The sequence below is a fragment of the Bidens hawaiensis genome, unplaced genomic scaffold, assembly GCF_021521415.1.
Source record: "Bidens hawaiensis isolate Kalapana, Puna unplaced genomic scaffold, B.hawaiensis_p1.1 tig00002236_1, whole genome shotgun sequence".
NCBI lineage: Eukaryota > Viridiplantae > Streptophyta > Magnoliopsida > Asterales > Asteraceae > Bidens > Bidens hawaiensis.
In genome coordinates, this window is record NW_027491119.1 from 2,394,415 (window position 1) to 2,466,503 (window position 72,089).

General features: G+C 37.4%; 3 protein-coding genes and 1 pseudogene across 4 annotated transcripts; 3 read left to right on the forward strand and 1 right to left on the reverse strand.

Annotated features, from left to right (window-relative positions):
• Window positions 1–18,584: 18,584 nt before the first annotated feature.
• On the reverse strand, window positions 18,585–21,697 carry LOC143612295 (putative protein S-acyltransferase 14). Its single transcript, XM_077086322.1, has 7 exons — window positions 21,509–21,697; window positions 19,683–19,905; window positions 19,519–19,610; window positions 19,297–19,420; window positions 19,114–19,199; window positions 18,944–19,006; window positions 18,585–18,867 (listed from the first exon to the last, which is right to left on the reverse strand). Exons 1-7 carry the CDS (start codon window positions 21,695–21,697, stop codon window positions 18,742–18,744), a joined length of 903 nt encoding a protein of 300 aa, XP_076942437.1. The 3' UTR covers window positions 18,585–18,741.
• A 2,482-nt stretch (window positions 21,698–24,179) lies between these two features.
• LOC143612306 (vestitone reductase-like) lies at window positions 24,180–26,134 on the forward strand. The gene is made up of 4 exons (XM_077086329.1): window positions 24,180–24,311; window positions 24,571–25,101; window positions 25,687–25,882; window positions 25,966–26,134. The coding sequence occupies exons 1-4, from the start codon at window positions 24,197–24,199 to the stop codon at window positions 26,105–26,107; spliced, it is 984 nt and encodes a 327-aa protein (XP_076942444.1). The 5' UTR covers window positions 24,180–24,196; the 3' UTR covers window positions 26,108–26,134.
• A 726-nt stretch (window positions 26,135–26,860) lies between these two features.
• On the forward strand, window positions 26,861–29,080 carry LOC143612313 (vestitone reductase-like; annotated as a pseudogene). The gene is made up of 4 exons (XR_013149923.1): window positions 26,861–26,983; window positions 27,408–27,932; window positions 28,649–28,844; window positions 28,922–29,080. The product of XR_013149923.1 is annotated as a vestitone reductase-like (transcript).
• Window positions 29,081–32,749: 3,669 nt separating this feature from the next.
• Window positions 32,750–55,545, forward strand: LOC143612323 (vestitone reductase-like). Its single transcript, XM_077086341.1, has 4 exons — window positions 32,750–32,895; window positions 54,441–54,968; window positions 55,050–55,245; window positions 55,339–55,545. Exons 1-4 carry the CDS (start codon window positions 32,781–32,783, stop codon window positions 55,475–55,477), a joined length of 978 nt encoding a protein of 325 aa, XP_076942456.1. The 5' UTR covers window positions 32,750–32,780; the 3' UTR covers window positions 55,478–55,545.
• Window positions 55,546–72,089: the final 16,544 nt, after the last annotated feature.

Consider the following 72,089-nt stretch of genomic DNA (forward strand, 5'->3'; position numbering starts at 1 on the left):
ATCTGCGTTTAGATTCCTCTTCACCTTATTAACATACGAAGTACCAGCAGACAATACATAAACCAAGTCTTTCTTTCTCCCTTTAATCATCGGTATGGATTTAGTTTTGAACTTATCGAAAATACTCACATCATTTGGCCCGAACAGAACATAACGCGCGGTGTCGGTGATTTGAGAAACCGACAACAGGTTCTTTTTCATGTCGAGAGCATGAAACACACTTTTAAAAACCAAACCTCTTTCCTCAAAATCTAATGAGAGATCCACCTCACTGATATGAGCTATGTCGTGTCACGGATCATCGGCTATAACTACCACATGATTACCCTCATACTTAACTAGGTTCTTTAACAGCTCCTTTTCACCCATTAGGTGATTCGAACAACCCAAGTCTACAATCCAATCATTTAACGAATTTAAAGAGGGCATTAGCGTAGCCATTAACGCATGAACTTCTTCAATTTCGGCATAATGGGTCTCGGCATGCCAAGGTTGTTTAGTTCGATTATGTGTTGTCGCGGCATTTCATTCTTCAGTCTCACCCGATGTACAATATTTTGCGATGTGTCCTCGTACGTGTAACATCTCGGATTTTCCAAACCCCTATTCGTTTACCCCGATCGGGAACATTTTTAGATCTTTATTATTAATGAAAATCAAATAGTTATAAGTATTCAATTTTCTAATATTCATTTTATACCCTTTAGAATTCATGTGATGTCCATTTCTTATTTCATGCATAAAAAGTTCATTAATTAGCCAAATATTTGGTACCCCGAGTGCCGCGCGACGTCTCTCTTCTCTTGGTCGCTCGGCGTTGTGAGCCTCTTGTGCAGATCCTTCACTCGATTCATTTCCTAGTTCGTTTTTAGCCTGCAAATCGTTTATTTTATGCATAAATCAAGTGAATTAAGGTCCAAGAAAAGGATTCTAACTAAAATACAAGTCCCCCTTCATAAATTATTGATCAAAAACGAATCTTTTAGTTTATTTCATCGATTTTCTCATTAAATTCATATTTACTTGCTTAAACGAGTGTTATGTCCATAATTAGTTCGTTTTTACAATTCCTATATAAACAACTCTTATTCACCTGCCACAAACTTTACCCTAAACCCTAAGAGAGTCTCTCAGTTGTCACCTCCTTAAACTCTTCAGTTTTTTTTTTTTGCACACGTAATATATGTTGTAACATTTAATACAAAAAATCAAACTTTACTATTTTTTTTACATTTGTTTTGCTATTTTTTAACATTTTTTTACTAATTTTTATATATGTTTTCAGGAGAGAGAAAGATTATTTTTATATTTGCATTTTTTATTCACTTTAATTATGGACATAAGATTTTAATTAAAAACATGTGGTTTAGAGTTTTCACAACTCAAGTGGGTTTTTATTTTAATCTAACCATATATATATATATATATAGTTTGGCTTTTTATTGTTTATTTAAAAATCGATAAGTAACTTGTAAGAATGTTTTAATCTCTTACGCTTTTAATTCAATTTTAATAAAATTAATACAAAATTTATTTAGCCTTAATGATCCCAAATTCGTTATAAACCCATGATATCGTGTCGTGTTCGCTTATATAGTTTGAATATTTATTTTAGTTTTATAGTTAAAAATTAGGACGTGTCGTCGAGACTTTTTGTGGAAGTAACTAACTCGCTTTAGCCGTCTTCTCATCACCGATATTCAAATGAGTTTTTCATAACTCCATTTTAAACTTTTATTTTTGGGGTGTAGCATGTTAATAGCTTTTGTCGATTATTATGTCATCAAGTTCAAACCAATTCTTACTTACGTCGAAACATGTTAATATTATCTTCCGACTCATTTACGATTATTATACGTGAAATTACGTGCAATATGTTTATCGTTTATGGTTGGTACATCAAACATCAAAGTGGGAGGGTCTAACGTCACGTACGCGCGACGCCAATACAATGTTTCGGTTGGACTAAATGTTGGTTATCATTCCCCGGGTTCCGCAACTTTGGTCGGAAGAGTGGGGCGATATTACATACTTGTTATCATCTACTCATGGTTGGTATTATTGCATGAGGCATATGAGTTAAGAAATTTTGTATTACATATGTACTTTAAACTTATGAATTCTCACCAATTTAAATGTTGACAAAAATATATTATTTTCAACGTGCTATATAGGTTAAATCGATGACGTGCTAAGGATGCAGATCATTAGTATACCTTAGGTTATTTAAATAAAAAAACTTATTTATTATTCGATGAAGTGTTTACTATTTCTTTTTCTTTATTTTTTATGAACTATCGTGTACTTGTAATGTTATGAAATGAAATAAATATAATTATTGTCGCTTTAATAGTGTTACGAGCTTATGAGTGATCTGTACGTTACACCCGGACGTATTCCGCTTAGATCCAAGGTGTTACAGTTTATAGGTTCAATAATTCTAGCATTGGTTAGTGTTATGTATTCCTTTTTTTTTTTTTTTAATAAAATAGGTATAATGACAAATTTTTCCTTATGTGCAAAGCACGTGACACGACTTAACGAGAAAAATTAACCGGATTAGGTTCAAAGGACAAACACCGTTGGATTTGTAAACGTAAAGAATAAAACAAATCATTTTTAAGATAAAAGTCAGTAAGTGAAATTGAGTACAAACATAAAGAACAATATCTGTAATTCTGTCCGAAAAACACATAAAATTAATAAAAAGTTCATAATCAATATATTTCTTTCCTGAGTTCCTTTAGTTAAAAAAAATCATATGGTTATCTAATTTAATTAATGTAATAAAAGTGATTGTTTTTTTATTGGATTTCATTGTTTAAAAGAAATCTAACCATTAAACCTCAACCATTAATTTCTTATTTCACCTACCTACTTCCATCATCTCTTCTTTCCTACTCGTTCATCTCTCTCCTTTCATTTTTCTTCTTATCATTCTCTTTAAAATCATGCATTTAATGTTAAATACAATAGTTTAATACTTTAATGAGCTAACTAGGGGAATTTGGTTGCCTTCGGATTGTGGAGGTAGCTTGGTGGTGGTGGTGGTAAAGTTTTCTTGGTGTTTGAGCTTGTTTATAAAAGTTAATAGTTTGAAAAAAAAGCAGGATAATTTGGAAGAAAATGAGTCTCTTTGAAGAAAATTACTGTTTGTATCCCTTTGGTTTTAGGACGGAGGCACAATGAGTCTCTGAAAATTTTTTTGAACTGGTTGAGTCCATATGGTTTCAAAAGTGAACCAATTGAGTCCCTGGCTTTATTTAATTGTGTTAGTTTTAGGGGTAGATTTAACATTTTACTTCTATATATATATATTGTCACTCTGAGTCCTTAAACTTTCATAATTGGTCAAGTTGAGTCCCATTCCCCTTTTAACAAATATAAATGAACTAGACTAATTTTTTTTAACAAAAATAAATAAACCGAACCACTTTTTCACCAAAAATTAACGACCGAACTACTTTCTAACAAAAAAAACGAAAATTTAATTTTTTTTATCAAACTAAACGAACGAAATCACTTTTTTACAAGTAGTTCATTTCATTTAACAAAAATAAACGAATCGAACAATTTTTTTAACAAAAATAAAGGAACCGAACGTATTTTTTAACAAAAATAAACGAATCAAACTACATTTATAACAAAAATAAATGAACCGAACTTACTTTTTAACAAAAATAAACAACCGAACTTACTTTTTAACAAAAATAAACAAACCGAACGTATCTTTTAACAAAAATAAATGAATCAAACTACTTTTTTTTAATAAATGAACCGAACCATTTTTTTTACAAGCAGTTTAGTTCATTTCGTTTAACAAAATTAAACGAATCCAACTACATTTAAAACAAAAATGAAATGAAACAAACTTATTTTTTAACAAAAATAAAACAAATCGAACAACTTTTTAAAAAAAAATAAACTAACCGAACTACTTTTTTGACAAAAAAAAACACTAACCGAACTACTTTTTTAACAAAAATAAAATACTGAAATACTTTTCTTTAATAATAAATAAACCGGAACAACTTTTTTTTAACTAAACTAAAAGAACTGAACAATTCACTTTAACAAAAATAAGCGTATCGAACTACTTTTTTAAGAAACAAATAAGCGGACCAAACTTATTTTTAACAACAACAAAAAAAATGAACCAAACTAATTTTTTTAACAAAAATAAATGAACCAAATTTATTTTAAACAAAAATAAGCTAACCGAACTTGTTTTTAACAAAATATCGTTGTAGCTTGCGCTAAGGTGGAGTTCGATTCTATTACTTATTTTAGAAGTAGTTATATTCGTTTAGTTTAGTAAAAAAGTAGTTTGGTTGGTTTATTTTTGTTAAAAAGGTAGCTTGTTTCGTTTATTTTTGTTGAAAATGTAGTTTGGTTCTTTTATTTTTGTTAAATAGTAGTTCGATTCGTTATTTTTATTAAAAAATAGTTTGGTTTGTATTTTTTTTGTTAAAAAGGTTTGGTTCATTTATTTATGCTAAAAAAATTAGGTCGGTTTGTTTATTTTTGTAAAAAAAAGTTCAGATCTTTTATTTTTGTTAAAAAAAATCCGGTTAATTTATTTTTGGTTGATTATGGTTTGATGGTTATGGCTTGATTGGTTATAGTTTGGTGGTTAATTCTTTAATTTGGAGGAAATTATTAAAGAGGGACTAAAACTGAACAATCACTTAACCACAAGAACTCATACAGATTATAAAAAGGAGAAACTAGTAATTCCACAGCGACATGGACTCAAATTTTTCGTTTATGAAACCACAAGGACTCAACCGGTTTAAAATTTTTTTTGGGACTCATTGTGCCTCCGTCATAAAACCACAAAGACACAAAGAGTAATTTTCTCTTCTATGTGTGTGTAGTTGGTTGTTAAAGTGGGCTTGCCGTACACCTCCAAACCACCTGGTCAACTCTAACGATGGTATCCGTCAAGTGGGTTTCCTTATACGGTGGCCACACCAGACTATTGGAGATTTTCTGGGTCCGGCCTGTGGGTCTATTTCATTCTTAACTTAAGTGATCAAACATTAAAAAATGGGGTTGGAAGCTAACTATTACCTTTTCAACCACAGTGGCACAAATTCTACTGAACTCTTTATAAAATAGATTATACAAGAAATATAAGCATTTTTAAAATAGATTAAAATAGGTTTTCTTTTATATAGTACCATGAATATATAGTAGATAATATATTTAATCTCATATATCCTTTAAAATCAACTTAAAACACCATAAGTTAAATTTGTGTACTTCTCTCTCTCTCTCTCTCTCTCTCTCTCTCTCAATATATATATATGAAAAATAGGAATTTTTACATATTTCTTCTTCCTAAACCTTTGAAATTACATATTTTCCCAAAATACAAGTTTTTAATGCAAAATGTAGAATGCTCTTTAAGCATGGTTTGAGAAATATGTAATTTCAAAGTTTAAGAAGGGGAAATATGTAAATGCCCCTATGAAATAAATTAAAAATATCCTAATCGAGTAGACCTTTGCTCGTCGCTTGGTTTGTACCAAAGCAAGCAGAGCGGCGAGCGGGCATATTCAACAAATCGGTTTTTCTTTTCACAAAACACAAACAAAAAACCAAAACTGAAACATCGATCTATGTCGGTTTGATATTTCCAGTTTCGACTACCCACCGGCAATTACGCAATGCATATAGCAAGTAAACCATAAAACATAAAGTACCATGCATAAAACACAAACACAAACACAAACATAAACACAAACATAAACATGATCGTCGGTCTCCAAGTTCATAAAACATAAACATAAAACACACAATACTACTACTCTATTACTACTACCAATAATATAATAAAAAGTAGCTGAACTTAACCAAGCTTACCATCTTCGATCATCCTCCTTCGATCAGTCCTTGTCATCATCCTCTTCATCTTTGCCATCATCACCATCATCATCTGCATTTTCTTCATCATCTTTCTCTTTTTTTTCTTCTTCTTCTTCTTCTTCTTCTTCATCAGGTTCAGCTTCCTTTTCTTCTTTCTCTTTTTTTTCTTCTTCATCAGGTTCAGCTTCCTTTTCTTCTTCTTCATCCACATCTTCAACTTCAGGTGGTAATTCGTCGTTAGAATCATAATTCTGGGCCTCTTCCTCCCGAGCATGATCGGGGGTAGTCGCATACCCTGATACCTCTCTTTCTGAATCATCACCATCATCATCACTATCATTCTTTCGTTTCATTTTGTAGTTTTTTGAAATGCGTAGTTGTAGTAATGTAAATGATCTCTCTTATTTATTTCATGTGTTGGGGCCTTGGGGGGTGAGTGGGCTGTGGGCCGGCCGGGTTGGGTCAAGTGGTCTATTAAGTCCAACCCGAGTCCACTTGCTTATTTGTGAGTTGATAATTATTTATAAACAAACTTTCTGTTTTAATAATGCTAATAATCCAATTTCAAGTAACATACACTTTCACCATATATAATAATAATTTGCAGATAAGTATAGTTTATTATAACAAAAGCAACAATGCAACATGTTTATTTATTATTATTCAAAATAATACATGCGATTTATAGTTTTAATATTAATTTTACAATTTAAATACACTTTATTTTTCAACCCACGCTTTTTTCATAAGTTATTTAAAGAATGTCTCAAACATAACAATTCAACATAAGTTAAGTGTGATGGATGTACCTCACACACTTAAAAAAGGTAAGTCTGTTATAAGTTGTACCGTTCAACCTCACACTAAAGGTAAGTCGGAAAATTATTATTATTCCAATATATCTGTATACTATTATTATTATAATTACTAAATGTTATTATTAATTATATTACTGTTAAACTTTGATTGTCTCTTATATCCTCGCATACATATGATTTTTAGAGCTAAGTGTCTCTCTGAAAGCCACCTCTCTATGCTATTTGGATAGAGGTACGGTATGCCTACATCCCACCCTCCCCAGACCCTACTTATAGCTCTACTATTTGTGGGATTTACCACTGGGTATGATTGATTGATTGATTGAAGTGTATAATTTAGGTAAATTGGAAATAAATTATCCCAACTTTTATGTATTGGCCGATAATAATCCTAACTTTAAAAATCACTAACTTCAACTATTTTTGTCTCAATGAACCTCTGTTAAAACACTTAGCGTCGTTAAGTTTTTTCTGGAGTTTCAAACCAATGTTTTAGGGTTTTTGATCGAAAGAACGATACGAGTCGACTGATGTAAAACTTATCTCAAACCGAACTGAACCGGTTTTAGGCAAACCGAACTGAACCCGTTTGGGTTTAAAACCGGTTTCACCCAAGCAGGTTCCCAAACCGACCCACACCATCAGTTTTGAGACCGGTTTTCCTTAAATCTACCAAACCGGTTTTAAAACCGAACCGGTTTGAGGAAACCGATTTATAAACCGGACCGAACCGGCGTGACCATGCCGGCCTATCTTGCTTTTAAACCGGTTTATAACCGAACGACCGGTTTGAGTCAAACCGGTTTTGACCATCCGTTGACCAACCGGTTCGGTTTATAAACCGGTTCGATTTGAGTTTAAAACCGGTTTTATACACCTCTGCTTTTTATCTTCTTTGCATATTGGGCTGAATGTGTCAACTTTTATTTGGGCTTATAGTTAGGCCATTATCCTTTTGTTCGTGGGCTCATCAAGTTGTTTCAGTCTCGTGATTGAAGATTTGAAGGGATATTGCAAAAATAAATGATAATGCTTTTGGCCTTTGCAATAAATTGCAAGTTTTTCTTGTTTCATGAATCGGGTTTCAGTTACTTAATTATCTTTTATCTCATCTTTCAACCATGGAATAATCCACATCATTCATCTTAATGCATGGGGTTGAAACTAAAACCGCTAAAATCCCAAATTGATCATGATGTTTGCACACATTTTACACGCATGTAATTTGTTTTGAGTCTTGCCACATCGTGCACGTAATCCCACTAGTTTACATTATTTGTTAAGATTTCCAAAAACGAGCTAATACTCTTTTTGTCAAATTGTGGGATTGAATCCCATATCGAAGACGTACGAGATCATATGATAAAACGAGCACAATCCAAAACAAGTTCCTCAAGAGGAACTATTTGCCTCGTATAGTAGTTTTATAATGTAATTTGAAATTCGGGAACATGTAATCATATTCTTTGGAAATGAATGTAATTTGCAATTTTTTTTAGTATTTATTGCTGGGAATTATAATTATAAATATAGTATAATTTACAAGTTTGGTGCCACAAAAGGTTTTTTTGAATATTTTATTAGTTGTGTTTTGTTTTTTAAGTAAATCATTTTGGTGCTTAATCAATTGTGATGTCTTGGTGTGTTGGTTGATGGTAAAGTTTGTTAATGTTTGGTAAACTAGGAAATATGCTACTACCCAAGATCGAGACATGTATAATTTAATATAAAGGGTAAATTAGCGTCACCCGAAAAAAATGCCTATCGGTTGTAAGAAAGGAGTCAAACTTTGACCGGAGAAATGTCGTTAGTAATCCATTAGTAGGTTGTAGTTGCCTGTCAGACCGGTTTCCATCGCTAAAGACATGTATCGACAGAGACAAATTAACAGATTCTTATCGCTCACGACTTAGGGGTTGTTTGTTTGGGTCTGAATGGACCCATTAAGAGGTAAGGGTCTGAATCACTAAGAGATAGGAGTGTTTGGCAAACTCAAAAACTACATCTGAATTATTCACTTTGCCTCCTACCCGTTCAGACTTCATACATCGCTGAATGAAAAAAAATGCCCATTCATGCTTAATTGCTCTCCTCCGTCATCATCGTCAATTATCTGATTTGATATCTGATTTCTTCAAAGCGCAAAGGATGCCACAGGTAGTCTGAATCTCCGTTGTGCTGAGATTAAGATGCCGATAGTGTTGATAACATCGATTAGGGTTTGTGAGATGGCATCTCAAGGATTGATTTGTGATTCATTCAATCGTTACATAGAACACAGGTAAATCAAAATTTCATTACTAATTCATTTCAAAACATACATACGATGGGGTATAATTTAAGTGACTGATTTGGATGATGCTCAGATGGGGTATAATTTTTTTTTTTCTTTAATTGCATTATGTGCTTGGGCCGTTCACTTTCTTCAATTGATTTATATGTTAATCATTGTTCACCTGTAGTTTGATTTCGAACGTTTTAGTGGCTTTAGAGGTGATTATTTTGTAACAGTTCACTTGGGCAAAGACCCAAATCAAGAGTATAGTTTTGAAGAAGCTACGTTACTGTAACACCCACAAAATTTTGATCCAAATTTGACAAGTTTATAAAGATAAAGAACTAAAAATATCTATGAGATAAGTAATGGGAAGAAATGAGAGAAAGAAAAGAAAGCATTATATGTTAAAGGAATAAGTAAGGAAACTCCATCCCACATAGAAAGTGGGAAGGAATTGAAAGCACTTTATAAGGAAGGAGTTTTCCATGGTAATGTTCTTGTATGGCTAACCACTCTCACTAGTCCTAGCGAAGGGTGTGAAGCACGCGCACGGACACGGACACGGACTCGGGCGATGGGCGTAATGTGGCGTTTTGATGGCGCATAAGGGCCGCTTTAGTATTTTTGAACCATGAACAAGATATGACAAGCTACCAAAGACCAGGGACTGGGAATGAAAATTTAACACCTTCATCTGGTTCTGACACGTGGCAGGTCTAGTGGTTGACTCAGCACAGCTAGTGAGCAACTTCGCGATACGCGAAGAATCCTTCGCGATACGCGAAGGAATATAATAATAATTGCGGCTACATTTGTCCTTCGCGATACGCGAAGATGCACAGATTTTTGCCTATAAATAGCCGGCCATGGGATGAAGTCCCCATCACATCACACTCACATCACACACATTCTACCTCGGTTTTCGTGTCAAAATCCCGTCATTCCCAATACGCTCGTTGTCTAGAAGTACGTGCAAGTAGGAGCGCTGTCCACGTGAAGTTTAAGCATTTTGTAGACGAGCCATACAAGGTAGGGGTTCTGCCCGATTATTTTATTATATATGGCTTAGACTCTAGTCGGGGGTATAGTCTATACCTTGATTAAATAATAAGTGAAGTGTAGCTTTCATAAGATAAGATTATGAATAAAATATTATTCTTTATTATAAAGATATATTTTATGGATGAAGAAATGAAATATATATACGTTTCTTCATGATAAAGAAACGTAGTATATAAATGTTTTATAAAATGAAATGAATATCAAGGTAAAGGTTATGCAAATAGACTTAAGGTCTAAAGCTAGATCATAGATCTAGTTATTTATAGAATGTTATTCTCGTACTATAGGTCCGAGATAAAGATTAGACATCTGTTGGTGAGAAATCTTGAAATCAACAAAAGGCGAATACGTTCAACCTTTTTATAGTATGAAATGTTTTATGACGTGAATACGTCTATGTACTGTCTTTTTAAAAAGATATTTACTCTTGTAAACTATGGACTGGTATCCATATGTAAAGAGTTATGAAAGTATTTGCATGAGGGTTGGTTCAAATCCTCTAAAAACGTTTTGATACAAGGTAGTACTAAACACTCAGGCTAAAATACATGTGTCTGGATCCTTACATTACTGTAGTGGGCACACTACAAACATGACCATGAGGCAAGTGACTGTCTCTAAGGGCGAGTGAAGTCCAATTATGTGGTCTATGGGTATTTTTAGTTCCGATGAGATGGGATTGAGACCTACTGAGTCGTTGAACACTATTGGTGTTGTGTCATTACGAATTGTGAAAATGTTTTATTGAGTCAGCGTATTCACCAGCATATAGCTGACGTATTTTGAAACTGTTTTCAGGTAACCAGAAGTAAGAATAGTGACGGATATACGTGTGGAGATAGAAGAACACTGGGCATAGTTTACAGCTTGTGGCTCAGCTAATTTTGTATTGAGACATATATATATATTAAACTTGTTTTTAAACTAGTAATTTTGTAAAACAATAAGGGTATTTAATTCCCTAAGCTATGAAAGTAAATATTTTAAATTAACATTTTCCGCTGCAAACTTTGATAAATTGACAAAAGCGGTACCAACTGTGAGTCACACGTCTAGGCCCGAAGGCGGGGTGTGACAATTACTTTATAATATTAAAGTGTAAATTAGATTTTTAAGACACAAAACCAGACTTTTGTTATCGATACATGTTAAGTGGTGTTTGTATATGAATCTAGGTTGGTTTTTTTTTAATTGCTCTACTTGAATCAGGCTTCCATTTGTATATGTGTTTTAATCAACAGCATGGGTTTTTGGGTTTGTGCATGTTTCACGATTGAGTTTTGTTCTTGAAATCTGGGTATGAATTTAGACCAGGTCGGTTTAACTGCATCGGCTTTCGGATTTCACCATTGCTGCAGTTTATGTTTTGAACTTACAAATTTGATTATATATATTTCTTTTTGTTCAGTTAAAGGGGTGTTGACTTTGTTGCAGGAAGCTTGGGCGAATTGAAAAAGTATTTTTAAACTATAAAAGTACTCATGAATTCAATTTATTTTTATATTATTTCGTATTATGTTGAAAAAGTATTTTTAAACTATAATGCATGTATTTTTAGCATTTTAGGTGTGCTCATAAGGTGTTCAATGAAAAGCTTATAGCTTATTTTGACATAAGAAATAGGAGATTATTTTAGTATGTTACTCCATGAGAAATGCAAAAACTTTGCACTTGCCAAAATCTTGATTTGTTTGTTTATTATCAAGTTGATCAAGCTGTAATGAATTTCTCTTTAACATGATTTTAGGTTTTTAGAGAGATTGCAGTGGGTTGGTATGAACACTAACGTTAAATAAGAGAAACTTTGGAAACTAAACAACACTTGATGATGGCAATCAAAGCGAATTTGTTTTGTATATTATGTGTCATATTGATTAGCTTTCTTTGTTTGAAAGTGTATATTCTCTTATGGAGTGCATAATGGCTGACTAAAGGGATTGTGATAAACATTGCTTAGTGTAAGGTAATTACTTTGGTCGACAACTTCAAGTTTCTTTTTTATATTTTGTTTAGTTGCTTTACTTTGACCATTGCAACCTCTGTCGTCTCATAATATTAAACATTTTTTCTTTTTAGGCAGGTTGTTTGAATTCTCATTGAACATAATATTTTCACATTCAGGTAAACGTCTTTCTCATTGAACAGAATCTCGCCAGAGGGTCTGGATGGCAGCAAGGTGTTTATCCTGCGCCTTCGCGTGAGGGTCTAGGCGCACGCTCAAGGGCTTTTGACAAACATAGGTCTAAACACCTAGTAAATGTGAATATTGGTTTAGATTTATGATGTAACCAATTAGATCTGAACTTTTAAATTCAGACACAAATTTTGGAATTTATTTATTTATCCATTAGTACTTGTAACTATGCATGAACATTGATAGTAGTGGCATGAGTGCATGACCACTGAATGTATGCTGTAGTTTGCTGTCCAAATGGCATGTTTAATGTGTTCATTTGAAGCTATAAATGTTCGTTTAATACGCTATTTTGCTGCAGTGCTTTACTGTCGAAACTACATGTTTATTAGGCTGTTTTGCTGCTAAATATATCAATTTAATGTGTTATGTTGTTGTTGTAGTTTGCTGTCCAAATGGAAAGTGTAGTACGTTAATTTTAAGCCGTGAATGTTTATTTATTAAGCTAATTTTACTGTTGTAGTTAAGTAGTTTGCTGTCCGAACAGAGTGTTTATCATGATTGTTTCAAAAGCTCATTCTCTTTACTTTTATGTATAGAATGGGGTTCACAAGCCATTGAGTATATGACTACTTTGCGTAACGAGACACCTATTCAACTAATTTCAAATTAATAAAATTAATTTTGTGCGAAGTATTAACTTCTATTTGGATTTTAATATGTTTCCATGGATTTTGAAGTAATAGTGTAATTTGGATTTTCTATGATGTTTTGTGTTTTCTTTATACTTATTAATCATTCTGAGTTCTAATAAACAGATACATTTCATTCGGCATAAAATAGTTCAGAGGGTAAGATAGTCATTTTGTACAGTTATTCAGATTTCAACCACACAGACTTTATCTTATTCAGATCTTATTGGCTCAGACACTCTTAACCATTCAGACCTCTTTATGGTTCAGCATTTAATGATTTAGTAATTGCCAAACAGCCCCTTAGCTTAAAGCCCATGTTTTTTAGTAGTGATAGGAGTTGATGTGTTCTCAATTATATATCTTTTTCTATTAATATTTCCTAAAATTTTGAGTGGCTTTAGGGTTGTTTTTATTAAACAATTAACTTAATCGGTTCATATTTGGATTAGGTTGAAAGAAACAACAAGAAACACATTAAAACAACTTTTATATGTTTCTTTTCTGAACCGTTAATGTTACCCAATGAATTATAATTTTACTATGGTTCTTTTATCATATAAAAAAAGATAATAATAATAATTAAATGTGATATTTCATATGATATATATATTGATGATTGTAGGCTACATTGAAGTAAAAGCATGTGTACATCATAAACTTTATTTATTTATTTATTTATCCATTAAATTCTGACACAAATTTTGGAATTTATTTTTTTCAAATTTTAATTAATTAATTTTTGGATGCCAACATCAATTTAATTTTGTGTTTTTTAATCACTTACCTCACTCTAATGAATCGTGCATCAAAACTTTATTGAGAACTACGTAATCAACCTCAATTTTGATCTTTGTAACGAATCAGTTTAACTTCAAAAGTCAATTACCTCACTTGCAGTTGCCTACGACCAGGTTGTAAACTTTCCATTTTTTTGATATCATTAATTGTTTAAAAAACCAATTATATTTAATGGTTTTTTTAACTTGTAGTTATCTATGTTACAACAGTTGGTGGAGATATAGCCTTTTTAACACTACATGAAATGCTACCATTAGCATTTGATTATGTTGGACAAAAACAAGCTGTTAAAGTGGTCTTCTTTGGAATGTCCATGTCTTCAAGGTAAAACATTTTGACTTTTAGGGTCAAACATTCAATTCTTTAATCTAAATCCATCAAGACTCACGATTTTATTTTTCGTTAAAGGTCAAGTTTGAAGTATCAAGATATCCACTATATATCTTTTTTCAAGTTCTTTAGGTGCAGGATATAAAGTTTTATTCAATTATATTAATACCTTCCAACACTAGGTTTATGTCACGCTATGAAGATTGTTAAATATAACTATTACCTGCCATTAATAAAGTTTAGTTGGTTTTAGCCCGAAAGTTGCAACATGCCAAACCCAATTCAAGAATGGAGCTTTTGCAAAAAGTAGAAAGGTAATAATAGTTACTATTATTATTATTCTTGTCATTATTTAAAAAGGATCAATGATTTATGTTGTATGTGTAACTTTGTAGATCAATGGAAGAGTTGATTGTAGACGAGATGAGTTTGCTGATCTGCATATATAAGGTACTTCAAAGATCAAACCTTATAAAATACGGTTGCATATTTAAAAATATATATATATAAACCCAACCGATGTTTGGTTTCCACATAATACGTGTAGCACCAGCTGCAGCTGCTTCATCTGTTGCAAGTGCTCCCTCTATTAGGATATTAACGCTCCCTCATAGCCTCATTATAGGCCTGTAAACGAACCGAACAGACACAAACAAGGGCATGTTCGTGTTAAAACAAACATGAACATAGACACGAACAGGGAATCGAACAAATATTTGTCTTCATGTTCATTTGTTTGAAATCTAAACGAGCAGTTATAACATGTTCATAACAGGAAAATTAACATAAACGTTCATATATGAACAGTGTAAGCGAACACCAACAAACATAAATTATCTCACTTAAGTGAACACAAACAAACAAACAAAGAAATATGAAACTTTACAAAAGCACATGATTCTACCAGCTACTTACTATTAATATTAGAAACGAATGAGCATAAACGAACATAAGCGAAGGTTCATGGACATAAATGAATGAACGAAGCACGAGCTCATGCTCGCTGTTTTAGTCAAACCAACAAAAAAATTTGTTCATATTTGTTTGTTTATTAGATAAACGAACATAGATGGACTTCCCTCGGTTAGGAGATAAACTGCTTTGGCTGCAAGTAATTTTTTTAGCCGTAATATAATATCATATAAGTGTTCATTGTTCTATTCATTTTTCAGAACAATTATTGAACTATTGCATCGTAAAGCCGTAAAGGTGTATAGATAAATGCAAGCAAAGATGCCGATATAAGGGAGGTCAAACACCAAGAAAGACGGGTGATAATAATTCTACTTTAAGGTTGCAAAGGGCCCGTTTGAGATAAAGCAAAACCTCACACCAAGCATAACTTTAAATGTCCCTTTAGGCTTATAAAATACTATGTTTGCACGGCTGTTAATACATGGATAAGTTGTTTACTTGGGAGACATGCTTACTTTTGAGAGTATGTATTTTGAATCCTTTAAATTCTATAAACAAATTTTTGTAATTTTTAATGTAATGGCTAGGGAAGGGTGAATGCTTTGCTATTTTGTAGCAATTTGTAAGTAATTATCTATTGTTATTTTTTGTTAATGAAATTCATTTTCTACTCCGGGTATTTCCTAAGAGAAGGAGGTGATTATCCCTTTGTGAATCTTAGATGACTTGCTTTCATTTCATATTGAAGTAGACATCAAACATTCATTTTGACAACATAAACGTCTGGTAAATTTTCAAAATCAAGAAAACTGACACCTAACAAAATCAAGAAAAGTGACACCTAATGAACAAGAATCTTGACATCTATTTCTTTAGTCTAATGTTATTGAATATGCAAATGGGCATGACTTAGTATTCAACCTTGATAAACATGTACGCCAAAGTTGAGATATGACACTAATATAATATTAAATATTATGGCTTGAATTACAAAATTAGGTTATGACGCAGATGATTTTAGTTGTAAGAGGGCATTGTGTCTTTTTTTCTTGTTGGTAAGAGGACATTTTGGGTAATAGGGAAAAGTTAAAATACAAAGGGAAACAAAAATGAGAATGGTAAGAAGGATTTGTGGCCACACAAAAACCCCTCAAAAATAATTCTAAAAAATTAATAAAAAAATCATAACTCAAAATATAAATAAAAAATAAAAAAAATAAAAACACAATATCAAAAAAAAAAAACACAATGTTAAGGAAAAAAGACGTAATCAATGACGAAAATAAACACAAAACACAATGAAAAACAAAAAGACACAATGATCTTTTTCACTCAACGTTGTGTCTTTTTCAAGTTTGTTTGTTTTTTTTAAGAACGGGGAAGACGGTGAAAACATTTTTGTGTTTTTACTTCTTTTGTTTTATTATTAAATTTCGAGTTTTATTTTTTGAAGAGTTTTTTTTGTGTGACTATAAATCCTTCTCATCCTTTTCATTTTTATCTCAATTTGTAGAATAACTTGACCATCGGTAATAAACCAGTGTAAATAGTATTTACACTCAAATCAGGTGTATTGCTACCCCCCTTTTCAATCGCATTCTAAAATTTTAATCCATTTTTTGCATTACACAATTCAAGAATTTATTTGAATTTAAAATCATTTAGGTATACATAACCCAAATTTTTAATATTCAAAAATAGTTTTCTCAACCCCCGTGTATCACATGGGCATATAGCCTAGTAAAGTAATAAAAGAAAGCAACAGGAGAAAATTAAAAGAACCCTAATATAATATATATAAAGAGAGAGGGGGGAAAAGGGAGCCGGCCCTTCGAATAATATTATTTTTATTTGAAGGGTATAAGTTGGTGGGTATTATAATCGGGGGCAAATGTACAAGGAGGGGTAGCCAATTATATTTTAAATTTCTACAAGTCTATGAATTCAAAGATTAATCATAATTAATTGTTCAAATGATCAATTTGATATGAATTCAAAGATTGTTTTAGTCAATCATATTTTAAATTTCTACAAGTCTACAACAGATTATAAGCATTGTGTATATATAAAAATTTTGTATATATAGAGAGATGTATTGTTCTTTCTCTTAATTGTTTACAATTTTAGTTGGAGTATATTATATTATAATTTTAGTTATTGTGTATTTGATTATGGTTTACATTTTGTTTCTTTTAAAATTAGGGAAATTGAAACTCGAAAGATGAACCACATTGTAAACAAGTTCTTATTAGCAACTATTTAAAAGAAAATTCCAAAAAAAAATGATAATATTGGTCCCAAGTCCAAATATTGCTAAATGCTATGCAATAAAATATTATATTGGTCCAAACATGACCTTGCTCGTCTGATGGGGGAAACCATAAAAGATCAGTATTTTCCTTTGGTTTATCAGATATTGAAGTTAGCATTGGTTTTACCGGTTGTAACCACAACCGTTGAAAAATGTTTTTCTAAATTGAAACTTATCAAGACGAATTGGTGAAAAAATATTTGAACAATACTCTAGTTTGTGCGGTCGAATGAAAACATTTGATTAAGTAATAGAAGACATTGTAATGACTTGATTTCAAGCTTTTAAACATGTATAACTTTATTTATTATCATGTTTTTCTTAACGTACGTTAAAAAAATTATGCTACCACTGAAATTATGTTTTAGATCCGCCACTGCTACCACCCCGCATGTAGTGAGCATGCCTATTTAAGGCAGATTCAAATCTAAAAGCCCTCAGCAAAATCGTAATGGATATTAATGAAGACACTCCCGATCCTAGGTTCTTCTTCTTCTTCTTCACACACACTTGCTTGCTTCACTTTGTTAGTTAGCTCATATTCTTTCGCAAACGCCAAACAGCTATATATACACGAATTAACATTATCCTAGTTATATTCACTCATATGACTTGTTATATAAACAGTTTAATTTCAGTTAATGATTATTAATTGTTCAATTTGTCTCTCTTAAATTATTATATTTAAGTTTTGGTATGAAAGAAAAAGGCTTCTTTGTTACAAGTTCACTTCTCCATCATCAACAAAGGGAAGTTTATCTACCATTTAGACATAATATTAACACTAACAAATAAAACTTTGTAACATTTTTAAATGTAGCATTTCTCTTAACATATGTAGAAACTAAATTATGATGTATAGCCTTTATAACCTTTCATCATTGTCGGCCCGACCTCTAGAGGTGCACAAATCGGCTATTTTCAGAAACCGAAACCAGGTAGGAACCGGTCCGGGATATGGTCAATCAAAGTCAAGAATTGGATTAGGTAGGAACCGGTTTCGGGTATAGTCGGGTATTTAACCGGGTTTGCCGGGTTTTATCGGGTTTCGGGTCGGGTTTTGACCGGGTATTGGTGGAATCTGTTTCCACGGGTCGGGTTGGTTTCGGTTCCAGGGAGAAACCCAAAACCTAGTTTGTACCCGCGGGTCAGGAAGGGTCAGGTCCGGACCCTGTTTTTTTTTGCACCTCTAGTCCGACCCAAATAAAGAACCCGAGATGTTGGTTAAATTTCTTTTATAGAAGAGTTTAAATTTCATTTTAGGTTCCGAATTAGACCGAGACGCCCCTGAAATAACTTCATGTATAGACAGACAAAACCACAACCACAACCGCAAGCAAAAACAAAACAAAGCCGCAAATGCATAACCGATTAACAGGTGGGCGATTCTTCAAAACATTACTACATATAACTTCATTAACCCCAACCGAAAAAAAACTATGCCTGTTACGGTTACACTACTACTTCTACCATAGCTAAAAAACCTATATGTTTCCTTTTTTTTTTTTTTTTTTCGCGTTGTGCTCGGTTTAGAACTCTTGGGTGTTGAAATCCGTTTGCGATGGATACTCCAGGCCATGAAGTGCGGGCGTTTTTTGCAGATCTTCATCGCTATAAGCGGGAAGAAACCAATACTTTGGTACTGTCCCAAACACCTGAAATTAAAACCTTAATAATATATTAAACCTTTGATAAATAGTTTTAATAAAGGTACAATAGTGTCAAATTAACCTGTTCAAAGTTCCGCTTTCGACCAAGATCGTAATGCCATATTGCGGTAGTCTTCTCATATGCCTGATGAAAACCACATATATTAATATGTCACGTTTGACTTAACGAAAAGTTTGACTATTAATCAACAAACTGAAACGCTTAAACTTAAATAAACACGAAAGCAGTACCTCGATTGTTGTGATATTTTCAGCCACCAACGATACGTGCATAATTAGAAACCCGAAAACACTTAACGCAAAAGCCAAATTCAAGACTGTAAAAATAAAGAAAGCTTGCTTAACGGTAACAAAAACGAAAAGGTTAAATGAAAGTAAAGGCAAAAAAAGATGTGTTTGTTAAATAAATATTACCGAAAGCAAAAAAGGTTGTTGCTAGACTGCTAGTTGACCCGGGAATCTTTCCGTCATCAAGGAATACCACGAGACGGGGAAACAAGGCTACGGTTACAAAACTTGTCATGAGAAATGTGTAGAACTGCATTAGTTTTAACCAAAAAAAAACATCACAAAAAGATTTACATTGAAGGGTATTTTAGGCATTTCACCAGCAAGAACCGAAATCTATAAACGTACCAAGAAGAGAAGAAAGTACTTATAGTTTTGCGCCCCGACACAATTAACAACCCACACGCAATGGTGATCCATTTTTAACACGCACCTCCCGCCTATAATATGCAACAAACCATACATTCTTTATATTGCATAATTTATTAATTAAAGTAAGAGACCGAACTCACAAACAGAACAATGGTGGCACCGAGGCGGTTTATAATTGTTACACTTGCGACAATAACGGACTCTTGTATTGGTTGGATCGGGTGTAGACAATAGGCCGAACTCAGGTGCTTCAACTGGTTCGGTTTCTCCTCTTTCTTGGTCCACTAGTGGTCTATAATTAGGTGGCACCGCACCCGGGTCCGTGAGCACAACAACATAATAACTCCATAATAGCATCACCAGCTGGATCAACAAAAAATGTTGTTTAGAATCAATAAGCACGCATAGTGATTATTACCTACTTATGGTTTAAACTAATTACAGTTATTTTATAACTACTTACGGTTGTAAACTAGGGGTGTGAAAAGTCGGTTAGGTTTGGTTATGGGAACTTAACCATAACCGAATATTGCATATTTGCATGAACATAACCATAACCGAATCGTCAGTTAACCGTCGGTTATGGGTCGGTTTGGGTTAAGTTCGGTTATTTGTCCAAGCCATTCTTTATTTTTATTTTTATTTTTTCTTTGTTCCAGTTGAAAATGGTTCGGTTATGGTGTTCCAGTTAAAATTTGGAAAAACACTAACATGCAATGTTCAGTTCGGTTTCATTCACAGGCGGTTAACAAAGATCATTAATCGTATTTACCATAATCATAACCGAATGTTCAGTTAATCATATCCAGAACGACTTTATACACAAGCTTAGGCTGGAACTCGATAAATTAAAGAACTTTAAAGCTAATTAACTCAAAGCAAATATGAGCTAAGACAGAAAACAGGATTTATTATCAGCCAGCTGAAATTTTCTTTATATCTCCAAAATTTTCTCGATAACCAACTAAAAACTTTAACCGGCTATACAGCAAATTTTGGTAAAACTCGAGCCTGTATACTCGAAACTCGATTAACCCAACCCGATAAAACCCGAACCCAAAAAACCCTGGAGCTGAAACTTTCCTTAAATTACCAATACTTGCTCTGGTTAAAAATTTTAACTTTAACCAGCTATAGAGCAAATTTTGGTAAAATCCGAGTCCGAATACTCAAAGCCCGATTATTCCAACCCGATAAAACCCGAACCCAAAAAACCTGTGAGCTGAAACTTTCCTTAAATTACCAAAACTTGCTCTCTAACTAGCTAACCGGCTATTGAGCAAATTATGGTAAAACCCGAGCCCGAATACTCGAAACCCCCTTAACCCAACCCAATAAAACCCGAACCCAAAAAAGCCCGGGAGCTGAAACTTTCCTTAAATTACCAATACTTGCTCTGTAACCAGCTAAAAATTTTAACTTTAACCAGCTATAGAGCAAACTATGGTAAAACCTGAGCCCAAATACTCGAAACCTCATTAATCCGAACCCAAAACACCTGGGAGCTGAAACTTTCCTTAAATTACCAAAACTTGCTCAATGACCAAGTAAAAGTTCTAACTTTAGCCGGCTATAGAGCAAATTTTGACACAACCCGAGTCCAAATACTCGAAACCCGATCAAACCCGAACTCAAAAAACCCAGGAAAGTTTAACCCGATTACCACAACCCGATAAAACCCGAACCCGAAAACCCGGGAGCTGAAACTTTCCTTAAATTACCCAAACTTGCTCTATAAGTAGCTAAAATTTTAACTTTAACTAGCTATAGAGCAAATTTTGGTAAAACCCAAGCCCAAATACTCGAAACCCAACCCGATAAAACCAAAACCCTGGAGATATTAAAATTCTCAACCCAACTCAAGAAACCTGAAACCCGAAAGTACAACCCGAAGCTTGTGTAACAATAGTTAAGAAAACAGATACTAATATAAACAGTGAAATTATACAAATTAATAAATTTTTACCAGGGCATGAAATACGATCATAACAATAAGTCCGAGGAGTGAATTAAACCCGCCGGCGGCCAAATCAGGGCCGTAATTGCAGTACACGACGGCGTAGTAAGTGACACCGACAACACCAAGAACCAAGAAGATGATGATCAAGCCTAGGCCTTTCAAAGCCGTACATAATTTGAACACATTCCATGCCATCACAAGATCTATACACAAAAGTTTATTAATTTAGTCAAGAAATCAAACCCGCAATCTAAGGTTTTTGATGAGTTTAAGGTTTTGGGTTCTGGGTCTTGATAATATGTGAATCTTGTGAAGTGGTTTTTTTTTTTTCTTTTTTTAATTGAATATTAAATAATAATTCACTACACGGGTGGTTTTGTGGTTTGCGGGTCTTTAAGTTTGAAAAATTATATAACAGTTTGGATGGACGTAAATCGTAATAACGTTGGTCAATGAGGTTTAGGTGTGAGTGTAAATATCGGTTTAGAACTGTTTTGGAACCGTAAAGAGATAATGGAAGAACTGAGAGTTGGACCGAGAGATATGTGAACTATTTTGGGTGCTGGGTGTTGATAATATGTGAATCTTGTGACGTGGGTTTTTTTTATTTTTATTTTAAATATAAATTTAATATAAAATAATAATTCACTACACAGGTGGTTTTATGGTTTGCGGGTTTCTAAGTTTAAAAAATTACAACTTTAGATAAACAGTTTGGACGAACGTAAATCGTAATAATGTTGATCGCTGAGGTTTAGGTGTGAGTGTGACTATCGGTTTAGAATTGTTTTGGGACCGTGAAGAGAGAATGGGAGAACTGAGAGTTGGACCGAGAGATATTGGTTCGATTATGGGTTTCTCATGGGTCACGGTTCCTTATGTTTATAAGTTGATAATTGGTAATTTCGAACTAATTTCAAAACGAACATTTTTGATGATAATAAGTTGAGGATGGAGAACATATGTGAAATAATAAACATCAGGAAATCAATAGTAAACTGAGAAGAGATGGACGTGGCATAAAAATCAATGTAGAAGAAGTACTAAAATACAAAACATTGAAAAGCGTTACTTTGTCTCGCTCGATATCACTTTTGCGGTCGATAAAGTCTGTCAATTTATGCATGCTCCACATAAAATAATTGGTCTATAGTTAAAACGCATCCTAACGAACAACGCAAACTGTATTGCCTCACGGTCCTCAACTGAGTATGAACACAATGCTCTTGCTAACGCCGTGGGTGAACTCATTTGGCTTTGATACCTTTTTGTGTGAGCTCGGCGTCTAGGTCTCCTCTACAAATTGATCCTACATTATGGTGTGATAACTCGGGTTCTGCCAATGCTATTTTTAATGTGCGGACAAAAAGTTTGATTTTGTTGAAGAGAGAGAGAGAGAGAGGGAGAGAGAGAGAGAGTTACTAAGAGAAATTGTGCGTGTAGTTTATTTCGACTCATGATCAGGTTGTTGAAATCTTCACGAAATTAATACCGACAGACAATTTTTTTAATGTTACCCTTATTTACATCTCGCAATATATCAATGTTAATGCTACTAAGTCGAAAAATTATTTTTGTTGCAACAATTTTTCAATACGAATAATAATAAGCAGCATTGTTCTATCGAGTCTCGTGTTGCAATGTATCAAGTCAAATTTTTTGATACGAAGGAATACGTTTGTTACAAATGTTTAACAAGATTAGACGTGACGAAAATGAGTAATTTAATTTCGATAGCCAGTTAAGTCATAAAAAAAGTAAAAAATCGAACACATTTCAAGTGGCATGAAAACCTTTAAAATGCATTAATTAAACAACTAGATTATCCAAAAATGTTAAGTGTTCAAACGTGTTACATAAGTAAACAATATGGTGCAAACGAGCCGAGCTGTTTGCGAGCTATTCGAGATCGGCTCGTTAAAAAGCTCGATCGAGTCGAGCTTGATCCAGAGCTCGAGCCTAAAAGTAAGATCGTTTAATAAACAAGCCCGGACTTCACTTGTCGAGCTCGAGCCGGCTCGCGAGCCTAAACTAGCATGTCATTTATATAATTATTTAAAATATATATTTAATAATTGTTAATTTATATATATAATGTTATGAAAAAATAAATAAAAATACCTAAATAATATAAATTATTTTATACATAAAATTATAATAGAAAAAAATATATAAAAATACTTATAATTATATAAAAAATAATTAATAAATAGTAAACGAGCCAAGCCCGAGCCGAGTTCGAGCTTCAAAATCTACTCATGAGCCGTACTTAAGCTTTGAAAATAGAGCTCAAAACGAGCCAAGCTCGAGCTCGATCTTTGTATAAGTTAAATGAGCCAAGGTCGAGCCTAGTCGAGCTCAGGTTTGGCTTGACTCGTTTGCACACCTAGTAAACAATGAACTTTTAAATAACTTTTTCTTAGTTTCTTCATTCTTGTGGGCTTGTGGGCTGTGGCTATCAATTACTTCTTTTTGATCCCCTAGTATTAAGTGACAATATACATACAACCAAAAACTGAAAACAACATCACTACAAGCCACTTCGTGTACAGCTTGTGATCACATGAAAAAAGTTAGTGAAGTGTATGTTACATTCTTTTTGCAACATCATTATCTCATCATTCCTATAAAGTTGTTTTATGACAATAATAGGAATCAAACCAAACCAAACTGAGCCGAGCGTAGCACTTGGATATGGAGAAAGGAAGTGTTTGTGTAACCGGAGGAACGGGGTTTTTAGCCTCATGGATGATTAAGAGGTTGCTTGAAGAAGGATATTATGTTAATACTGCTATCCGATCTAATTCAGGTTTTAATGTATTAATGTAGTCTTCAAAAGATTGAGTTTTGCAATTTAAAAGGGGCTTACGGTGCAACCTGTTGCCCATTTGCCTTCTGTTTTGATATAAACATTATATTTTATTATAATTTATTATTGCCGAATTAACCGTAAAAAAGGATTTTGTAATGATTTACTTTCCATTACAACTTGTTAGTTTTATTTGAAGCATATGGGTGCAAATCAAAAGTATAATTTGACTATATTTTTTAAAAAATATTATTGGTAGGCTTAAAGAAAGATGTAAGCTATCTCACCAACCTACCGGGAGCACACGAGAGGCTTAAAATTTTCGAAGCGGATTTAAGCAAACCCGAATCCTTTGATGCACCAATCAAAGGATGCATTGGTGTCTTTCATGTTGCACATCCGATTGATTTTGAGGGCAAAGAGCCGGAAGAAGTGCAAACTGAAAGGGCGGTAAAGGGTAGTTTGGGTATTTTACAAGCATGTGTTGATTCAAAGACGGTAAAGAAAGTTGTGTACACGTCTAGTGGATCAACTGTTATATTTAACGGGAAAAAACACACCGAGGTTTTGGATGAAGAGTCTTGGAGCAACATTGGTTTTATCCATACCCATTTTAAGGAACTTGGGGCCCCGTATTTTGTTTCGAAAACACTGACTGAGAAAGCGGTTCTAAATTTTGGTGAGAAAAATGGATTGGATGTTGTGACGGTCCTTCCAACCTATATCCATGGTCCATTTCTCAGACCACATTGCCCAAGTTCTGTTTATGTTTCAATGGCTATGATCTTTGGTGAGTTCCTAGTATATCTTTACGCTTAAAAGTTTTACATAAGGGTTTATATAATATTTTGATGGGAAAACCACTAAAATATCCATTTGACTGGTCAAAATAAACATTTTGTCTATTTGAACGTTTTTTTTTCAAATATACCCACCCATTTCAAGTCGACGCACCTACTTAATAATCATCACCCAATTAGATTCTTCAACCAACCCGGTCACGCTACATATCAATATCCTGTCGTGATGCCCGTTTTTTTTGAAAACAAACCCGTCGAACCAGCGGGATTTTTAGGCGTCCTGGCGAGATTCTCTTTATCTTACAACGAGATTTTTTTATGTTTTCACCGACATCCTTTTGACTTCCACCAAGATTTTTTGAGCTTTCGTCGAGATTTTTTGGCGCGTGGTAGAATCTTGTTGGTTGAAAATCTCGTCAGGTGATGATTATTAAGTACACGGGTTGACTGGATTTGGGGTGGACATTTTGGGAAAACCCCATTCAAACGGACAAAATGCTTATTTTGATGAGTAAAAATGTCAAATTGACATTTTGGTCATTTTCTATATACTGATTCTGTTTTTTAATATGTAGGTGACACTACCAAGTATGATATGCTTATGAAGACAGATTTTGTGCATGTTGATGATGTGGTGAGGGCACACATTCATCTTTTTGAGTACCCGAATGCGAAAGGAAGGTATATATGTTCAAAAGTCGGAGTCACGCTAGCTGAATTATACAAATTGTTATCATCAAGATATCCGGAGTATAAAGTGCCAAATATCGAGTAAGCTTTAATATTGTCGTTTATGCTAATCGTGCTTAGTTCATATTTGTTGACAACATATATCGGGTGTGTTGTTTTTAAAGCTCGTTTGAAGATGTTGAGAAAATGAAGTTTCCTGGAGTTTCTTCGAGAAAACTGTTGAACACTGGATTCCAATTTAACTACGGGCTTGAAGAAATGTTCGATGGTGCGATTCATTGTTGTAAACGTAACAATATATTGTAGAAGAGTAAAGATTGTATGATACATGTACTAAATAAGAAAATTATATATTTTTTTAATAAATGTTCTTACATTTTTTAGTCCAATAGGTGTAATTGTAAAGGTCATTTAATCATTTATCAAATGGTGTCGTTGTCCAAGCCCACGAACTCTAAGCCCATAACCGACCTTCTTTAACGACACAAGAGTAAAGAATTAGAACAAAACCATGCAACTAAATCAAAGCATTTCGATTATACGTGTTGAACTTAGATATGCTTAACATTAGTTTTATAAGATTCATAGTTATTGAGTAGAACTTAAAATATTTGAATTAGATCAAGGCATATCCATGCATATTTTGTAACATATGGATTATTTAAAGAAAAACATCAAATCGGTTACAAAAGATCGTGAAGGACACGTTGATGGTTTTAACGACCAGACTTAACGAGATTAGTGAATTCGGGTTTAACTGCAAGTGAAATGAAACCACAGGGACGGAAATCACAAATTTGATACTAATGGACTAAAACCGCAGATTGGGCCAAACCAAATAGACGAGAACCACAATTTACTCTATTATCTATTACGTACCTGCCATTATTGAATACAAAAATTAAAAGTTGACTTGTCTTCCTTCAAACTACTTTGAATAACTTGTCAAACTTGTGTTATGTAATAAAATCTTAAATCACTAGCTACACACATAGTCCTAACGAACTCATCATTTCAAAAGATATATCCTTCATCTTTAAACACAAAATCGAAATAACCGAGAAGAGATGGAGAAAGGAACTGTTTGTGTAACCGGAGGCACCGGGTTTGTAGCATCATGGTTGATCAAAAGGTTACTTGAAGATGGATATTATGTGAATACTACTGTTAGATCTCATCCAGGTACATGTGTTTATGAGTTTATCTGGTTAGCAAAGTTATCTATTTGGTTATATGGATTATGGATATATATTCTTCTTTATACAAAGAATGGTACTTATGACTTAGGACTTATGATAGCTAGTTGGTATTAAAAGAAAGAAAACCCAATCTAGGGTGAGGTGTTGATTTACAAATTAACTTATTTGAGTCAATTGATGATGAACAACAATAATGTAATATGTCGGTGATCCCTCGATAAATTGTTGGTTAATACGATTTGTTGACCTCTCAGACACCAGAATTTGTTGGATTTTTATATATAAAATTCGAGTTTTTTTTAAAGATGAGTTTGTCTCATAGTCATAACCTTAACTTTGTAACACGAGTTTATTCTTTTTTATATTCTAATAAGTACAATGGAAAATGTGAACCTTATGATTGTTAGGCTCAAAGAAAGATGTAAGCTATCTCACAAACCTACCACGGGTAACGGAGAATCTTAAATTTTTTTGATGCCAACATGGACAAACCGGAATCCTTTGAGGCATCAATCAAAGGTTGCATCGGTGCTTTCATGTTGCCCATCCTACAATAGGGAGCAAGGAAACTGTGGAAATGTTCACTGAAAAATCGGTAAAGGGAGCTTTGGGTATTTTACAAGCATGTGTTGATTCAAAGACAGTGAAGAAAGTTGTGTACACGTCTAGTATATATGCAGTTATGTTTAACGGGAAAAAACACACCAAAGTCATAGGTGAGGAATCTTGGAGCGACATTGATTATATCAACTCTCGTATGGATCTTGGACCTTGGTATCATATTTCAAAGACATTGACTGAGAAAGCGGTCCTTGAGTTTGGTGAGAAAGAAGGATTGGATGTCGTGACGATCAATCCAACGTTTGTTCATGGTCCGTTTCTTGGCCCTCAATGCCCAAAATCTGTACGCAACGTAATGGCTATGCTCTTTGGTGAGTTATTGGTATTGTTGTTACATCATTTCTAAAAGTTTTTGAAAAAAATTGCATATAATTAAACTTCTTTGGGATTTACTGCTATCAAGCAGAGCCATCTCCGAGAATTGTAAAAAAAAAAAAATTGAGCCGAAGGCAAAAAAAGTTTTCTGGGCCTTAAGTGAAAAGGTTTTTGGTTGGGCTTAAACAATTAAATTTTTAAATGGGTTTATTTGGTTATGATTTGGGTTGTGTAAAAATAATTTTGTATAAAATAGGCTTAAATGAGTCAAGTAATTGAGTTTAAAAATCAAAAATACATATTTTTTTAATAAAAATATATAAATTATTTTAAAAAAATAATTCGGGCCTAGCGGGTTGTCGGACCATGATCTGTCAACCACTCTGCTCTCCTTGAGGGTGTTCCTGGTATCAACCTAAGTTGCTCGAGAGTTATTTAATATCGATTTGTTAAAAGCATAAATTGAGGTTTACTTAAACGTGCTTTGGCTGAACTCGAGCATTAAGCTGTACTTGTTTAGTAAACAAGCCCGAGCTCGAAGTTAACATATTAATCTTGACTATATTTGCAAAGCTAAACAACCATATAAACTTAGCATATTGAACTTATATGATTATTCGGATTCTAGCATTGATGCTTACATATATTGGTAACAATTCTAAAGTTACTATATGGTCTTTTACGATGTAACAAGTTTTAAAAAAAATTACAGGTGATACAAACTTGTATGCGATGCTAGCGAGAGCGCCTTTTGTGCATGTCGATGACGTTGCTAGCGCACACATTCATCTTTTCGAGGATTTAGATGCAAAAGGGAGATACATTTGTTCGAAAACTGAAGTACCAATCGAGGAATTATAAAAACTATTATCAACCAAATATCCGGAATATGAAATACCAAATATTGAGTAAGTTTGAATACCGTGGTTTCTTAAAAAGTGTCCTTAAACAAATACAAACTCCGATAATCAAGTTTTTTTGATAGGTTTTTGAAGTCGGAGGATATTGAGAAAATGATCTTCCCTAGAGTGTCGTCACAAAAACTCTTAGGCACTGGATTCCATTTCAAGTATGGGATTGAAGAAATGTATCATGATGCGATTGATTGCTGTAAACGAAATAACATATTATAGATTATGGAAGCTTGTATCTCGATCTAAAACGGTTAATGTGATACATCATGTTTTTAAGTTTGTAATTTTTATTACATGTAGCTTTTATATTGTACTACAAGACATGGAGTTGTAGTAATTGTTTAATGGTTACATTTTTTCTTTTTTGTTACATGACATCTTTTTATTTTTACTCACTTTTTTATGGTTTGAAAGTTGATTTAGAGGCTATGTGAGTTGTCTTAAAAATGTTAGATGCGGTATTGAGTAGAATAACAAATGTATATAATATATTTTTCTAATAACATTTAAACTATATAATTTGTACCGATATTTTTATTTCTCTATACAGTTATTTTACCTTTTTTTTATATAGCAGCTAACTCACACGCCATCTAACTTTACTCCTAAACCTACATATTTTGTCCAACATAAGATTTGACTCTAATCATATACGGAATGACACTTTTTAAATTGTATATTCTTTTAGTTGCTTCCATTGTTGTTGAGACCGAACCGGACCGGCTGGTCGAATTGGTCCGACCAGGATTCGGTCTACCGACCGGTCCGGTTCTATATATTCGCTCGGCTGCAAGGGAACCGGCTGGTCCGAATCGGTTTGATCGGTCGGACCGGAAAATCGAACCTGTTGATCCGGTTTTCAATGAAAAACTTTTTTTTTTTGAAAAATCATATTTCAAGCATGACCCGTCTTTTTTGACCCGGCCGGTCCGACGGTTCGACCGCTTGGCTGTCCGGTCCGATTATGAAAACATTTGTTGCTTGATATAACAATTAGCTCGTATTTTATTATATGCTTTTTTTTCCTTTTTTAAGTTGGTGGGGTTTTATTAACGATGCGACCAATTTGAATCATGTTAAGTTTTATGTTTTTACAAATTTTGTATTGACGTATAGCATTAAACTAAAACGTACAACATTAGATTAAAATACAATATTAAATTAAAGATACAACATTAAGTAAAACACATACTTCTTTTTTTACCGGAAACAAAATACATAGGATGGGCTACTTTTTAAGAAATTAAAAAGTAATTGATCCTGAAGAGGTAGGTCCCAGCAGAGCCCAGTTGGACCCGCAAGACTCACCTTAAACAGGGACGTCTGCGCAATGACCAACTGCTCCAGCAGGACCCACCATGCTCAAAGAACCTTACGCGCAGTACGCCAGCTATACCCGCAGGGAAAGCCTCCCAATGGTGAAGTACCCCGCCTGTTCCCGCAGCTGCGGATACAAGCCATCAGGGAAGGCTACCCGCACTAACAGCAAGGCTACACGCACAAGGCATTCGTTACTTCAGTTGTCACATGAAGGAATGAGCAAGGCGGGAATACTCTCACCTAAATGAGCCAGTCCGTATGCTTCTGGAAGGTCTTTCGTACTATACCTAATAAGGTATGGGCGGAACAGACAGTTTGACCAGAGCAGCCCATGAACTAATCACAGGGTGACAGCTCACCGACAACAATACGAGGAGGAGCACCCTCTAGTACTGTTTGTCACTATTAGCCGCTGCCTACTCACCAACCCTTACAATGGGACGTGCGCAGCCTACAGTTGGTGGAACAGTGCGTAGCCGGCGGTAAAGGAACAGTATACAGCCGACCTTATTACTGTTGGCCGTAACCTATCCACCAACCAGCATGGCCTGTGCGTAGTCCACTGTTGGTAGAACAGGAATACTATTCAGCCGGCTGTACCTGCTTGGAAACCTACCTTCGGCTATAAATACTCCAACACCTTGGAATGGTAAGGACATCATCTGATATCTCCATCTTATCTAGCAATCTCTTAATATACACTTATATTCAGAGCAATCTAGTCTGATTCTCACGCCGGAGGGTGGTCACAAGGAGGAACCCCCCCCCCCCCTTTCTCAGTGACGAGCTTACGGTGTCTGTTTTGCAGGTCCCCTGAAGAACAACTCTCTGCTGGACCTCATTCCCGTGGGAAACATTACTTAACCCCCAGATTATCTATAATCTGTCCAGGGTTCACTTAATGTTTCTTCAGATCCAGAAATCCACTATCAAGTTGTTATGGAAAAAAAATATATTAGCATTTAATTAAAAAAATTAAAAACTACTCAAATTAAAGGTATAAAGACAAAAGAGTTATAAAAAGACACTTTTATTAATCCTCCCATTTTAAATAACTAATAATGTATTACATATTTGCTATAATACAACTTTTTTATTGAATTGTGTTGTTAATAAATTTTATTTATTTTTTTTGAACGTCTAGGATTTATTATTAATTACATTTATGACTGATTATAATAACAAAGTATATACAAGTATGATTAATTGATAGTATATATTAAGGTGTATTTGAAGATAATAGCAGCATGTATTTAGAAAAACCTTGAAAGACATTTATTTTTCTGAACGACAAATACTAATCCTACATTATTTTGTGCAAAAAATTTTAAACTACTTCACTGCCTTAGAAACATACTAGCCTTAAAAACATATTTGATCTAAGAAGTTGATTTGTCTGTGCATTTAGATTAGTATTTGAATTTTATTAGCTACACCCCTCTCTTAAATATAATGTATATGACTTTATATTATTAAAATCAACTGTCGTGGCATGTTTATCATATCTACCTTTATAAGATTTTAGTCATATACCTAATCATATTAAAAACTTGATTATATTTGATACGACTATTGTTTGATTGGGTAAAGTTAACATACAAAGGGAGACAAAAATTAAAAGTGTGAGTAGGATTTGTGATCACAAAAAAAATCATTTAAAAATAAATTTAAAAAAATAATTAAAAAATCATAACTTAAAATATAAATAAAAAACGAAAAAAATTAAAAACCTAAAATGTTTCCCCCCATCATTACCGTTTAAAAAAATAAAATAAAAAAAACCGACGAAAAAACACAATGACGAAAATGAACAAAAGAGACAGTTATAACTAAAAAAGACACAATAGATCGCAAAATACAACATAATGCCAAACAAAATATAACACAGTGTTGAGTAATATAACGCAACATCAAGAAAAACAGAAGCAATGTTAAGAAAAACAGACACAATCAATGACGAAAATAAACACAAAAAACTAAATGATAAACAAAAAGACGCAATGATGTTTTTCACTCAACATTTTTTTTCGAACGAGAAAAACGGTGGAAACATTTTTGTGTTTTTACTTTTTTTTTATTAAATTTTTTAAAGATATTTTTTGTATAATTACAAATTCTTCTTATCTTTCTTATTTTTGTCTCTCTTTATAGAATAACTTGACCTGGTAATGAAATTTATATTGAACTGCAGGTAAAATGAATATGAAAAAAATATATAGTTTAACTTAAAATAATTTTTTTTTTCTTTTGAGGCTACTTAATTATTTTAGCAATAAAGATTTAGTTTTTCTCTTTAAAGTTGTTACTTAATTATTCTAGCATTAAAGAGTTGGTTTAAGTTTTTAAATACAACAGGACCACACCATTTAATACAACAAATTAAAAATAATTAAAAAAAATCTTAAAGTTGACTTCTTGGCACTTGTACTCTAGACTGACTAACTAGTCAAACATGTATTGGTTGGCTACCATGGACACGGCGTATGTCACACCAAGTTTTAAATCCACGTCACTTGTGACACGTGGATCCACTTAAGATCATATATAAACAAGCATCTCATCGTTCCAAATGACCAAATCAAACATAAAATCTGATACTTGAAGATCAAAATGGATAAAGGAAGCATTTGTGTTACTGGAGGAACAGGCTATTTAGGATCATGGATCATCAAGAGGTTGCTTGATGATGGATATTATGTGAATACCACCATTAGATCTCATGCAGGTTATATTATTTTATTTATTTATTTATTTATTATATATTGTTTTTTTGAGGATATGATCATCCTTCACCTACCTTAATGGGTTATGAGTGTTTATGGTTCAGTTTGGGTCGGTTTTGAGCTAAAACCAAAACTTTTTTTTATTTTTGAAATCATTAAGTTTTTCTGTTTTTGTTTTGGTTGCGTACCTGCGTTTTAGTTTTTCGGGTTTTGTCATTTTAGGTTTAAAACTTTGGGCTAAAAAAAGTTTGTTAAAAAATAATGTATTTAGGTACAAGCTATTTTGTTAATTAATAACTAACTAGGTTTGAACCCCGCCGCGTTGCGACGGCTTGACGCAAATTCGGTCAGTATCAGTTAAGTTTGTCACGACAACTATACTAAATCAAAAAATTATATGTGAACGCCAAAAGCACAATCTGATAGAAAAATAAATTAGTAAACGTATAGCTTATGATACAAAAACTAATATAAGTAAAACGACATTTATTCGGTTGACAAATTGCAGGCATTGTGACGAAAATTCGGTCGGTATCTATAGGTTCGCCACAACACTAGAACTAAACCCAAAAAATAATTTCGAAAATTTGACATATTTAAAAAAAACAAAACAAAACAAACACGACGTTGTGACGAGTCGACATACATTTGGTCGGTAACGATTAGGTTCGTTATCGTACAAGAAGTAACATAAAAAATAATTTCATTATTGGCTAGGTTTGTTAAACAATAACACGGATGTTGCGGTGACGAGGTAATTTCGAAAAATTGACATAATTAAAAAAAAAACAAAAAAAACACGGGCGTTGCAGCGAGTCGACATGCATTTGATCGGTAACAATTAGGTTCGTTATCATACCAGAAGTAAACATAAAAACTAATTCCATTATTGGCTATGTTTGTTACGACATCGAAACTAAATAAACAATAACGCGGGTGTTGCGGTGACGAGGCGTTGCGTTTTTAATTGGCGTTGCTTAAATTCGTTACAATACCGAAACTAAATCTAAAATTCAATTTTCTCAAATTATTATACTAAATAAATAAACCTTAAAAAAAGAATCTAAATTAAAAGGCCTTTTAAAAATGTGATGCCACACCCCACCAAAATTAAAACAATAAATAGATTAAAAAAATAATGCATATATACAGCCACAAGGATTTGAACTCTAGCACCTTAATACCAAAGAAGTTAGCAAAATACACCTTGGCAAACACACTATCACTAACACACTTGCTTCATTGTTGAAACTAAAATCATAAATATTAAAACAGTTGGTTTCTAAAGAAGGGCTTGTGGCACCAACATTTGACATTTATCTATATATATAATTGATTAATTATTATATATTTGGGCAAAATGTTTGAGTTGCGTATTTATTAAAGTTTTATAAATTACTTGAAATAAAAAATGAAAATCTAGAAATTTGGTTCGGTTCGATTATATTACATGCAAAATCAAAATCAAATAGTAAGGTTTTTACAAAAACATAAAACTAAATCATCGGTTTTTGTTATGGTTGGGTTTTTCCCAATATATGAATTATGCATCTAAACGTCTACGTGTTCGTAGTTTAACTATAAAGTTTTCCCAAAATTTTTATTTATTTATTTTTCTTAATCAACTAATAACTTACTTATGAATACATCTAAAACGGTTAATACAGGATTTAAACTCTTAACCTTTAAAAGTCTCCACCTTTAGAAGGAGGAAACACATAATAATGTTCTTTGGTAAAATACAATGATTTATTTTTTAATTACAAAAAAGGTGAATTAATAAGTGTCATTATTATCTATTTGGAGCACATATTACACAATCAACTAATAACTTTTAGCTTTTTATTTGATTTGGTTTTAAATTACATTAATAGCTGTCATTATTATTCTCAGCTGTCTAACTTATACTCGTTAATATCATTTTCTGGATGAGACTAACTTTAGAAAAGTTGTGTAGAATACCATTTGATTAAAATGAACAAACAATATTCTTTTAAGATATCACATACCATACCTTCTTGAAGAGGTATGTACCCGCCTCAACACCGAACGGGGCGGGTCAACCCACAAGATATATACAAGACATTAGAAGTCAAAGATATTATCAAGGTACAAAGCCAAAACTTATGCTCAAGCATCACATGCTTGCACATATCACATATGCTCAAGCATCACATGTGCTCATGCATCACATATGCTCGCGCGTATCACATGCTCACGCATCATATATGCTTATGCATATCACATCGTGCGTGGCGCATCCGCGCGCGGCGCATATCACATGCTCGCGCATCATACATGCCCACCCATGCGCGTGGGGCATCCGCGCGTGACGCGTATTACATGCTTGTGCGTATCACATCTGCGCGTGAGAATAAAGAGAAGACCTCGCGCATCCTCAGGATGGGCGCATATCACACGTGCACATAATCAACCTCGTCCTTATCCAAATCAGGATTGGGGCAACCTTGATTGTGCACGTCAGACAACCTTCCAGAAGGCATCTTTTTAAGGAATAAGGATATGCTGATGTTGACAGCTGCTAAATGAAAGGTGGACAGCTCAGCATGACTCATGGGTTACCACGTGATCATAACCAATGAAAAAGCACCAGGTGTCTCCAGGGACACGTGGCGCAAATCGATTGGAGGAGGCCAACAAAACCCTAATTTGGTCTCAGCTCAATCAGTGGAAACCCTAGCACTATAAATACATCATAACGTACACAGTTACAGAGACATTGATTCACATTGAAGCATATTCAATCACACAATCATACAGAGTAACATACAGTATTCAGCATTTTAAGCAATACTTCCCAAAATTCCCTTACTCTCACATTATCATCTTCTCCTACATATACTTATTCTCACGCCGGAGGGTTACCCCAAAGAGGACCCCTCTGTCCCTTTCTGAGGGGTAAGTAACGGCGCTGTTCATTTTGTAGGTGGAAGAACACAGATCCAGAAGAACCATCGGTGAAATAGTATAATCACACCCGAGAAAAGTAGATCTGCTACCAGTGAGTAGATCCACGTTTCTCCATTGGCGCCATCCACTGTTACATCGGCAATCAGATCTCATCAGATCTACATAAAAAAAATCAATCACCATGGTTTCTGGCGTTCGTAACGTTGATCAAGCTCTGGAGGATATTGAACGTGAGGGTGTTAACGACGGACAGCAGGTTCTGAGGGTTCCGCGTGATTCTACGCGTACCACCAGCAACCGTCCCTTCGTCACAACCCCTCACGGCCAGACTGAAACTCCTCCAGACGATCTCACGTTACAAAATATGGCCGGCGCGAAACTGAAAGGACCAATGGGTCCAGAAGAAGAAACAAATGATCCGAATGAATGGCTCATAAACGAGCAGCGGCGTCTGATGGAAAAGTACAATGAAATGGTCAAACAGAAGAAGCTAGCCGACCAAACACAAAGGCAAGCGTTTGATAAGCAGACTACAAAAAGGCCGCGCGCGCCGGAAGAAGGACATTCTGTTCACACTGCACACACTGAGTTCAGTGATGAAGAAGTGCATAGCATGAGGAAGACGCGGGATACTCATGCAGGAGGCTCACAGCTCCGCGCGCCTGTGAACATGGCGCCTGGAGCCAGAGCCGATCTGGATCTGCACATGCCGTACAGCCCACCAGTCAGAGGGCAAGTGGACGTAACCACACCCTACAGACCAGCCATCTTGGTGAAACACTCAAAGTTCACTGCGCGCATCGCGCAGGCTCCCATCCAGCACAAGACCAAGATGCCAAGTGGTTTGGGTAAATATGACGGCACGACAGATCCAGACGATTTCTTGCAAGGTTTTTACAACACGGGAAACCTAGAGAGCTGGACGATGCCAACATGGTGTCATATGTTTGCTCGCTGCCTAACGGGCGCGGCGCGGGTATGGTTCGAGAGCTTGCCGACTGGGCAAATTGATGGGTTTGAGGAACTATTAGAAAAGTTCCAAGCCCACTTCGTACAGCAGCGCAGGCACACGCGCGATCCTGATGACATCATGCACTGCGTACGCAGGAATGATGAAACGATTGAAGATTACATCACTCGGTTCAATCAGGAGTCTCTGGCAATCGGAGGTATAACCGAGCAACTCCTGCGCGTGGCCTTTATACAAGGCGCGCGCAGTGATCAATTACGACGAGCTCTCGTAAGCAAAGATGGCATGCCCACCACGTGGGCCAAGTTAATGGAGGCATCGCGAGTTTTCGCGAGAAATGAAAAACAGATTGCCCAAGATAGGGCAAGAGAAAGAGCGCATCAGGCTGAATCACCGCGCAGCAAAGAGAAGAGGGCCGAACAGAACTCTGTATGGTCCAGGTTGCAGCCAACAAGTTTTTCTTCCGCAGAAAAGCAAGCGCAACCAAGCTCACCCCAGCCCCAAAAAGATGTTCGTAATCGCGGGGAGGGTGACAAGAGGGAGGGCGGCAGAGATCGTAGCAGACCTCTGCCAAGAATATGGACACCCCTCACTAAAACACCTTCACAGGTGTTAAGTACTGAGAATGTTCAATTCAAGCCCCCCAAGCAACTACACTACAAGGGACCACAAAACAGTGGCAAATATTGTGAATTTCACAGGTCCCCGGGCCACAACACCGACGCATGCCATCATTTAAAGGATGCGATCGAGAAGGATGTAAAATCAGGCAGGCTGGCTCACTTGGTGAAAAACCAAAGAATAGAAGATGAGCAACCGGAAGGAGCCTCTGCCAGCAAGAAATACAAAAGAATCTGTGTGGCTGAAGGGGGACGACAAGGGCAGACGTCAAAAAAGAGAAGCGTGCAAATCCACGGAGATTGGCGCGAGCAGCAAGTCATCTTCCCAAGAATCAGGGGAGGCCCTTCAATAAGCAGTCCTCTCGTCATCACCACACACATTGCTCATTACGAAGTGTCAAAGGTCCTGGTGGACACTGGAAGCGAATCTGACATTATGTATGAGCAATGTTTCAGAAAGTTAGACCCGGCAGACCAAGCGCGGCTAGAAATTGTGAACGCACCAATCTGTGGTGTTTCAAATGAAATCATCCATCCCCTAGGCCAGATTCAGTTTGAACTAACTATGGGGGATGATGAGCACAAGCGAGCCGAAGTTGTCAACTTCTTGGTCTTGCCCACCACGTCATGCCACAATATGATCCTGGGTAGGGGAACGATTGCCCAATTTAATGCTGTACCGTCGCCAGCGCACGGCGCATTGGGGTTCCCTACACCAACAGGCGTAACATTTGTTTACCGCGATCATTTGTGCGCAGTGACAAGTACGCCGCGGGAAGGGAGAATGAAACTTCCAATGGCGGACAATGCGCCAGAGAAGTGGATTTTAAACCCAAAATTCCCAGAGCAAACGGTCACAATTGGCGCTACCATTTCAGACGAAACGAGATTGAGAATGAAAAGGTTGCTCACAAAATACACGTCGGTTTTCGCGTGGCAACACTCCGATATGACGGGGGTCCCGCGAGACTTGGCGCAACATTCTCTTAACACGTTCAAGTCGGTGGAGCCAATTGCTCAGAAAAAGAGAATCATGGGGGATGAAAAGGCGAAGGCCATGAATGAGCAAGTGGAGGACCTGTTGCGCGCAAACATCATCCGCCCAATCCGATACCAGACGTGGGTAGCCAATCCTGTGATGGTAAAGAAAAGCAACGGGTCATGGAGGATGTGTATTGACTTCAAGGATCTCGACAAAGCATGTCCGAAAGACTGTTACCCCCTCCCAAACATCGACGCAAAGGTGGACTCCGTGGCGCCATTCAAGCTCAAATGTTTCCTGGATGCCTACAAAGGCTATCACCAGATTCAAATGGCACCACAGGACGAAGACAAGACTGCCTTCAGAACCGACAAGGGTGTTTTTTGTTACACAAAAATGCCCTTTGGTTTAAAGAATGCGGGCGCCACCTATCAGAGACTTATGGATTCGGTTTTCAGTGAACAAATCGGAAGAAATCTAGAAGTCTACGTTGATGATTTGGTGATCAAGAGCAGGGAGGAGAGACAAATGCTCAAAGACATCGAGGAAACTCTTCAGCGCCTAACGGAAGTTAACATGAAGCTCAACCCGAGCAAATGTACTTTCGGCGCGGAAGAGGGGAAATTTCTTGGTGTAATGGTCACTAAGGATGGTTTCAAGGTGAACCCTGAAAAGGTGGAAGCCATCCTTGACATGCCTTCACCATCCACCATGAAAGAGGTTCAGAAGCTGAATGGTAGATTGGTGTCAATCAACAGGTTCCTAGCGAACCACGCCAGCAAATCTACTCCATTCGTTAACACTTTGAGGAACTGCTTGAAGAAGAGCCAATTCAAGTGGACGCCTGAGGCTGAGCAAGCTTTCAGTGAGATAAAAGAATGTCTCATAAAGCTGCCCGCGCTAACAGCTCCACTTCCTGGCGAAACCCTTACATTGTACCTGTCAGCTGGAGACCGCGCCATCGGCGCAGTATTATTGGTGGATCGCAAGGAGATCCAAACGCCAATATACTATGTGAGTCGGGTGCTGACAGACCCTGAGACGCGCTATTCCATCATGGAAAAGTTAGTTTTGTCACTAACACACGCGTCGCGCAAGCTCCATAGATACTTCAATGGTCATCCTATTGAAGTTCTGACTGGTTACAACATCCAGCAAGTCTTGCGACGCCCCGCGCTCTCCGGAAGGCTGACAAAGTGGGTGCTGGAATTAGGTGAACACACGATCACCTATAAGCCCCGTCCAGCAATAAAGGGTCAAGTTTTAGCGGATTTCATCACGGAAATCCCAGAGGGAAAGATTGAAGAAGCTCAGCGCGAGGTAGACCCTCCGCGAGCAAATGATGAAGAAGATGTTTGGAGGCTATTCACTGATGGAGCCTCCAACAGCGAAGGGTCCGGCGCAGGCCTCAAACTGGTGGACCCTGATAATCATGAATATACTTATGCTATTAGATTGGACTTCAAGAGTACCAACAATGAGGCTGAGTATGAAGCCCTGCTGGCTGGTCTGCGCATTGCGCGCAAGTTTGGTGTTAAAAGGCTAGAGGCCCATGTTGATTCTTACTTGGTAGCTGCTCAGGTCAACGGCCTTTATGACGCCAAGGAGAACACAATGCCTCTATATCTAGAGCAGGCAAAAAAGCTCGTTGAGCAGTTTGACTTCTTCAGAATCATACACATCTCGCGCAGCGAAAATAAGTCTGCTGACGCGTTGAGTAAGATGGCTTCAACTAATTTTGATCACTTTGGCAAAGATGTCAGGGTGGAAGTGATGAGCAACCCGTCAGTGCAAACGCAATCTGTCCTTGTAATTCATACAACCCCTTCATCCTGGATAACTCCAATAATGGAATTCCTGAAGGAGGGGAAGTTACCGGACGATCGCGCACAGGCGAGAAAGATAAGACACAAGGCGCAGAACTATGAACTACTTGATGGTACATTATATCGACGCTCTTACCTTGGACCGCTCATGAAATGCCTGGATGCTGAAGAAGCAAGCTATGTGATTAGGGAGATTCACGAAGGAATCTGCGGAATACACGCTGGCCCGCGCATGGTGGTTGCCAAGGCAATGAGCTCAGGCTACTATTGGCCAGGCATGTACTTGGATGCGCTAAAAGAAATCCAAAAATGCAAGGCATGTCAGAGCTACGCGCCAAACACCATGCGGCCAAAGAACAACTTGATTCCGGTGACCTCTGCATGGCCTTTCCACAAATGGGTCATTGATATTGTGGGGCCCCTGCCGCAAGCGCAAGGGCGAGTGAAATTTTTGGTAGTGGCGATAGACTATTTCACAAAATGGGTTGAGGCCAAGCCACTAGCAAAAATCACAGCTGAGGCGATGAAGCAATTTATCTGGAGCCACATCATTTGCCGTTTTGGCCTTCCTATGGAAATTGTGAGCGACAATGGCAAACAATTCACTGACAGGAAGATATCCAGCTGGCTCAAAGAATTGCACATCAACCAAATCTTCACTTCGGTCTACCACCCTCAAGGGAATGGCCAAGTGGAGCGCGCGAATCAAAGTTTGTTAAATGGGCTGAAGAAAAGGTTGGAGGGAGAATCCCATTCTTGGGTCGAAGAGTTACCTAATGTCCTGTGGGCGCACAGGACATTAAGCAAAACTAGCAATGACGAATCCCCGTTCAGCCTAACCTATGGGACAGAGGCTATGATCCCAGCAGAAATTGGATGCCCATCCCATAGGGTACTCATGATGAGCAAGACTGATAACGAGCGCGAAAGAAGATTGGACCTCAACTTGCTTGAAGGACGCAGAGAAGCGGCTATCATCAATGAAGCCAAATACAAGAAAAAGCTGGAAAAATATTATAATCAGCGCGTTAAAGAATGCCACTTCAAGAAAAATGATTTTGTCCTTCGAAACAATGAAGCTAGCCGCGCGATACCCCCAGGAAAAATGTCCCCCAATTGGGAGGGACCTTATCAAATTTCAGAAGATTTGGGGAAAGGCGCGTACACTTTAAAAGATTTGAATGGAAAAAAGATAGCGTGGAACGCGGCACAGCTTAGAAAATGCTTCATGTAAAAGTTCAAATATGTAATCAAGGCTTTTAAGCCATCATGAATGATGATTCGCGCTATCTTTCAATATTTGTTCTATTACCTTTGCATACATGTTTCACACTTCCTTTATTAATTTGGAGCAATATGACAACACTATATTGACTTCAAAACAAAATAAAACGAAGTAAAACATACATGCGCGAGCCTTAGCTCAAACGCGTTAACGAGTCTTAACTCTAAAACGTCAGGGCCTTAGCCCAAACCTACGAGCCTTAGCTCAAACACGTTAATGAGTCTTAACTCTAAAAACGTCAGGGCCTTAGCCCAAAACAAAGAGCCTTAGCTCAAAACACTCACAAACATCCATCTTACATCCCGCGCAGCCTGATCATAAGAATCCTTAAACACAACTAAGGCAAAGTACATGCCATATCATAGTTGTTAAGGTCTCAGGTCGAGGTCGCGCGCGGAATCATAGTGGATATCTGAGTAACACATGCTGACATGTAATGGCTAAAACTCATACTTCCATATAAAAACCGCGCGACAACGACGCGCAAAAAAGGAATTGAGAAAAGATATCGCGCATGTCAGCATAAACAAGATACTGCGAAACCACTTACAAAATAGGACTATGGTTAAGTGAATAATTTCCTTACAACCTTGTTCTTATTTTAACGTTCAAGCATATCTTATATCTATACAAGCAAACATGAAGAGATGAATGGAAATGCGCAAGATGTGAAAAAGAGAAAACAAGTTTCATTCCATACAATTGAAATTTACAAGTATGATGAGTTACAAATTACAAGTATAAAAAAAAATATATATATAAAATTTGATGAAGGGCTTCTCAAGTCTCCACGTCGACGTCAGCCGCTTCATCACCCTCATCATCTCCCTCAGCATCTGGCGCGGCCCGCTCCTCATCTCCGAACTGACCATAGTCAAGTTCTTCCTCCTCAATGGAGTCTTCTATCACGACGGTGTCAGGAGCTTTCGCCGCGCCAGAGCCGCTGGCAGGGGCAACATCCCCCGCGCCACCATCATCGCCACCAGCCCTCTCGCATTCATCGAGCAACTTCTTTAGCGCGCCGAGGTCGGGCTGGTCAGCAAGCGCAGCTATCTGCAAATCATTAGAAAAGTATTGAGTACAAAACACTTGGAAAATTAATCAAGAAAAACTCATTAAGGTCGAGGTACCTGCATAAGGATGGGGATGGGAGTATTCATATACTTCTCCCCCACCGCGGCCATGTCCGCGCAGGCCGCGTCGCTCTTGTAAGGGTACTCGGATGGGTTCTTCTTCAACATGCCATATTCATACCCATCCGTAAACCCTTCAGCTCGACCCACCAAGCGCGCGGCAGCATTGCAGTCCATCACAAGGGCCTGAAACTCGGCGGAATATTTCATCGCCAAAGCGCAACGAGTCATGCCCTGTGACACCAGCCATTGGCGATCCTGCGCGAGGCCAACAACAGACGTCTCGAGGGCAGGAACCTGGGAGTTTAATAACTCAACAGTTTCCTTGGTCTTTTTTAGCTCCTCTTTATCAGACGCTGCTGCCGCCAAAATTTTTTCTTTCTCCGCCTGCGCAGCATCAAGTGCTTCCTGGCTGGACGCTGCCGTCGCCAAGGCCTCATCTCTATCGGCCTGCGCGGCCGCCAACTCCTTCTTCAGGCGCGCAACCTCGCTCTCCAGTGATGATTTCTCAGTGATACTCTGGACGATAGCTTGGTCACGCGCCTCCGCCTGCTGTTCCAAGACACGCACTCTCCGCGCGTACTTGGCAACTTCGGCCTCCGCCGCCTGCTGCTTCTCCCGCGCAGCTTGGAGCTCATGCCCGCGCTTAATAAAGGCGGTGTTGGCACTTGCTCGGTTTTCGCTGAGCTCCGCCTGGAGTTTCTCAGCTCGTGCGCGAGCATCAGAAAGGTTCCAGGCGGCCACCTTAGCCTCTCGCTGGGCTTCCACAAGAGCATCGCGTACTTTAATATAATCACGACGAAGCTCCTGGGAGGCAGCAAAGAAAGCCGACCCAGCGAAAATATGGTCATTCAGCAATTCCGCGCGGGTGCGCTCCTCCTGATACCTCCTTTCAGTAGGAGGCACGGCATGAGCCCAGAAGTCCTCGCATACGCCCATGGATTGGAAGGAACTGTCTTCATTAATATTCCATCTCGGGCGGTAAACGTGGTCACCTCCCTGCAAAACACAAGAAATGTTCTAAGTCATAAAACATACTTATATGGAGGTACGCGCAGCGGAGCAACAAATTAAAACATACCTGCGGGGATGAAGCAGAAAAGTCAGCGCCAGCCCCACCTGAAGTCTGCGCTGCGAAGTCTTGTGGCATCGCAGGGCTGGCGCGGTCTCCCAAGGAGTCCTCAGCTTGAGCCCCCTCATCCTCCTCATCTTCTTCAATAGGCCTCTTCTCCTGCGACCTGGAGGGCTCCAAACCAGTTTCGTGGGGAGGGCTGCGTGTAGGAGGAGGCGAGGGAGGTCTCGGCGTCGCCATTTCGGCGCGCAATACGGCTTGCTGCTCCTTTGTAATCCCAATAAGGGGAAACTCAGCACTAGCAGGAGCAGGAGCAGAACCAGCGGCGCCGGCAACGGCGCCAGGAGTGTCACCAGCAACTTGTACGCCAGCTACAACTCCTATGAACAAATCAACAAGGAAAATTGGTTTATGACTGGATCCAAAAGAAAAAATTCAGAAGACAAATGTGCAAAACATACCTTGGCGCAATTCTGTTCGCGCGGCGAACATCGCCATAAAGTTCATTCTACCCTTTTCAGAGGGTAGAACAGGGGACTTCGAAGCAGCCCCCGGCGCAGCCTCAGCACCTTGTGGTGCCTGCGGCTGATCTGCGACCGTCGCCGGTCCTGCAAACATTCAAAGGAGCAAAGTGTAGGTTCCTGAACGCGGATCGTACACGGGAAATCTCTAACAACGCAGGTGCGGAATCCCTGCGTATATAGGTACGAGTGTAGATATTGTAGAGATTGAATACACGAACAATGAACACGAGCTATAAGGTAAACACGTTATATTGAATAACTAAACACGTGACAGTAAGTCACTGTTACAGAGAACAAAACGAAACAAAGCGTAACCAAAAACCCTAACTCACGTCCTCTTCTGTTTCGGCTGAAACAGTGTATTTAAACACGACAACTTCGCCACTGGCGAAGTTGTCAGTAACCTCGCTAAATCAGCAAGTTCGCCATAGCGAACTTGCTGATAACTTCGCTAGTTTACAAAACAAAACATAAACAAACCATTAACTATATTACAGACTCGATAACAAATACTAGACTATGAACTACTGACAAACATGTACCAACAGACTCCCCCTTGGCAGTAGCTTCATATCTTGATCTCTGAGTCTTGTAATCTTGCACTTTCACGCGTGCGCCCCTTCTCTCACACAAACCGACACAACTCCTTGATATTTCCTCGCTTGATCCTTCCAAGCAGGAATGTAGAAGATCTTCTTGTTGTTCAGCACTTCCAGATCAGCCTGCGATAGATTAACAAGATGCATCGGGTCATAAACCCGAAGAACTTCTTGTTCGTCCTCATCTTCCATAACCGCCTCAGCTGTCTCGCAATCCACATACCACCATTTCAGATCTGTTAGGACATTCTTGGGCATGACTCTCATTGGTACTTCCTTCAGATGTCGGACTGGTTTATACTTCATAACCATCCATGGTTTTCCGTCAGCCCTCATTCCCCTATCTTTATCTTCTATCAATCTTCCTTTCTGAGGCTTTAGCAGTTCAAACTTTTTGTCTTTGATGGCTTCTTTCCAGACGATCTTTTCAATAATTCTCGCCATATTATCGTTACTTCTGTTAATTAGCCCCAGTCTTGCTAACTCTTTCACCTCGCATTCCGGTAGGGAGTTTAGAGATCTCAATAATCTTTTAAAGTATTGAATGCCGTCGTACCTTTTGATCACAAATAATTTCAACTCTTTGTCGTACAACCAGCATATAATACCTTTCTTCGACTCTGCATAGCCCTTTATATTATACGTCTTTCTAAACATTGTTGGCACTGCAGGCTTCTTAGTTTTAACAAACCATTGAGCACACCCTTCTTTCCAATTTGGTTGCTCCTCCCATACCGTATCATCTACCACATTCTCATCTCCCAAATCTGCTCTTTCAACAGCTGGAATCTCATGTTCCACTGCATCATCCACGATCTCTCCTTCTTCCAACACATTCACCACATCAATATTTTCTCCAATCCTTTCAATTTCCTCCACGGGCAACACATCATCGTCATCATCATTCACAAAGTCATCAACCTCCTCCTCATCTAACTCCTTCAAAGCATCGATGACGTCTTCAACATCAGCATCGTCATCAACATCCACAACATCATCACCCGCTGCATCAGTTGACTCCCCCTCAGCTGTGGAAGCCCCAAGATCCTGAGAGGTTCTTGGCAGCTCACCACCTGCACCCGAAGGTGCATTGGGATCATCGTCATGATCTTGTCGTCTTTTAGTCCTCAGTTCATCGCCTCTATAGCTTATCTCCCCCTGAGATGCCAAGAACTCCTTCAAGGTATCTATTACGTTCCTATGCTCAACCTCAACCAAGAGTAATCAGTAAAAAAAAACATAAAACTATCTAAAAAAAATTTAAAGTATAAGGGATCAAATTTCAGTCTAGTTAAGGACTAGCACGTTTTAGAAAAGATCCTAACAGGAATCATACTAACTATGTGACTGTCACATAGATCCGTGTTTAGCTGTATTATGACATAAAGAGACAGGTTGTAAGCATGTAAATAACTTAAATGGTTTTCATCGTTTCTGTGATACGGATTAAGGTTCAGTTAAGCTCAAAAATTTAAGTTGGCAACAACTCAGAGGTAATGATATCTTCTATCTATTCTCAAAGCGTATTTGGCTATACCCAAGTCACCCCGAATTGACTTCGACCCATAGTGTCTGATTATCCTGTAGATACACATTGTCTGCTTCCCGGTCTCTTCTTACTCCAGACTTGAGAAGTCTTGATTGTTACTATTTCTCATAAGTACAAATATTTTTTTTTTTTTTTTTTTTTTTTTTTTTTTTTTTTTAAACAAACATTCGTATTGACTTCGGAGTATTAAACCACTGCAAGTCCCGAATCTGGATCACTGCAGTGTCTTGAAATGCTTTCTTCACGGGAATCAGAACACTAACGGGCTCGTGTATGACTGGGTAGTTGCTTTTCTGCCTATCATTCGGAAAGATCTGTATGAAGACATACAAAACTCTTAAGAAGTTTCCACGTAAACTCGAGTAATTTAAGTTAGTATCACATACACTTTTACGCACCATAAAAATCACCATGACATACAATGATTGTTCTAAAGTCTTTTAAGCTTAATAACTTCACTAGTTAAGCCCACACAATCAGTATATATATCATTTTCCAAGGTTGGATCAATTTTCTGTTAAACACAGCAAAGAACTTCTTACGAAGTAATAGACTTGAAAAGTAATTTCATTTCCCAAAAAAAACATTTTGACTTCAATCGCCCCGATCACGACAAAGTCTTCAGGTAAACGGCAATCCTGAAGATCCAATGGATCAACTGGACCGACCACATACTAGTATGTGTCCTTGTAACTAAGTATGAACGACTAATTTTCAGCGACAGAAAGAAAACACATCATAACCGCCCCGGTCACTTTCAGTCATCTGGTTAATGGCGACCCTCATTCTCTACAAGTAGGAACGAGGACCAAAACATATCCGAGAATATGTCCATCAAACTGAGGTAACCGACTAATTTTAAGCAATAGTGACGTTTTTTTTTTTTTTTTTTTTTTTTTTTTTTTTTTTTTTTTTTAAATAAACACAAAAAAACATGGTTACTCGTGATTGAGCTTCAGCTCTTCAACAAAGTTCATATTTTCTAACGTCATCTTCCCGTTAGTTACCGTATCCCTTCCTGTTATTTTGCCTCCACTCTCACCGGCAAAACTGACTCTCGCTCCTTGAACAGGTTTTAAATCTTGTAACAAATTTTGTTACCAGTCACGTGCCGGGAACAGCCACTGTCCACAACCCAAAGATTATTGGAAACCCTGTTCAACTGTTCCTGCACAAATAAAAGAGATTATTAAAATTTGGGGACCCAAGACCTCTTGGTCTTGGGTCGATTAACCTTCTCAACCGAACTCACACACCTTGGCTGACCAAAGTTAGCATTAGAAAAATTTCCACAAGTCCTAACAGGATACCTCCTTGGAGACTGATAGTGAGGCCAACCAAAACGACGCACATTAAGAGACACAAAAGAATTATAGCATTTGGTTTGGTTATTAGTAGTGTAAAAACGAGATGTGTTTCTTTGAAAACCTGTATTATCTCTCAAATTTGAATGGTTTTCATTTTGAACATTTAAACGATTACCAAAAACCTTAGTCTCAGTTTTCGAGGGCCTCACCTCTCTGATGCGTTGCTTCAGAGGGCAATCAGCAACAAGGTGCCCTGTTTGATTACATCTAAAACAACACCTATGTTCAGCTTTCTTTTCAGCAGATGTTTTAGATGTGGAGGCAGTATTACCAACCGTACGTCTCACATAAGGTGGGACATATGGGTTGAGTGGAGTACTCATTTTAGTTGATTTAACTTTTTCTCCACTAGTGGGTAACACTACCTTCTCTTTTGTCTTACCCGACTCGGATGATTTACCCGAATCAGGTGAGACTGGACTTGAAATAGAGACTTTCACACTTGAAACAGGCGAACTCATTTCGCCACTACTAACGCTTGGTTCTTTACTTGTAACCTTGATTGGAGCTGTCTGAGGAACTTCGAAATCAACAGATTTCTGAACACTAGGATTAAAAGTATAATTGTGGTTAAAAGGTGGTGGAACCTCGTGATAACCAATTCCTCCCCTCTTCGCAGAGGTACCTTGATCACTAACGAGATGATCAAGAATAGCTGAGGAATTTCTGAACTGCTCAAGTTTGCGGTTCAGTTCCACCACTTTCACCTGGTGGTCAGCAATCTGCTTTTCTCGATCAGCAATAAGTTTAGTTTTTTCTTCTAAAACCTCATAACTTAGATCAATTACTTCGATTTTCTCAGCAAGTTTTGTTTTTAAGCTTTTAACGTCTTTTTCACATGCTTTTATTTTAACTTTATAACTGTTTTCTCTTGCTTTCATAAAATGGTGATCTTCTTTAAGAGTTTTAAATTCAGCATCTAAACGAACATACTGATCAGTTATGGTAGCAAGTTGCTCAGACAATTGCTCACATTTATTACAAATAGGCTTAGTACTTACCTCGGAGAGTTGATCCTTGTTATCTGCCATGAAAGCTGCTTCTTTTCCAGTAGCTTTCTCTTCTCCAGTAATCTTCTCACATTCTTCATTCTCTACCTTAGCCATGTTTGCCTGCTCACCAGTTTCATTCGAATGCAGGTTCCAGTTGTATTCACCTGCTTCTCTGGACATCATGGCATTGATTTCTTTATTAACCTCAGTGTGCTGTGCAGACCGGCCTTGACCACGTTCAACTCTCTCGATTCTGCAGTCTTTAGCAAAGTGCCCATTTTGTTGACAATTATAGCACCTCACTTTAGACTTGTCGAACCCTGGCCTGCCACCAACAAACTTTCTCCCCGTCTTCCTCATAAACCTCTTCACTCTCCTTACTATCATAGCCATCTGCCATTGTAAATCCATCTCTTCCATATCATCAGCATCTATTTGATCATAGTCTTCATCCAGCATCGCTGGATCAACAACCTTTCCTTGAATATAGTTTTCATATGAAGCAATAAACGAAGCATAGAGTGCAAACTGCTCTTCAGCAGATTTGACACTCATTGGCATCTTAGAGTAGTTATTGCTTGAAGCACTGGGAGAGAAACTACTCTTGGATGCTTGAGGTTTTGAAGCACTTGATCCTCCAGCAACAAAGCAAACATCACCGTTCATGTTTACTGACATATTCCCTTCATGAGAAGAGTTAGAACCTGACTCTCCTTTGGAGTAGTAAGCAGCAGATTCAGGCTTCGAACTTGAGCCTGAGTTAACTTTGGCACCATACATACCAGGGTCTTGAACCTGATCCATTGGCGTCTCTTTACGAACCATATTAAGCTCAAAGGTTCTGAGCTTGTTTACTGCTGTCTCCAAGTCATAATTAGGAAAGTCTTTGTCTTCCCTCATTAGAACAGTGTACATTTCCCACTTCGGTGGGAGAGCATCGAGAAGTTTCTCAACTATTTCCTCCTCTCTGTAAGCAATAGAATAGTTGTTCAGCTCCGTCATTAGATGATAATATCGAGTGATAATATCATCGAGCGATTCGTTCTTCAAATACTTGAAGACAGAGAACTGGGTCTTTAATAGCTTAATCTTCGAGGCACGAATACCAGCGTTCCCTTCGAATCTATTCTCAAGAGCATCCCAAAGCTCTCGTGCAGAAGTGTACTTCCTGAATGTATGGAGAATCTCTTGAGGAAGAGCCATAGTAATTGCAGCATGGGCCTTGCTCTCGGCCTCATACATCTTTTTCTCTTCTTCCTCCATCTGGCTGTACTTCTTTACCACATCCCGACCTTCGTGTTCCATTGACGGTGGAATATATCCATCCTGGATGCACACCCACATCTTTGCATCCTGGTATTTAATATACTGAATGAACCTATCCTTCCACGCCACAAAATCGGTTACTTTCAGCAATCTTGGGGCCTTAGTAGCAGATCCCGCTTCGACTTCCATTTTGACTAAGTCTGAGATGTTGATTGATGACATCCTTCTTGAAGACTATATTTTTTTTTTTTTTTTTAAATTTCCGGGAAATTTTGTCGAAAGAAAAAAAAAAAATTTTATTTTTGCCAAACTTTTTCTGAAGACTTCCCGACTGATAAAAATGGCTTGGGCAAATTTTCGTGTAAGCGGGCGTTCCAGACTCTTTTTTTTTTTTTTTTTTTTTTTTTTTTTTTTTTTTTTTTTTTTAACTTCGCCGAGAAGTCAACTTCGCCCAAAGTCAACTTCGCCTGTTCGTAACTTCGCTAAGGCGAACTTATGAGGTAAGCGAAGTTGTGGTTAACTTCGCTAATCCTTATATCTTCGCCAAAACCCTAATTTCAGTGACGGCAACTTCGCCTGAATAATGATAACTTCGCCAGAAGAACTACAACTTCGCCTGATGAACTGCAGATCTGGAAAACGGATTTTAACGACGATTCCAATGGATTGAAAGCTTAAACACACCGGTAGGAAGCTAAACAGAGCAAAAACACCACAAACTTGTCCCGGTAACACTCGAAATGAAACGAAATCTACACCCGCGTGAAATCCCGAACCTCACAATCGAGCCGATGGCTCTGATACCAATTGTAGGTTCCTGAACGCGGATCGTACACGGGAAATCTCTAACAACGCAGGTGCGGAATCCCTGCGTATATAGGTACGAGTGTAGATATTGTAGAGATTGAATACACGAACAATGAACACGAGCTATAAGGTAAACACGTTATATTGAATAACTAAACACGTGACAGTAAGTCACTGTTACAGAGAACAAAACGAAACAAAGCGTAACCAAAAACCCTAACTCACGTCCTCTTCTGTTTCGGCTGAAACAGTGTATTTAAACACGACAACTTCGCCACTGGCGAAGTTGTCAGTAACCTCGCTAAATCAGCAAGTTCGCCATAGCGAACTTGCTGATAACTTCGCTAGTTTACAAAACAAAACATAAACAAACCATTAACTATATTACAGACTCGATAACAAATACTAGACTATGAACTACTGACAAACATGTACCAACACAAAGGTTTAATAATAATTCAATCAGATGAAGATAAGCAAAGTATACCTGTCGCAGGCGCGGCACTGCTTCTCTCTTCAGCCGCGCGAACGGAGGAGGTGACGCCACCATACCTCAAGTGGACAGGAGGTCTGCCCACTTTCACAGGCAGGGAAGCTAAAGAAACCTTGGTGGTAAACACCTGGGTTTCCTTAGGTCCCTTCGTTTGAGCATGGGGATGAGCGACAGGGGTGTCATCTTTCTTCTGTTTCTTACTGCCCCCTGCGCCAGATTTCCCCTTAGCTTTGCGCTTTAGTAGGGGCGCCTCCTCTTCCTCCTCCTCCTCTTCCGCGAGCTCCAGCTCGTAGTTTTCGAGCGCATCTGCAAATACAAGCAACAGAACTGTTAATAAACTTTGGTATTCTAAAGGAATAAGCATAAGTGCGAAGGCTTACCAGGCGCGTCACTATCAAAGTCAAATTCCAGATCCACTGGGATGAACATGTCATCGAAGCGATCTGGGAAACCAACCTCCCCAGCGCCAAGCGCGACGGAGCCACCCTCCACTTGATCATCATAAGCGGCGTGGATATAATCCCTGGTGACTGCGCAAAAACAAGTCAAGTGATATCAGCAAAAGAATTATGTTCGCGCAGAAAAAGAAATAAAGCAATGAAATAAACTTACACAACCCGTCGACTTGGATAACGGGCTCAAGCGCGCTGTCGGCCCACAGCCTACTCATGCTGACCCCCACCAGCGCCTCCTCGCGAATTTTCTTGGTGGGAGATGGTTCGGCGGACAGTTTCTTAACCCAGGCGCCGGTTGGGTTCTTAATAACATCCGCATCCGCGGGCGCAGAATCGATCGCGCGCATCGTCATGCGGATGGGGATTACACCAGCCCTGATGTAGAAGAACCTCTCAGACCAGTCATGAAGGCTCTTGAATGATACGGTGCTGCACTTAACCTTCTGACTGCGAGGAATAAAGGAGATCCAAGAATCTTGGATCTTGGGCTTGTAATAAAATTGAAAGCGCCGAGGGGTGGGCTCCTCGCGCTGTGATTTGCACATGAACTCGAAATGAGTCATGCGCACAAGTCCAAACGGATGGACTTGGGATATATGAATCCCGAAAAAACGTAACACCGCGCCTACAAACCTTGTCATCGGAAGACGAAGGTTGCAGTGGGTGAAAAAATGGGTGTACAGTGAAATATAGCCGGCAGGCGGGTCCGCCGCCGTTTGCCCGGCCCCAGGCAACATGCAGCCAAACAGGGCGGGAAAACCCTGTGACGAGATGAGGCTGTCGAGATCGGCCTGCCTCAATTTGCAGGGGATTTCATTCCACCTTTTCGGGGCCTTGGTCTTCCCTACTTCCTCCGATGTGGTCTCAACAACCCTCATCCCCTTGCCCTTCTGCTTCAATGTCGACATCACCACAGATTTCACACGGCGTCTTCGGGAGGCAATAGAGGTGATGGAGGGGTTAGAGGAGTCTGAACTATCAGACATACAACTGCAGCAGCAGATAATCGAGGATTCGAAACGATGAATACACTCAAATCAGAATATTAAAGGCAGAAATTCGAAAATTTGCAACAATGAAGATGAAGACAGAAAATTTCTTAAGGGCCTTCTTTTATAGGCCCAGGAGAGAGAAATTTGGCAACTGATCGGATTTCACGCGCCCCCACTCGCAGCTGTAAGCCAACGTGGTCGCGGCACGTGTCCTTGACACTGTCTGAGGTGACATGAAAACGTAACGGACCTGCCACGGAGCAGAGACGCGCCCCCACTCGCAGGTGCAAACCAATGCGAGCGCGACACGTGTTCAAGACAGCTGTGCGAGGGGACATGAAAGGCAACTGTAGCACCTCGAGCACACGAAACGTCTGACACGTTTACGGCGCACGTCACCACCAACTAACCACGTGTTTGGACCCTTCGTTTCAACCAAATGGATAGAACTTCGCGCAACGATGGAAACAACCAAGAAAACGACAAAACCCCATTAAAAGACCAAATCAGTAAGTCTAATATCTATCTTACCGCGCTCGCGCGAGATAAGACACACATTAGACTGGGGGGCTTGAAGAGGTATGTACCCGCCTCAACACCGAACGGGGCGGGTCAACCCACAAGATATATACAAGACATTAGAAGTCAAAGATATTATCAAGGTACAAAGCCAAAACTTATGCTCAAGCATCACATGCTTGCACATATCACATATGCTCACGCATCACATGTGCTCATGCATCACATATGCTCGCGCGTATCACATGCTCACGCATCATATATGCTTATGCATATCACATCGTGCGTGGCGCATCCGCGCGCGGCGCATATCACATGCTCGCGCATCATACATGCCCACCCATGCGCGTGGGGCATCCGCGCGTGACGCGTATTACATGCTTGTGCGTATCACATCTGCGCGTGAGAATAAAGAGAAGACCTCGCGCATCCTCAGGATGGGCGCATATCACACGTGCACATAATCAACCTCGTCCTTATCCAAATCAGGATTGGGGCAACCTTGATTGTGCACGTCAGACAACCTTCCAGAAGGCATCTTTTTAAGGAATAAGGATATGCTGATGTTGACAGCTGCTAAATGAAAGGTGGACAGCTCAGCATGACTCATGGGTTACCACGTGATCATAACCAATGAAAAAGCACCAGGTGTCTCCAGGGACACGTGGCGCAAATCGATTGGAGGAGGCCAACAAAACCCTAATTTGGTCTCAGCTCAATCAGTGGAAACCCTAGCACTATAAATACATCATAACGTACATAGTTACAGAGACATTGATTCACATTGAAGCATATTCAATCACACAATCATACAGAGTAACATACAGTATTCAGCATTTTAAGCAATACTTCCCAAAATTCCCTTACTCTCACATTATCATCTTCTCCTACATATACTTATTCTCACGCCGGAGGGTTACCCCAAAGAGGACCCCTCTGTCCCTTTCTGAGGGGTAAGTAACGGCGCTGTTCATTTTGTAGGTGGAAGAACACAGATCCAGAAGAACCATCGGTGAAATAGTATAATCACACCCGAGGAAAGTAGATCTGCTACCAGTGAGTAGATCCACGTTTCTCCACTTCTAAAGAATAAATTGAATTTATTTTTCCAAATTAAGCCCAAAGTTACATTAAAAAACCTCATTGAAAACCTTATAATTTGTAGGCTCAAAGAAAGATGTGAGCTATCTCACAAACCTACCTGGTGCATCCGATAAGCTTAAAATTTTCGATGCGGATTTGACCAAACCAGAGACCTTTGAGGCCGCAATCAAAGGTTGCATCGGTGTGTTTCATGTTGCGCACCCGATGGATATCGGGAGCAAAGATAGTATAGAAGTTGTATCCGAAAAATCTATCAAGGGTAGTTTGGGTGTTTTACAAGCATGTGTTGATTCAAAGACGGTAAAGAAAGTTGTGTACACGTCTAGCGTGTCAGCAGTTTTGTTTAGCGGGAAAAAACATAATGGGGTCTTAGACGAGGAATCTTGGAGTGATGTGGATTATATTCGCAATGACATTAAACTTGGAGCCTGGTATCATATTTCAAAGACACTGACTGAGAAAGCAGTCCTCGAGTTTGGTGAGAAAGAAGGATTAGATGTTGTGACGGTCCATCCCTCGTTTATTCATGGCCCATTTCTTGGCTCTCGATGCCCACATTCTGTGCGCGACGTGATGGCTATGATCTTTGGTAAATTGTTAATATCGCTAACAACTCTTAAGTTAATAATTTTGTGAAAGTAACAACAAAATCGAACTATATAAATTTCAGGGGACACCGACAAGTATGCAATGCTACTGAGGGCTCCTTTTGTTCATGTTGACGATGTAGCTAGCGCGCACATTCATCTTTTTGAGGACCCGAATGCGAAAGGGAGGTACATTTGTTCGAAAACTGAAGTACCCATTGAGGAATTGTACAAGCTATTATCAACCAAATATCCGGAGTATAAAATACCAAGTATTGGGTAGGTTTTAATATTTATTTTAAGTCGTGTTTAATATTTGTGTTAATTGGTGAAACAAATAAGATATTAATCTCCTAACCGTGTTTTTAATAGCCTTTTGAAGTCGGATGACGCTATGTTCCCAAGCGTCTCTTCTAAAAAGCTCTTGGGCACTGGATTCGAGTTCAAGTACGGGGTGGAAGAAATGTTTGATGATGCAATTGAGTGTTGCAAACGAAACAACATATTGTAGCTTTTGAAGCTTGAGTGTGCAGTGGGAGATCCAAGATTTCGAAATAAAGTATGTGCGGTTTGATGTGATAAACCCAACTACTAGAACTTATTGTGTATTTGTCTTGTTTTGAGCTTTGAATGTTAAAAACCCGTCTAATGTCTCCCCTTCGTATTTACGTTATGTGATGTCTTCTAAACATAAATAAGAAAACTACAAGTCAATGCTAAAACTTAAAAGTTAAACACAGAAAAATAATATAACATATAACACAAAGTTGTAATGGTACATCTAATCAGTTTTTTCAGATGTGTATATTGGGATTTTTTAGGAGAATAATTAAAAACTTATGTTTATCATAGACACAAAAATACTTATTCCAAACAGGCGGGTCTAAAGGTGCACAAAATACTTGGTTCTGGACCCGGCCTGGAACCCGGCCCACGGGTAGGATTTCTCCCCGAGCTGTACCCAGAACACGAACCGACTCGAACCCGCCGGAACCGGAAATACCCGGTCAAAACCCGACCCTACTTGAAACCCAAAAGAAAAACCCATAAAACCCAGCCAAATACCTGACCAGGCCTAGAACCGGTTCCTACCCGATCTGGTTTTGACTTTTGTTGATCCTATCCAAAACCGGTTGCTACCCAGTTCCGGTTCCTGAAAATACCCTGTGTCTGTGTGTGCCTTCTAGGCCAGTCTTTTAAAGAGCCCAAGGTCGGCCCAAGGTGTTTAAGCCCAACACAACATACTTCATGACTAGTGGAGTAATGACTAATGAGAGATTGAGAGAGTTTCTTGTTACAAACTTGCTTTTAAATACTTGGTCCGTAGACAAGCTTATGGATTTTGCCAACATGTAAAAACATTTATATGCCGACATCTGACCGAGAGATTCTAGTTATTGCACTCTTTGTATATGTTGCTTACAAAATTTATAGGATTTTACAAATGTGTAATATATAAAGTTTAGTCATTATAATGATAAAAAACGATGCTATTTGGTAAGTAACTTTATCAGACGGTTATCTCATTGAACACCTGTAATTATACATGTCAGATATCAGATATACCTACGTGTATCATGTATACCTATTATGATTTTCAAGTAATATTCTTTCTTGTCATTCTATTTTTTATGTAAGCGTATGCTTTTAATAAGTTAATAACTAATAGGACCCACACAAATCCTTTACATAAGTCACATACTTGTTCCAATAGAAATCTCTTTCTGGATGCTTCAAGTTTCAAATATATTCACTACACCTTCACACTTCTAAATTAATCAAAACATCATGGTAAAAGCAATCCCGTTTTATTACTTATGAATACACATCAAGTGCATATATATTATCATTAAAACGTCATATTAATTATGTATTTATTTATTATAGCCAATAATTTATATATTGTTTATCAATCATCTTTATACTTAGGGGTTTAGAACTTATAAGCACAATTCATTTCCTAGATCATAATAGTTTGTTCATCCTTCATTTACAAAACGACGTTACAACATCATCATATCTCTTGATTCTTTTAACTAAAAATGGAACCGATTGTATCAATCTTCGTAGTTGCATACATTACATACCCATTTCATATGGGAATACCGTTCTTATATATTTCAAGTTCCGAATATTTTCGTGAAGTTTAAGTTTTTCTGCTAAATTCACACTTAAAAAAAATCTACTTAAAACAAAATTAATCATAAACATCATGCGTGAAAGCAAACATGTGTTTTTTATTACTCATGAATACACATCAAGTGCATATTTATTATCATTAAAACTTCGATTTAATATTATATTTATAGCCCATAATTTATATATCATTTGATATCAAACATTTTAGGGTATGTTTGGTATGGGGTAAATGGAATAAATGATAGAGGCCATAGATAGATAGATAGCTTTGTGTAGTATCAATCTTAAAATGTGTGCCTGCTTTGGTGTCGATTATCAGCATCTAGAGGCCGCCAAGCCCACTCCTCCCCAACAGGTATATCCGTCACATAGCATAAACATCATCTTACGCTAAATGATTGATTTGCTTTGCTTTGGTTGATTACATGAAGCACATATATATATATAGCCTTCTCAAAGTTATATCATTTAGATAGATAGAGGCCATAGATAGATAGATAGCTTTGTGTAGTATCAATCTTAACTTATTTTATTTGACATGAAGAATAATAATAATTATAGTCTTATGATATTTGAACATTCCATTCTCAGCATAATAACTTGACCCTAACCGGATTCTAATTTATTTGATCGTTTAGGAAACGCCGCCTACTCAACCCTCTGAGGAGTCTTTAAAACAGGTACTGTTGTTTTTCATTAATCACATAATAATAAACCTATTAATTTATTTGGTTATTATTGTTAAAAGGAAATTATGTTTATGATAAATCTTTTGGTGCCTAATAGACGGCTAGCTTGTATTGTATTGTATTGTATTGTATTGTATGAATCTTAATTTGACACGAACTGCATAGTCTTTGATATTTGAATCAATTTCAGCATTTAGAGACTTTGTTTGACTGATCAAAGAGAACGAATTCTAATTTATTTGCTCTTATTGTTTAGGAAAACCATACGGAGAGTACTCAACCTTCTACAAAAGAGATGTCAAAAGAGGAGCGTCATCTAAAGGTAAGGTGCGATTTTTGCAACCATAATATAGTATACACTGCATATATACAGGACGTGGTTTAATATTTGCTCTCATTGTTTAGGAAATAAGCGAGCCCACTAATAGCTACAAGTGGCTCGTTGAGGGGCCATTCGAATTCGGTTATTACTCTGGTGGGACTAGACCAGATCGTATTCCGTATCATTTGTATATCTTGGTTAAGGAAGCAGTTGATATCATGAACACCACCAACGATTTGATAGATCTGGAAATTGTTGAGAGAAAAATTCAATTTTTTTGTCACTACTTGAACTCTCATCTGCCAACCGGCTGGAAATAGTAAGCCTATTTTTTTCTGAAAAAATTTCATTATTATTATTATTATTATTATTATTGTTGTTGTTGTTGTTGTTGTTATTTACTTTTTGCAGTCGCCGGAACAAGGCCAGCTCCCTTCTTGATCGCGGTTATGAGACCGCACAATTCTCTAAGGGCTTATACGTTCCTATCAAAGACCTGGCTGAGGCGGATGCGCTTGATTCAACACACGGTCTACTCACGCTACGAGATATGGCTGATATTATGAGTATTATTCACTCACGGAAGACGCCTTCATTTTGGAATATCTGCTGGTTTGAGATAATGTTCTATTGTAAGCTATGTTCCTGCTTTGGCATTGATTACCATCGTTTAGAAGCCGCTTCTGAGGATGCCGTGTGTTTGATGAATGCGGGGTACTAAAACTTGTCGGTTTTATGAAAAGCTAGATATTTATGTTTTCAGTAAGGTGGTATAGTTTTGTGTGTTGTTTTTTGAGGATTGTTACGCTCAAAATGCTGATTGTGATACATTATGTTCCTGGATTCTGTTAAAGCTGTATGTGTAATGGGAATGATCTAATATTAGTTCAAGTTTATGGCTTTATACATTCAAGATTAAAAAAATATGAAACAATTGTTAATACCAAGTGTATAACTTTAAAAAGATCACAATTTTTATTAATTTATAAGAGCTTACAAATTATTAAAAAAAAAGGTGGAAAAAGTTTAGAACTTGAAATAACCCACGTCAGTGTGCATTTGTCCAAACAAACCCAATTATAAAACAGGCCAAAAGGGATCCGTGTAATATGGCATCCGAGGCAAACACAACATTAGAAAGCGATCAGAATGGATCTGTGTAATGTAGCATCTGTCACACTGATCAGTCGCAAATAGATCACATGTGTATATTGCAAAAGGTATTCTTTTGACAAAGTGGATAACACAATAACTTTGAATTACATGAAACACAAGATCTCAACAAAAAAATGACACATAACTATCCGATAAGAGCTGCTTGAGGCTCAAAACTATAATGGCTTCACAAACCTATTGCTAGTCTGCGGGTTTTTTTAAATACTTTCAAGGCTAAGGAAAATCAATTAATTAGTCAATAATAATAAATAATGATAAGGAACAGGTACTCTGTATGTTGTATATTAATAATAAATAACTGTTGTGTCTCATGATCAAAGCTAACAGATTCTGAATTTGTTTGCTAGGAAACACATATGGTGTGTGCTCAACCCTCAACAACAGAGATGTCAAATGAGAAGGATTGTGTACAACAGGTACTGCTGTAATATATCAACAACAAAATTGATTATTATGTTGAATGCATTGCAGACACGGAAATTATACATGTTTTTGATGATAAACCTTTTGGTGTCTAATAGTTAGCTATAGCTTGTGTACTTGTATGAATCTTATTTATATTATATTAGAATTTATTATAAACATTGTTAGGTTTATTATTTATTTTATTTTTTAATATTTTGATTTATATATGGGCATCATTAGGCTAGGTGCAAATGTCGGGTAGCAAAACCACGGTTCCTTACCCCATTTCACGCGTTGTATAATTACTTACTGATTCTATACACGTGTCATAAGACATGATTTTTATTAATACAAGTCCAAGTATTTATTTATTGCTATTCAAACACGCCATTTCCACTTTTCCCGTTCCAACGCGAAGCCATCACTTACCTGAAAGACATATTAAAAACGTTTGTCAACACGAATGTTGGTGAGTTCTCGTTTATAAATATTTTTTTTTTATTAAAACCATGGTATAATAATTTTCAACTATTACACCTCAAATTCTTATGGTTCAACGACGATGGCATTTAATTTTTATAAAAACACAATATTATATTTCTTAAACAAAACGTATCAGTTGTAAACGGGCAAAGAGTACAACACGTGTATTACTATCAAAATGATAACTCGAAACATACCAAACTCAAAATATTCCTACTTTTAACCTAACACGACTGGAAGTGGGGGGCGTCACCCCGATAGATCTACCAATATCATTTATTTACTTTGTATGATCATATATATATATTGTGTTCATTTCACACTCGGCACAAATTCTTTTGTTTACATTCTAAGGTACCTCGTGGAGCCTAAAGGGGTTATGTGATATGCCTGGTTTTGATATCTTGAATTTAGATGTCTATCTGAGAGTTTTCGATGGTTATTTTTGGAGATTTTTTGTATTTTGATGAACCTTTTTGTGCTTAATATACTTACAGATGGCTAGCTAGTATGTGTAGGTCCCGAAACCGGATCCGACAACGAACGGCTTTGTTCTTGATAAACGTTCGAGACGGGTGTGGTGAAATCATACGACCGAACATAATATAAAGTATAGGAACGATCTCGTAATTGGTTGAAAGATTATAATATTAAACGAACAAACTGACCCCACCCAAGGTGAGCTCCCCTTGGGTGGTTGAAAACACCATAAAACACCCATACATATGACAACTAATGCCTTATATATAGCTAAACAAAAAAACATTCTAGAAGCATTCTCGTTGAAGTTAAACGCTGTTGAAGTTCTCGTCTCGTGTCTGGATTTCTCGCCGACATTAATTATTATCTTGACCGTGAATAAATAATTGGTTTCGTAATTTGATATCGCAAGTCACAAATATTGGCCTTACAATCACCCCTTGACTTGTGATATCAAAACTTTGTCAAACCGTGTCTCGCATCTTCACAAGTCACTCGATAAATCGAAGCCTCTTCGTTTCAATTCACCCCCTCAAAGTATGTGTGACATTTGAGCCAAAACAAGGTACACCTTAGTACGTAATTACCGATTAAGCAAATAAACGCCTTTTGCGTAACAAACGAACGATTAACCGAACGGGTTGGGTTATGACCCAGATATCTCGGGGGGCCATTTATAAGTGATATACGATCTATACAACCTAAAATATTAGAAATATGGTCTTAGTTTGATAGCAAACAAGTTAAACGAAAACATGCTCGTTTAACCAACCGCTATAGATTTAAACGCGAAAGATAGTTACAAACTAAGCATTGTATCATCCGTTAAGCCGAAAAAGACTTACCAAACACTTATTTGAAATGTTTTAAGCGATCCGTGAAAATATTTTTGATTTTTACAAACATATAGTATGTTTTTATAATTTTACACAAAACTAGCCGAAAAACACTCATTTTCGCGTTGTTTAACGCACCCGATAAGTTTTTCGTGCCAAAAACCGAACCCGAACTAAATTTGGACCGGGATTTTCGTATTTGGGCTTGAGAAATCAGAAACTTTGGCCAAAATGGGCCCAAAGGGGGCCCATGATGGTCCGATCGCAGCAGCCACCCCCCCTTGTTTATTCTTTCACATTTAAACTAGGTTCAAGCCATTTTTAACATCATTTCTTGGAAAACTCTGGACACCACTTCGGTTTCAGCCAGAAAACTTCCAAAACCCTAAGGTAAGAGCTTAAATAAGTAGCTTTTACACTTGTTTAATACCATAAAAACATGTCTTGATTACTAAAAATCATTCCTAACCGTGTAAAAATCCTAAAAATTGTTCATAAACATGTTTTCATCATACACATGGTAAGGAACCTGTTTTGATAATTTTTTTGGCCATAAACACGGATTAAAGGGTTGAAACGACGTTTTTACGGTTCAAAAGTTCGTTTTTGTACACTAGCCGAACCCTAACTTAAGGGCTGTTATGTTGATGAAATATTGCTTGGTTTGTGATATAGGACTTGTACCTAGCTTGCTTAGAAGCACAAGAACCTGAAAACTTGATTAAAAGGTCGGAAACGAGCCAAACCCGCTAAGGTAATGCCGAAACACTCGCTTACGGGCTATTTAGATTAAGGTTGTGATGTGCATATTTTTAGGACTTGAAATTTTTCAGGCACATCAGGAATCATGTCAGTGAGTCCCTGTTCAAATTTGGTAATTTTTTGACCGTTCGAGAATATTTGGCGAATTTATTACCGAATTGGGACGTTTATTTGGGAAAAATAGCTAAAATACTTCAAAAATTATGAAATTTTTCTGGGAACTTAGATTTGATGTATTTTGATCACATATAAATTTTGGGATCATTTGAAGAAGTTTAAAGGTGTTTTGTTTATTTACGTTCGTGTGAATTTTTACAGCCGAATTTGGGCCGAAAAGAATATTGTACGAGCTTTTTACATTCTGGAATTGATACAGGTTGTTTTGGGACATGATTTGAGTATTCAGGAATTTTTGTGGAATTTTTGGAAATTGTTTGGGGTAAACGGACGATTTTCAGGCGAAATATAGCTGATAAAATGAATTTTTATAAATTAATAAAACAGTAAATAAATTTCAGAAATATTTTTATAAAAATCTACATATTTTAATTGATAAGTGGTTAAATTTTCATAATTTAATGATTAACGGTTCATTAATTATGCTAATTTGAATTTTAAACAAATTAAGTTTTTATAACAAATGGCAAGTTCGCGACTAGTGAACGTGCGGGAAAATCAGAACACCAAGAGTGATCAAAAATCATATTTTTGGACTAATTAAGTAAAAACGAACTTTTCTATGAGAAACCTGGACAATCCGGGTGGATTGTGCGCGTTTCTTCTCAAATCAAACTGAATAAACGGAAACGGGCCCCGTGACTAATCCGGGACCCCAATATGTGATCTTTCTTTATAACTTAATCATTTTGTTAACCAATGCATTTACTCAAGCTTATTTTCACATAAGTGTTTTCTGAACGCGTAAACGAGCAACTTGGCCCAGCTGGGAAATCGGGAGTCTGAGCCAAGTTCGGTTTTAAGTATTAGACATTGAACAACATCACAACCTAAGCCTATTGCCACTTTCTGGGCGTTCCAGCTACACCCAAATTAGTTATACAGCCCAGTTTAGTATTGAGATTATAATAATATTAAACTATTAATATTATTATAATATTGATTATAGGAACTACTGATAGCGGACTGAACAAACCACGAGCCAATACAGTACGGAATATCTACAAAACCGTGAGTTTCATGACCTCACTTTTAAACTGTTTTACGAACTTTTGGGGTGAAAAGCATGTTTGATTACATATACATACCTGAAACATGTACTGATGTGAATTATTTAAGTGCTAACACACGAGAGTCCCCACGGTCACAGTGATTAACTTCGAGCCTGTGGCTTGTGAATAGTACTATTGGTTTGACAAACCCAAACGGAATCGGCCTAGTTGCCGTGTCACATAGCGCTGTTTGCACACGACCATATTTATACAAACAGGCTATGTAGTGTTAGACATAGCTACAGGGGCATGTTGTGGGCGGAAAGGGGCCACAGTGGTTGATTGAGTGTGGGAAATGGAGGCACGCAGCACGAACAGTCCAGGCTTCACTGTAGCTTAGCATAATTACATCACATACATCATTTACATACATACATACTTGTTTCATGATTACAAGTATTGACTTGTGAATACTCATTACTGATTTCTTGAAACTCGTGAAACTCACCAACTCTAGTAGTTGATCCGTTTTAAACTGCTTTTCAGGTGTACCTAAATCGGAATGATTGGGTGATCTGTCACTTGTCTGAAGTGTGTGGTTGATGCTATGTGAATAGAAGCAAAGACGTTAGTAGTAAGAACGTTTAGTTAACGAACTAGTTTTGTTTGTATCACCTAGACTGGAAAACAACGATAGAACAAAGAAATGTAATATATTGTAAATTAGTTTGTAATATTTCTTTATAAACAATGTGTTGATATCAGAGGTGTCTGTTACATTCCCGTTTTACGCTTCGCATTGTGCTAGTCGGGGTGTGACAGAAGTTGGTATCAGAGCCATTGGTTATAAAGGATTAGGTTATCCCTTAGGGTACCTAAAATATAACCGTAGGCTCGATTAATTAAATAATAAATTAATATTATATACTGATGGATGCTGGGATGAACTTGTAGGGCAAGTGAGTTGTTGTGGTCCGGAACATAATAACAGACTTGCTTGTACGAGAAAATTCTGGGAGAAGTCGCGGAACGTGTGGTTAGGTAAAAATGGCAACATATGTGTATAAAAGGTAATGTGAAAGTATATATATACGTAACACGCATACGTGCTTATCTGAAACAAGGTGTATGAATACGTGTACGTACGATACTATTGATGACGGTAAATTTTACTATGAATATTATATTCATTTATATTCAGTATTGATTTAAATAATAATAATAATTAAAATTTTAATAAAACTAATATTATATTATGATATAATTAATATTAAATTTGGTTTAGTTAATTAATCTCCTCGACAATAGTTAGTGATAGCAATAGTTATCATTCTTATAACTAACCTTTGTGCAGAGTCATGTCAAGGAATAACGACTACGTACCGGAAGAAGAACCGGTAATATCTGTAGAGGAGGATCCCGAGGAAGAATCAGAGGAGGATCCAGAAGAGGAGGACCCAGAAGAGGAGCCGGAAGAGGAAGAGGAAGAGGTGGAAGAAGAAGTTATCTGTAGAGAGCTACCCAGGAATGTGCCTGATCTATCTGGTTACAGATGCGATAGTTATCCACCCAGGTCACCACGCAGGGATCAAGACGAAGTTAACAGTCAGTATCGTTCGCCTGCTAGAGTAGCCAGATTACCCACTCCACCCATACACCTGTCGCCGACGACTTCAGCTACTGCACGAGTCCGGCAAACTGCTCGTATTCAGGTAACCCCGATTGACCCTACCTCGATTCCCTTCAGATCTACCCATGACCGGGGAGGACCTTCACGCCCTAGGGTAGATATTTCATCTTCTCGTTCATTGAGTATACCTACCCCTCGCCCTGACCTCCTAAACGCAGGAAACAACTCTTGGATGGCTGTCCTGACTGACCGTGTGATAGACCACTCGATAGCCATAGCTAACATTAACCAGGAAAGGAGGGATGTGATCCAGTACTTATCGACGTTACATCAAATAGTACTGAACTTGCAGCAGTCAGATGCCTACCACCACTGTTGTTTTGATAGGGTGACAGTTCGGCTGTGTAACTGTTACTGGGTGATTACGGTGCTGTTATTTTTATGTTTGTGGTTAGCCTATCGTCTGTATGGATAGATGCGGAATATTACAATTATGTGTACATGATCTTTTGATACCCCATGTATGTATATAGTAGTATGTTATGTTAATATGGGGCACAATTTTGTACACTATTGCAAGCACTGACCCTTATAGGGTTAAGTCTAACAGTCACTTAGTGACAGATTTTGATATATACATGCAAGCACTGGCCTTTAACAGGCTAAGTCTATGTACCTTTTATTATCAATGTACGGAACAATTTGTGAAATGTCAGTATGTTATTTGGTTTACCTGTACAACATTTATTGTGATTATTATTACACAGTGCCGTAGACTGGAATTAGTACTAATTGGCTTATATTTGTTTATCATTATAGAATGGCCCCAAAGAAAGCAAACCCTATGACTGAGGCAGAAATAGCCGAGATGATTGCTCGGCAAATGTAGGCAGTAATTCCGCTTATTGTAACACAAGTAACTGCCGGTGTAAACGCAAATATGCAAACAAACCAACAACAAAACAATAATGCTCCCCCAACCAACAATAAAACAGTTACAAATAACAATCCCCCATCTAATACAAATACCCTTACCAATGCAAATAATCCCCCACCGAACCCAAACAATAACAATAACAATAACAACCCTAATCCCCCACGAAGGGAATATTCGATCAAAAACTTTATGGCCTGCAAACCGATTGACTTCAAGGGCACTTAAGGGCCAAACGGGCTGATTAAATGGATCGAAAAGACTGAATCTTTCCTCGATATCAGCAATTGTCCAACCGAAAACATTGTCAAGTATGTTGCTTCTACTTTTACGGATTATGCTTTGATGTGGTGGAACACTACAGTTCAGATAAAAGGGCAGGATACGGTGAATCGCATGACATGGGCTGAACTCAAAACACTAATGTTGGAACATTTCTGCCCAAGAAACGAAATTCAAAGATTAGAACACGAACTCTGGAGTTTGGAGATAAAAGGAGCGGATCATTTGGGATACACGAACCGCTTCAATGAATTGGCCCGCTTAGTACCATGGTTAGTAACTCCTGAAAATAAACGAGTGGAACGTTATATTTGGGGGTTAGCCCCGGGAGTGAGGAGTTTGGTGAACTCTGTGGGTCACACTTCGTTCGAGAATGTCGTGACTCAGGCCGGCATCGTAACTTTCGACTTGGTAAGAAGCGACGTGTTGAGAATGGCCGGGGAATCATCAGGCATGAAACGAACTGACTAAGGGACGAGAGCACAAGGAGGACAATCAAGCAAACGTGCATGTCCGACAATCAGAAATTATGCTATAACTGGTTCCGATACGAAGCCAGACAGGTACAAGGGACCCTTGCCAAAGTGTGACAGATGTAATTACCATCATGTGGGAGAGTGCAGATTGCCGGTATGCCAGAAATGTGGTCGAACTGGGCATTATGCCCCTAATTGCAGAGCAGGTGCAGAAATTGTGAGCCGACCAACTCAAACAACTCAACCTCGTCGTCCACCGCCACCGAGACCTCAGCCAATCCGCCAACAACCTATCCAACAAACTTCAACCGCAACAACCTACCGTGCCTGTTATGAATGTGGCAGTACAGATCATATTAGAAGAAACTGCCCATAGTAAGTTCCAGCAAGACCGGCCCAATTCAACCCAAACCCATTTCAGATTTCATAAACATGCAGCCCACTTACCTTTTACCAATTTAGGGCACAAGAGAGAAAACGAAGTTAGCAGCAAGCCATCATAATCTCAGCCGCCACCATGTTGTGTTCGGCCGGAAAATCAATCTCCGGTGACCGGCGCCGGAAAACCAGTTTCCGGCCATCACAGCCTCTGCCACCGCCGTCTTCCATTAATTCTGGCCACCACAGATCCGCCGCAACTGCTGTTTTTGCTCACCCTTCACCGGAAAACCGTTCACCGGAAATAAAAGGAGTTCCAGTGACATAACGTCCAATCATCATCATCTTTATCTTCAAACACCAACAATCAATGTTCTTCATCGCTTTCATTCTTTCTAGAAACCCTAGCTGCCATGGACACCTGAGGTTCACCTCGCCGGATATCGGGCATCATCGGAGAGGTCGGAAAACCGAGCTTCGATAACACCTCCGCCGCCGGCCACGTTCACCAGAACTTCATCCTCCAACACTAGCCACCACCTGCTATCACCCTGGTTACCACCAACAAACCGAACCTGTCACAATCACAGTCACCGCCGTTCACAACCACCATTAACTACCTTTAAACGGCCGAGAATCCAGATCCACAAACCCGAAACGAACTTCAACCACTTTATTTCCTCAAATCTTCATACTTTATTTCCAAATCTTCAAACGTTATTTTCAAACTTCAACGGGATTAACGTCTCGGTTCGGGTAATCACGGAAATAGAACCCGAATATCAAGAACAAAGGTGAATCATGAGATTCGACCCGCTGCTCTGATACCAATTGTAGGTCCCGAAACCGGATCCGACAACGAACGGCTTTGTTCTTGATAAATGCTCGAGACGGGTGCACTAAATCAAACGACCGAACATAATATAAAGACAATATAAAGTATATGAACAATCTCGTTATCGGTTGAAAGATTTAATATATTAATAAACAAACCGACCCACTCAAGGTGAGCTCCCCTTGGGTGGATGATTTACACCATGGAAAACACACACTAAAACTAACAACATAAGGCTCTATTGATAGCCTAACAATAATCTAGAAGCTTTCCCATTGAAGTAAAACGCGCGCTTGAAGTTCTCGTCTCGTGTCCGGATTTCTCGCCGACATTAATTATTATCTTGACCGTGAATAAATAATTGGTTTCGTAATTTGATAGCGCAAGTCACAAATATTGGCCTTACAGTATGAATCTTCATTTGACATGAAGCATAGTCTTGATGTCTTATGATATTTGAATCAGTTACTGCTAAACACTTAAGAGACTTTGATGAACCTGTTTGGGATTGTTCTGGATATCCATCTCTAGCCAGAAGCGATGGCTGGTGTTATGACTATAATTTACTCACGGAAGACGCCTTCATTTTGGAAAATGCGCCCGGAGGAGATATGTTAGGCCCATTTTGTATATTTAGTCTTTTGTATTGATTCAGTTATATTTTTGGGCCGATAGGTCATTTTGTATATTGTAGGGCCACGGTCCATTGTAAAGAAGCCCATTGGGCATTAGATATGTTTTGCATCTCATGCATGCTTCTTTATAAATAGGAAGCATGCCATGAGAAGTAAAGGTTGTTGAAGTTGATATTAAAAAGAAAACCTTTTGCAAGAACTCTTTCTCTCTCGGCTCTCTATCTTACTCACTCTCCTTTCCTTAACCGAAAATAAACTTAAGATCTGAGACCTCTTGGTTGCTTAGTGTGATTTCCGCTAGCACTAAGTTAGGTTGATCCAAAGACGTTGTTAGATCCACCCGAATAGGGACCTACAAGATATATATCATTCTATTGTAAACTGTGTAGTTGCTTTGGCATTGATTATCGTCGTTTAGAGGCAGCTTCTGAGGAAGATGTGTGTGGCCTAGCTAGCTAGTTTCTAAGTATGCATGGTACTAATAGTTTTATGAAAAATTGTATCTTATGTTCTCAATATTTATGATGCATGCACGGTTAGTTATTTGTGTTGGTTTCTGTTTCTAATTGTTATTAAGCTTAAATGCTGATTGTGATATATATATATATACTAGTTTTAGAGCCCGTGTCACACACGAGATAATTCAAATATAAAATTATAAGTAAAACAAATAATTGCATAGCGTATATGAAAAAAAATGTATTGCATGTATCCTTGTATCTATACAATATGTACATAAATTGATTTTATTTATATCACAAAATGATTTTTTAAATAAACTTAATAAAAAAAATGTCCGTGCAAAATCGTACCCGAGAATGCTTCTTTCTATTGAAAAATTCATTCTCGGTGTCATATATGTATAATTGATAGAATTTTGGTTATGAACCAATTTCGAAAATAAGACTTCTCATACGATAGTAATTCTAACAACTCAGCCTACAAAAGAGACGTTACCTTTATTGATATATTTATCAATTTACTACCAATCAAAGGAAAGTAGGATATTAAATTGTAGCAATGGATGTTCTTCAAGAACTATGTTTTTCTTAGCTACACCATAAAAAAGATTTTGATAAGTTTCAGAGGGTTTCTCGACTTTATCATAATGACAACATAAAAAATTTTGTGAATATTTTGTTTTTTTGAGCATAGTTTTGCATGACATGCTTCCCATACAACATTCTGATCATCATTGAAGGAAAAATTGATGTTGACATAAATATTTCAAATTTGATAAAAGTTAAAAGCATTGATAGGAATGGGGTGGCATGTCGAAAGTGTTCGCAATCTTTTCTTAAATTTTAATAGTTGAGGGAAAATAGTCAATTTGCCAAATCCCGAACGTTTAGATTATTTAAAAAAAACGCCCTTAAAAATAAACTTGAAACCCGAATCATGTTTAAAATTCTAGCTTTCATACTTTTGGCATTTTAAAGTCAACACTTTGAGCCCATAAAAAATTTGACGATAAATCTATTTTGGATTCTCAAACTTTTAAAAATACTCAAACTTTTCATTTTTGATCCGTAACAAATTTTGACCTAAATATAGTTAACTTGTACCAAACAATCTATTTACCAACTTTTGACTCATAAAATTGAATTTAACATCCACAAAAAACCCGAAATAATTTTCATTTGAGAAACATGATTTGTTGTTGTTTTTGGAATTCACCAAGTATTTTGAAATATATAGTAAAATAATATGTTAATATTTATATTTATAAAAATATATAGATATTATAAAAATATAGTGTAAAAGGAAAGTGAATAATTATTGATTTATTACTTATATTAGGGTATATTGGTTTTGGAGGGAAAAATTGTAAGAATTAACCAAAACACGACAAGTGTCCCCATTTATTTTACTTTATTAGAATAGGTGTGTATATATATATATATAGGGGAGATTTCAATTAAGAACCCCTTTGAGTTTTAAGAACTCGAAAGAACTCAGTGCAACGATTTTTTTTTTTTCAAATTTTTTTACACATGCGTAATATATGTAAGTTACATACACGTAAAAAAATTACAGAATTTTTTACGCACCGAGTCGACTTTTTACACATGTGTAACGGACGTAAAAGTTAGTGTAACCACTTACATATTTATTTTCTCTTATAAGTTGACTTTTTTGCTAGATATAATCTCAACCACATATTCCAATCAATTTAATTAAATGTGTGACCTAGAATTGAGTTCTTAAGTTCTTAAAACTCAACATGGTTCTCAAAATATCCCTTCCCTATATATATATATATATATATTGTGACCATGGTACGCTGTGACGGTTCTTTAAGTTGTTCCTTTTGTTGTTTCGGACGGGATCTAAGATGCATGTTCTAATAGATATTCACATCATTAGCAGTTCTTTATGGTAGACTCCCCACAATAAGTGACTATCTAAAGTTAAAATTCGCATTAATGTCACATATTATAAATAATGTCTCTTTATTTACTCGTATATATTAATAAAACTAATGAAACAAACTCATACATATATGTACCTTGAATACGTACTGTTGGTACATGTATGTCAGTAGTTCATAGTCTAGCATTTGTAATCGAGTCTGTAATGTAATTATGTTTTGTTTATGTTTGTTTTGTAATGCGCGAAGTTGTCAACAAGTTCGCTATGGCGAACTTGTTGAATCAGCGAAGTTATTGACAACTTCGCCTGTGGCGAAGTTGTCGTGTTTATATACTGTTTCAGACGAAACAGTTTAAGGAGTTCGTTTAGGGTTTTCGTTTCAGTTTTCAGTAACCGAGTTACGTGTCATAGTCTGTAACGGTGACCTCGGGTCACGTGTTTGTTATCAATATAACGTGGTTGGTTTATTGCTTGTGTGTTCGATCTCTACATACTCTACACTCGTATCTACCTACGCAGGGATTCCGCACCTGCGTTGTTAGAGACATCCCGTGTACGATCCGTCCAGGAACCTAACAAGTGGTATCAGAGCCTTAGGCTCTTACGCTATGGTTCGAGATCTGCGTTTTTGGTGTTTCTGGCACGTTTCTGTGCGTTTTCGGCCGAACAGCCGCCGCAGGCGAAGTTATTGGGTTCAGGCGAAGTTGTCGCTTAAATTTTAGGGTTTAGGCGAAGTTATGGCCAGGCGAAGTTATGGCCAGGCGAAGTTATGAACAGGCGAAGTTATGGCCAGGCGAAGTTATGGCCAGGTGAAGTTAAAAAAAAAAAAAAAAAAAAAAAAAAAAAAAAAAATTATTGTTTGGAGTTTTCGTCTGTATGGCCGGGTGTACACGATTATTGTGAGACCAAAGATGTTGTTCCGTCAACGAGTGATCTTGTTATCTCTTGGTCTTACGTGTGAACAAATACGTGTCAACTCTGGATTTGGAGTTGAGGTTGTGAATGGGATATTGTTTGAAACTGGATATTGACACATATTCGGGTGTTTGTGGGCAATGAAATTGTTGTTGTTCGTGGTTGACCAACCGAAGAAAGTCAAATTGAACTGAAGGTTTTCGT

What these genes read in the sequence shown, in the direction of transcription:
- LOC143612295 (XM_077086322.1), bottom strand. Translation starts at nt 21,697, where the DNA reads ATGGCATGGAATGTGTTCAAATTATGTACGGCTTTGAAAGGCCTAGGC. An exon ending in TGATCGTATTTCATGCCCTG is followed by an intron (nt 19,906 to 21,508) that starts GTAAAAATTTAT and finishes TTGTTGATCCAG; the next exon opens with CTGGTGATGCTATTATGGAG. An exon ending in GAAAGCGGAACTTTGAACAG is followed by an intron (nt 18,868 to 18,943) that starts GTTAATTTGACA and finishes TTTTAATTTCAG; the next exon opens with GTGTTTGGGACAGTACCAAA.
- LOC143612306 (XM_077086329.1), top strand. Translation starts at nt 24,197, where the DNA reads ATGGAGAAAGGAAGTGTTTGTGTAACCGGAGGAACGGGGTTTTTAGCC. An exon ending in TTCAATGGCTATGATCTTTG is followed by an intron (nt 25,102 to 25,686) that starts GTGAGTTCCTAG and finishes TTTAATATGTAG; the next exon opens with GTGACACTACCAAGTATGAT. An exon ending in TATAAAGTGCCAAATATCGA is followed by an intron (nt 25,883 to 25,965) that starts GTAAGCTTTAAT and finishes TTGTTTTTAAAG; the next exon opens with CTCGTTTGAAGATGTTGAGA.
- LOC143612323 (XM_077086341.1), top strand. Translation starts at nt 32,781, where the DNA reads ATGGATAAAGGAAGCATTTGTGTTACTGGAGGAACAGGCTATTTAGGA. An exon ending in CACCATTAGATCTCATGCAG is followed by an intron (nt 32,896 to 54,440) that starts GTTATATTATTT and finishes TATAATTTGTAG; the next exon opens with GCTCAAAGAAAGATGTGAGC. An exon ending in CGTGATGGCTATGATCTTTG is followed by an intron (nt 54,969 to 55,049) that starts GTAAATTGTTAA and finishes TATAAATTTCAG; the next exon opens with GGGACACCGACAAGTATGCA.